Below are 72,089 nucleotides of genomic sequence, written 5' to 3' on the forward strand. Positions count from 1 at the left end.
CTGAAGGATACCCTTCCACAAATCTAGTCGACCCCTATACTGACTAGTACTATCTTTGAATAAGTTTAATTCAGTCATTTAAACCATTGCTCACGTCCAACGAGCAAGGGGTAGGTCTTAAGAGTCAGAGTCTGTTACTTTACAGTTATTGTAACTTCGACAAATCCAAATAAAGTTGATTTTCCTACATCGACTACTTGGCTCTCGCTCACGTGACCCATACCCCATCTCGAAAATCTTGCTCAGCATTAGAGTAGCTATCGAGTAGTTCTAATGGTTCTTACTCGAGTACTTTTTGCGACATTTACGTCTTGGGCAACCCGACGGGGATCGTACCTAACAGTTCTGTCCTAAAAGACACTCTAGTCCTCCGGTAGGACACCCTACTCACTGGCTCGAGTAGGTCTTGCATACTCTTTTGGCACCTTCATCTTGGGCAACCCGATGGGGTTAGTACCTAACAGACTTGCCCAAGAGTTACTCCAGTTCTTGGTCAAAAGGACACCTTACTCGCCTCATTCGAGTAAGTTTTGGATATCTTTCTGACATTTACGTCTTAGGCAACCCGGCGGGGTTCGTACCTAACAGTTCTGTCCTAAAGATTACTCCAGTCCCTGGTTAAAGGGATACCTTACTCGCCTCGCTTGAGTAAGTTTTGGATATCTTTCTGACATTTACGCCTTGGACAACCCGACGGGGTTCATACCTAACAGTTTCATCCTAAAGATTACTCCAGTCCCTGGTTAAAGGGATACCTTACTCGCCTCGCTCGAGTAAGTTTTTGATATCCCTTCGACATTTACGTCTTGGGCAACCCGACGGGGTTCGTACCTAACAGTTGTGTCTTAAGGATTACTCCAGTCCTCAGGAAGGACACCTTATTCGTTCTGCTCGAGTAAGTTTGGGATATTTTTAGAATATTCACGTCTTGGTTAACTCGATGAAGTTCAATCATAACAGTCATATTCTAGAAATCAATCCAGTCCATTAATAGGACATACTACTCGATACGATCGAGTAGTTTGGGCCATTTTCATAAACACCTGCATACTATCTGGGTAACCAAACAAGGTCTATCCTAAATGGTCAACTACGAAAACCCCTCAAGGAGTACAGGTAAGTTCTTGATACTATAAAATAGGTTGACACAAGTTTCCCACTTGCTCAGTCTACTATGGGAGTCTTCGTTACAGAACCTTTTTGTCTCAAGTACTTGACGGGTATTACTCGCTTACTTGAGATACAAAAAGAGCTCCTGTTTTCCCGTAGCATTCTGATTAGTTGTCAAGAGCTGTTTTTCCTCCTATCTATCAGGGAACACCTTAAACTCCTAAATACTCTAAAAGAGTTCTCCCCCCGGTTTGGACAATGAAATCCATACTAGCTCCATGCTAATAGAAAAATTTCCTCCAAAAAAGGAAATCTATACTAAGCTACGACTTTTTTGCTCTTATGGTGCTGTTCTCACTTGGTTAATCCCGAGGGATTCAATCCTAACCAGGTAGCACCACGGTTTCAGTCCAGAACCATACAAACTCGATCCTATTCGAGAATACTATGCCTCCCAAGGCACCTATGGATACAATGAATCGTATCTACTATTATAACTGAGTGGGCGTGATGCTGCCTACACTCATGACCCTCGAGTACAATTACTCGACACATAAAGGGATTTCACAAATCCTAACAAGTACTTGACTTTACACAAATATTCAACATTTGTTCAAGCAGTACTTTTGGCTTATACGCCAACTCAATCACAAGAAAAGTTCAAGGAGACTCAGCCCAGCTCAAGGACACTATAATTTGATCAGCCACCCTGGAAGTTTCCGCCAAATATTGACGGAACTTATCATCAGTGCAGTCAGCCTTGGCTCCTTGTCCAAGAGCGTCCAGACGAGTGGTCGGCCAATAAGATTTCACCAGCCCAAGTACGTGACCTACGTACTGGCGGGTAATGTGGGAGACAAACCTCTCGAAGGCTCCTGGAACTTTGGGAAGCTTCCTGGCCAGTGTGAGTGTCTCATCTCCGTCCCTTTCCGGGATATCCATGGCCTCCGTTACCTCCAGGGCGGCATCTCTGACTTCTTTTAGCTCTATGAGCTCCCGCTGCATCGAGTCTCGAGACTCTGACAAAGTCTTGAGTTGTTGCAGCATCGACGCTGCCTCTCGGTCAGAGTCCTCCTTGATCTTCTTGAGCTTCTCTATTTTATCTGCGTTTTGGTACATAAGAATCTTTAAATCCAGTACCAAGCTTTCCTGAATCTCTAAAGATTTGGCACAAGCTGTGTACTCGATAGAAAAAAAAATCTTATAAACACTAAGCAGATCTACTAGTCGAGTGCATATTAAATGCTAAAGACTAACCTTTCTAAGATTGGGATAGCTTCTTCAGCTTCCCCTCCAGAGCAGTCTTCTTAGATGAGAGCGTCTTAACCCTCTCCTTGAGAGCATTCAGCTCTATCTCATCTGGAGACTGGACACCCTTTCTTCCCAATGCCTCCTGCAAAACAAAAGATCAGTATACTACTCGATCTATTCTAAAAAGTACTCGAAACATTCGACTACTTACCTCCAGCAGCTTGACAACTAGCTCCACCCTCTCTCTTGGCAAATTACTTCTCGATGTGACTTGGGAAGTACTCGCCACCACCTCAGTAATAGCCTTCTTGGGCACTTCCTCAACCCTCCCTATAGTATTCCCCGTGTTTTGGGAATCTAAAGGAAGAACATGCTACATATTCACACCAAGAGAAAATAAAAATATACTTTTTCCTACAAGGTGTTACAAGCTTACCTGCAGGGGTCTTCGCAGGCTGCTTATCATTGCCTCCCTCAGGAAGCTTTTCGCCTTCCCCTCTTTCTGGAAGCTTGCCGCTCCCACCATCCTCCGGGATTTCCTCATTGACCCTCTTAGAATTGGGCAAAGGAGAATCCCGAAGCATGGAGCTGACCATTGCCTCTATATCTTGAGCACTCATATCTAGAGTACTCGGGGGCTTCTCCACGTCTGATTGGGAAGCTGAGTTGCCCTCAGCCCCCACGTCTCCATCAATGACTACATCTCTGCAAAAACAAAGTAGTTAAAAACTACTAGACATAAAAGCAGACCTTATTCATACAAGTTCCAAGGAACTTATGAAGGAGCTCTTATCAGAGTGAGCCCTTTGATACCAAATTTGCGGGCAGGCTTTGTGATCACAGCCAGCTTACCCGCATCGACGATTTTATTTACATTGGAACTACTTGCTCAATGAGTAGCCCCGATCCCACTCGACGGGTCCACTATGGCGGAGGGGACAGTCTGTTCCACCGCATCATCATCCCCAGATACTGAGGTCCATGGCATCTTAGCTGCTGGACTTGGAAAAGCAAAAACACAAATCAAAACTTGCAAATCAATAACTAGAAAGTACTCGATTGCAAAACAACTAGCTACTTACCTGTCGCTAGTAGTGTGGGAGGAGCTGCTATGCTTCCTCGCCACTGACCGAGTACTCCTTAGGTGCTCGGTCTGGGTATCAGCACTCGAAGTGGGGCTGTGCTCCCCATCACTCCTTTCCCCAGATGCTGCTTCATCTGCACAACCAAGTCTAGACATCAGTACCGAAGCCTCATATGAGCATACTAAGATTTGATTAACAGATCGAGGAAATTGGAAGAACAAAAGGACGAATAAATGTCTGGTGGCGAAGGACTACTCTTAAAGTGCTCCACGTCCTCCTACAGAAAGCAAACCCTATCAGGTTCACACTAAGGTAAAGTACTAGATTTCTACGCATCGACTACTCTTATCAAGTACCTGCTTTGGAGGATTCCCAGCAGAAAATGTATCAGGAACAACTGGGATTTTCTTTACATTCTTCAGAAGTCGTTGTACTCGACTAAAAACTACATCATCCGAGATCTCTTCCTGCGAGAATCTTGATGGGTCAGTTGTTCCTTGGTACTGAAACCCAAGCGATTCCCGAGCCTGCAATGGCTGAATTCTTCGCTTCATCCAGTCAAATATGACTGCTTCCCCAGTTAACATATTTTGCCTCAGAACGGTAATTCGCTCAAGGAGTTGGGGGATCTGACTCTCGTCGACTGGTTTTTTATTCCATTCAGGCCACTGAATTGGAGGACCTGGAGTAATTGGTGGAAAGTTTCCTAACCGGTTCTCAACATAGAACCACTTGGATTTCCACTCGATTACTTTATTGCTAAGTTTATAAGAAATGTACTCTCTATCCTTCCATTGCCTAAACTGGAGACCCGCACCTCCTACTACATCTAAGACAAAGGAGTTGGGCTGCGGCTTCAAATGGAAAAGATAGCGGAAAAGCTCAAAATGGGGTTCGATGCCCAGAAAAGATTTGCACAAATGCACGAAGATAGAAATGTGAACAAAGGAATTGGGGGCCAAATGATGAAGCTAGATCCTGTAGTAGCGCAGGAGCTCCGAAAAGAAAGAAGAACAAGGAAACCCCAATCCCCGTTCTAAGTACGAGGTGAAAGCAACGATTCCCCCTGTATTTTCATACGGAAGATCTTTTCCCAAGGCTGGACGCCATTGGATAACAGATCTGGGAACTAAAAGACCCTGCGACACCAGAGAATCTAAGTCAGATTGAGAACACTTACTTGTGTTCCAACCCTCATCACGGGTTGGCTCTGCAGCCACACCCTTCCCCTTGGTCGCTTTCTTGGGGGCCATCCGGAAATCCACGGATCGCTTCACGCGCATACAATGGCGGAAATCCTAGGATGAGGACGGGGAGCGCAAGGGAAGCAAGAACAATAGATCTGGGGGCTCGAGAGCGAAAACAGATCTAAGGCAGTGAAAATAAATGGTGGCCGGAGGGGTAAAACCTAAGTTACCGTTTCATTTTATAATAGCGGTAACAACATGGTTACAACACCCAACAGGCCAACAGTCCGTTGCAAATTACAGAAAAAACGGGATTTTAAAGACACATTCCTTTTTTTGAAGATTACATTCTGGAAAAAGAAAACACTCATATCCCTACTCAACTACTTGACTTTCCTTTCCTTACCTGGGATTACATTCTAGAACAAGGACAAATACTCGACTCAATACAACTACTCGATATTACAACTCGAGTACTTCTTTCTGCTTTTACAAAATGACTTGGGCTCGCATGCATAATGCCTGGATCTCTTGGAGCTTCTAGTCGACATCTGCTGCAGCTAGATCGGCCCGAGGTCGTGACAAATTATAAACTTGTTATTCCCATCAAGGGAATAATGATACTCGTATTTTGGGAAAAAAAGTTTCAAGAGTATGGAGTCAGATTACAGTAATCACCTCGCAAGTCCTCTTGTAGCATCTTCTGGAGAAACTTCTCCTTCTCCCAAAATACGTTGTGGCAAGATTAAGCTTCCCCGTGAGAGATGTCAGTTCTTGGGCACCCAAAAACAGGCAACCCCAAGGATGTGACACAACAAGACTCAACCCAGTGACCCCAAATCTGCCTCATTGGAAGATGCAAGGACATGATGTCCAGCATGGATCCGATGAGAGCATTGGGGATGCAGGAGGAGGCAGCAGAGACTTCTCTTGTCACTCGCAAGTTCTCTTCTAGTATCTTTTTGTTGGAAAGAACTACACAAATCTCAGGAGGGCGAGAGCAAGAACACCAAAGAAAAGCCATGGACGCTACACTTTGGTGCTTCTGGCAAAGGCCTCCCCCCTGCCTTTTATAGCCACAAGGAGGCTTGCTGAAGGAGAACCCGTGACTCAACAGTACATGTTTCACGGACGCATTCATGGCAGCATTCACGGACACAGTCAAAGATGTAATAATGCAGATTCTCTAAACAGTAACGTCCCTTGTGGGCACTGAATAAAGAGCTGTACATCCCGGATTTTATTCCTAAAATTATTTCGGGTGCAATCAGTGTGGTGGACCCAAGATGAAAATGTCGTAAGAACACTCGAAGTAAACAATAAAAACTACTCGATAGCCGCTCCAGTGCAGAGCATGGCTTTCAGAGTGGTGTTTATAATGGGGTATTGGCTAGGTGAGCGAGAGCCAAGTCGTCGATTTATGAAGGAATCAACTTTTATTGGAAATTTGTCGAGATTACAGGAATTGTAAAATGACAGACTCTAACTCTTAAGACCTACCCCTTACTCGTAGGCGCGAGCAATGGTTTACATAACTGAATAAAATTGTTCGGGGGATAAACTTAGTCGATACGACAGTCGACTAGATTATTGGTAAGGTCTCCTTTAGGAGTGGTGCCCCAAGGGCCTTGCGGAGTGAGTTGCACTCGAAGATAATATGAGAGCTCTTAGGGTGCATGAAGCACTTTCGTAGGAGCATCTTGTTGATCCTGTCTCTGCCCTGAGATGTTTCTCCATGATGTGGGGTGCGCGGTTTACCCTGGGGACGGGTACTTGCCGGCTTGTGCTTCTTGAAGGCTGCTGAAGCCTTTGATGGGATGCGGTAGTTGGAAAAAGGGTTGTACGCTTCTATTTCCTCACGCTCCTTCCTCCTTGAGATGATAACATTGCGTGCACCGCGACCAACATTGATCATGTTGCGGAGGTCGCAGTTGGAGTAGTCGTAATTGTCACCTTGTTGTTCCTGCTGGCTGTTGGCGAGGCGCTGACTCCTAAAAGCCCTCTTCTGGTTAAGCAGGCGACGATGCTCGTAAAGATCTTTTGCTGAGTGATGCTCTTCCAATTGCACAGTGACCGTCACTGCTAGAGGAGGTGCAGGAGGATGTTGCTTGGTAGTAGCTTGGGCTTCTGTGATCGTGGGGGGAATAGTTTCCATGTTGTCGGAAAGATATTCGTCGAAATCATTAGAATTGTAGTCGTCGAGATTGAGACGCTCCGTGGAGTTATCCTTAGGTTCCTGGACCTCGGAGATGCGAACCATGAGGATTTCACGACAAAGGTCTTGAATCTCTTGGTTTTGCTTCAGGCGCACTATCCGTCCTTGCGGCGTTGCATATATGACGAAGTTTGGGAGGGAGTCCTGATTGGACTTGGAATTCCTAGTCGAGTTGGACTCGACTTGTTTGCTGTGCTGGATTAGGTCATCCAGCTCATCCTCCGAGTTGGAAGAGTACTCGGAATCGGAATCGGTTAGGCCACCGATTTTTTAATATGTGTGCTTTGGGTGAGCAAGAAGCGGGATGCCCATCTCTACGCAGAGGGCGTTCTCGTTCATCCAATGTAGTCATGATTGTGTGGGAGTCAGTCCTTTAGGCTCTTTAATCCAGGGATTGTCGAAGATCGACTTGCTGAATTGTTCTGGAGCTTTGACTTTTCCCTTTTTGAATTTGGCTAGTTCCCAAAGGGTGTTAGTATGCTGAGGTGGATTGGCCATAGCATCCATGAACAAGTCGACGTTGTCTGACCAGTCTTCAAGATCGTCGAATGGTTCAAAGTTGTCGAGACTGTTCATGAATTGATCAAAGTCTTGATCAAACGGGGACTCGGCTGATTCAGGAGTCCGAATGTGAGCAGATTTCGATGAAGGGTTCTGAGGTATCCTGGAGGAAGACGGTCCCATTCGAACAAGCCGGGGGTTTGTCTTTCCAGATCCCCTACAGATTCCTCCTCCCGGTTTCTGCTTCATATTCTGCAGAGTACCTTCAGGCATCTAAATGCAGTCGGTGGGCTTGGAATCTACTCGATCGATCCCTGAGAGTATGTCACCCGCCCGTTCCTGTGATGGGTTCAATACTTCTGGGTTCTGCTGAGACTTGGATGAGCTGAGAGCTGATTCTACAAGTTTAATGCATCCCTTTATTGATCGTGAGACTCGATCTACCCCATCAAGTATTTCTGAGTTGTTGATCTTGGGGCATTTGATTGACTTAAGATTAGTCACGTATTTTCTAAGGGTTTTGGAAAAGTGACGTTTTTTGGAATCAGAGTTTGTGTTGAACTCGACTGACCCGAGGGTTCGATTTGGAGTTGACACGTTTTCTGTGTTGTCCGGATCGAGCTCGAGTAGAGCTCTTTTCCCATCGAGATCTGTAGTATCCCAAATGTCAGCGGGTTGGAGTGTGATTTTCGGTTTAGGCGAGTTGGGTGTGACAAGGTGGCTGGAGAACCCGCCCGATCCGTCAGCCGTGCATGTCCAATAACCGAAAACAAAGGTTGTGCCCTCGGGCACATTGTTGGCGTCGCTAGATCCGGCCATCGAATTCGCTGATGAACTCGCTGAATACCCTACCTGGCGCGCCATCTGTCGGTGTGTACCAACAAGCCTGCTCAGGGATACCTTTAGCAGTAAGGTTTGTAGGTAGGGATCGACTGCTCTGGAACTCGATGGTGCAAGAAACACAAAGATTTAGACAGGTTCGGGCCGCGAGTTGCATAATACCCTACGTCCTGTGTAGTTGTTTGTATTGCCTTAGGTGTTGATGTGTTTCGAGGGGGTCCCTGCCCGTCCTTATATATCCGGGGAGGACAGGGTTATATGGAAAGTCCTAGCCGAGTATAGTTGGAGTCCTACTACAACACAATCGGGTAGTTTCTTTTGTACTGCAACTACTTCTACGCCTATTCGGATAGTTAAAAAAGAGGTAAGGTACATCCATGAGCTATCCCTTACTCAAGAGCATTCCATGTCTATAAACAGTCCCGCTGCCCCGGGTCTGATATATTCCAGATCATGTAGTTATCTACAAAACCACTAATCAACACATACGATCTAATTATAGTTGTGTTGCTGAATACTCTCAAATTTTTGCAGATTCTGCATGGGCAATGTATCATCTGTGTCTTCTCAATTCTTGCATGGTTTTTCGCAGCTTGAATGAATTTATCTACTTCTCCACGGAAATATGCATCCGTCCTTCGTGCTTTGTACATCCAAATTCTATCCATCTGTAAACACCAACAATAGAAAAACAATACATGATGCAAACGAATTAAAACAAGCTCTTAAATAATTTGCGAAATATATGCCCAGTAAATCTACACATAAGCGTAATGTTATCCGATATAATAATAAATCTATGAACAAGGGTTAATCCTAGGGTTACAGTCTTGCGTTTTCTGAAAGTATTTTGTTATTCTTTCGGATTTCACATAATTTCAAACAAGAGAAATAATAATTCATGTGAAAACATAGGATGGAAAAAATATCTTGCATGTGCATAAATAAATGAGAGAAATCATTTCATTTTCTCTCTCCTATATATTTTTGGAAATATATTCACATCTAAATGAGGCTGAAACTTAAAGATTGGCCCAAATAATTAACTAATCATGTGCTCCAACTAAAATAGCGTAGATTTATCCAAAAAGTTAAAGCAATTCGTCGCTTAAATGTTAAATCCACCTAATTTAGATCTACATCTAGCTAGAGGAATGAGAGCACAATTTGACCATTAAAATTAACCCAAAAGCTTAGAAAAAACATAGAATTACCTCCTAGAGCCTCCAACTTCAAGGAAATCGAGTTCAAAACCTTCCCTCCCCTATTTATGATCCATGAAATTTTTGGACAGCACCTCCCCCGAGAGAGCACTGTTCTGTCGGGAGGAGGAAGATGGTGCGCAGCCAGATATTTATTGCGCTTTTTAGGGGCGGGTGGCATTACCAGCCGCCCCTAGAAATGGTTTTCCAAGGGCGGCTGGTGCCACCAGCCGCTCCTGAAAATAGGGCGCATTTCCAGGGGCGGCTGATGGCACCGGCCGCCCCTGGAAATCAGATCTTTAGGGGCGGGTGACGGCACCACCCGCCCCTGAAAATGAGCCCTGTTTGCAGAGGCGGGTGGTGCCGTCACCCGCCCCTGAAGATGCATTTCCAGGGGCGGGCGAAATGCTACAGTACCCAGCTCTTGTTGTAGGAGCGGGGTATATTTGCACCCGCCCCTAGAAAAAACGAGGCGTCCCTGGAAATCATTTCTGTAGTAGTGACATGCTAGTATATTTATTTATTTATATAAATATGCAGTTATAAAGGAAGGTAAATTATTAATAATGGAAATATGCAGTAGTCTACAAAGTTATCAAGTGTAAAATTAAATCTTCCCATACCTAAGTCTAGCTTTCCCTATCATCTGCATGGTGGCGAATTAACTACGTGAGGCCGTAGCATTTTCTTCTCAACTGGAATGTAGCATAAAAACTGAACCAGAGAGGGTATAATGGCTCCTGCTGTTTTTCATTAAGAGAAAACGACTTCGGCTCCCGATCAAGAAAACCTCCCGAACCCTAGCTTCTCTAGCTACCGAGGCGGATATTTTTTGACCTCAATCTAAAATTTGCTCCCACCAGAAATCAAGCCTAGGACCTGAGGAGTACTGACAGAGCCTTCTAACTAAGTCAACTGGAACGTAGTATGAATTAAATTAGACACCGCAAGAGCTAATATTGGAAGAAGGCACTTGAAAGAAATAGAAATTTTATTCTGCAATGTTATAGATTGTAAAAGGGAAAATAAATAACAGTAACATAACGCTCCAGAACAAAATGACGAAGAGTGGAAGAATGCAGAGCAAAAGGACGAAGAGTGGAAGAATGAAAGGAACATCTAGCAAGATTCAGACAGTGAGGGGACCAAATAAAATCTAGATTCAATGAATTCAGCAACAAGCCTAAGAGGCTAAGACCATAGACTTTATAATATTTAGGACTCCTCAATTCGTAAATCATGGAGCTGCAGTAAGTAAAAGCACAGAATGCACAAGAGACAACGGCGAGCACGACAGCCGGCACGCGCTATGAACCAGAGACGCTGCTCCAGCCCAGCCATCACCCTCTCACGCAGAGGCACGGGAGCAGAGGATGGACATGGCGCGAGCAGAAAGCGGAGACACGCAAACTCAGCTTCATAAATTTTTGTAGAAAATTAGGGAGAGAAATAGCAAACCAGGGGTTCATGGAGAGACAGCAGTCAAAATTGAAATAAATAATTTTATATTACTCAGCTCAACCATAGCCACGGTCTAGATAACTCTCTAAAGTATTGTTTCGTTCATTTTAAACCCCAAACATATCCTTTGGTTCAAATTACCCTAATACAATTTGTCCTTTTTATGTCTCCATATATATATATGGAGTTTTAAGTTAAAATTTTACAAAATGACAGTACACATCAAAACATATGGCCGTGTTTGGTTACTACAGGGTTTTTTCCGCGCACGTTTCCCGAAAAAAGAATCTCGTATGCATGGAGTACTAAATGAAGTCTATTTGCAAAACCTTTTTAGAGATGGGTGTAACTTTTCGAGATGAATCTAATGGCGGTAATTAATTGATGATTTGCTACAGTGATGCTACAATACCATCCTCTAATCACGCGGTCAAAGGCCTCATTAGATTCGTCTCGCGATTTACACGGGGTTGTGAAGGTGGTTTTATAATTAGACTTTATTTAATACTCTAAATTAGTGGTCAAAGATGAAAAAAAATTCCATGAAATCTAACCAAACACGGACTATGTTTGAAAATATACCATAATTTTTTATTATTATTTTGATAGGATAAAATATTTAATAATAAATTAACTATTGGATTGTAAAATTATATAAAATATAATGATTAAAAAAGTATAACAATTTTGTAATATATTATGATGTCCACTACTATCCTGCAAAATGTGAATTTAAAATTCAAATTATGTATGGAAAAAATACAAATAGTATTATTTATCTTTTTTTTTGGATGACGTGTGTGCCCTGCTTTACCATACCCCTTCCGGACATTCATATTTAGGGCGTGTTTAGGAGCAATTCAACTCTAGAAAAATAACTACAGAGTAGCAACTTCACATTTTTGCAGCTCCACTCTACAAACTCCAGAAAAATATAGACTTGATGAACATGTTTAGCTAATAGCATAACTCCAGCTCTAGGAAATAGATGTTTTATTATGAATTGTTTGTTGTACAAGCCGCATGTTAGCCTCTCTTCTCCCCATGTCTTCCTCCGCTCGTGAGTGCAAAAAAAAAAAAAGAAAATTCAGAAAGGCAACAACCACCCTCCCCTCCCCACTCATCTCGTCCATGGTGCGCTTCCTTCACCGCGCCACCCTCGCCTTCACCAAGGAGGTGCTGGGGACCGCCTACGTACCTCTTACAAACCTTCTCCAATCTCTTCCTCGCCTTCGCCCCCCCTCACCTCGGCCACGCCTTGCATGACTCTAGCCCTCCGTGACCTCCTCACCTCGGGGGGCTTTCCTCCTCGACGCCACTCACATGCTCGGCGCCATCGTGCTCCACTGCTGGCCCCAAACCGGCGAGGGGAATCACATATTCCGAAGACGACATCTACACCTCGTCGACACCCACGATAGTCGCCTCCTAGACGTGTCGGAGAGCTGGCGTCAGAGCAAAGAGTCGGGAGAGAGGAGAACATAAGGGAGGGGACGGGATAGAAGACTTGTATGGTGGGCAAATACTCATCAACTTTATAAGAATATTTATACAAGTTATTTTTGGAGCACCAAGAGGAGTTAAAAAAAACATGGAATTGGCTGCCATAAAAAAGCACAAGAAGTTGGTCCCCAACTAAAAATTGGAGTTGGAGTTACAGAAGCTGAATGCGTTTAGTACATGATACGATTGGTGGATTTCTTCCATCCAATACTCCTCCAAAATTGGTTGAAGTCCCCTCCACCCAAAGAGACATAGATTTCGTGTTCGGCCCCACATGTCAGTGTTCTTCCTCCTTCCAAGTCGGCAGTCCGCAGTCGGCGATCTGAATCAGCGGCACTACAACCTCAAAAGCAACGGCGGAACGGGGGATGCCCGACCGGGACTGGTGCCTATTTTATCTTGCCAAATTTTCTCTGTGTCCCCTGCTGATGCCTATAAACGCCCACGCCTCTTCCCTCCCTCCCCGTACATCACACAGCACCACATGTCGACCTCACCTGATCTAGGGTTTAGCGGAGTGACCACGCGGCGGAGCGAGCGCGCGGATCCATTCCAGGTGAGCCCCGCTGACTCCGCTCCTGTTTCCGATCCGTTCAATTCCGCTTGTATCGCGAGCGATCCCACGTGATTGGTGATGCCGGCTGCGTCCCTCGTCGTTGCGGATTTTGTGGTGCCTGTAGTGTTCGGAGCCTGGAACTGGATCCGTAGCTGCATCCTGCATGTTTCCTTGATGCCATCCTGCGGGATGGATTGGGAGGAACGGGACGTGGGTCTCTGGCTCTGGTGCTCGTAGGTGGGGACTGTTTATTTTTTGACCCAAGACCTCGTTGGGGACTGGGTAGATGTGATTAATTGATTATCTCGAGGAATTGCACCATTTGTTGGACCGCGACAACCGGAAGGCGCCACATTTTGCTGTGTTTAGGTTGCAGATTTGGATCCAGGATAGCCGTTGTTTGATTTTACTGGCACACATCACACATGGCGCACCATTTTAGTAATATGTTTCTGTTTGTTAACACATGAAGACCGTAGAATTTGTGTTTGGATAAGAAGATGTGACTATAATGGCAGATTTTATTCGTGCATTCTTTAGATCACAATATCGGCTGAAGGAACTCTTCCAAACCTGATGATATAGTGTACTTTCTTCATTTACAATACTTTGAGTATTGTGCCTTTTGGCATCTTTTCTCTAAGTAGAAGATCGTGGTTCAATTTTCTTAAGTACATGGAATATAAAAGCCAGACCTTAAAGATTGGGATATCTCTGAGGAGCTAGCTTTGGATAGGAGCGCTTGGAGACTAGCTATCAACGTGCCTGAACCATGACCTTTGTGTCTTTTGGGTTTCATCTCTAGCCTACCCCAACTCGCTTGGGACAAAAGGCTTTGTTGTTGTTGTTGTTGTATGGAATATAAAAGCCAACATATTACTCTGGAACTTAAGAATATTGGTAGTATGTACCATGGTGATAAACGATATACATCCCACATTCTTTTGCTACTCCTAACATATTGATTAAAAACAACTGGTTGCTTGTTTTTAAACTATGCATGGCAAGAAGATGCATGCCTTTACACTCAGCAAATTTTACGAAGTTAAATGAGGTGTAGCCTATGATAGTTTGATTAAAAAAGGTTTCGGATATGCATATGAAGGAATAATCTTCTTTGTCACATAATTGTTCAGAACATATTATATTTTTTTGTTGAACACTAATAGCATCAAGAAAACTTAAATGTTTTGTATGACCACACAATTGCTGATGAGAATCAAGCTTCATGGTAGTGAATTAGTCATTAGTGGACATTGATCCACAAGTTCAATCTTTGGTATACTGGGGTACCAGGTGCTATATCAGATGGTTATTTTCATTATGTTAAAAAGAGGTAACTAAGGTTAATTTTTGACGTTTGAAGTAATATCATAGAACTACAGCACATCACTAGATCATAATGTAAATCTTTGATGTTTAAATATAATAAAGTGGATTATATATTTATTACTACAGAGATTGCACATTCATTTCTTAACTAAATACATGATTTCCATGTCACGGAAATATTGGCCGTATATCGGATCACGTGAAACATGAGATGGACTGAAGATCGATATTTGGCCGGTCTGATATAACATAACGGTCACTTGCTTGCTGCCTTTATGACCACGATTTAAAATTTGGGTTGGGTGGGGGTTGGGGAGTCAGGCTTTTATCCTGTATTCATGTATAAGCTGGTTTGATAAGTTAATTACTGGTTCATGCTTTTCTTAGACTCATAACTACTGTGAGTTCATCTGTGCCTCATGTTTGCCCACAAATGGATGCTGCTGCCAATGCTTCCAAATTCACTGCGTGCTCATCCTTGCCATGCTGGATGCACATGCCGCCTGCCTTGTGGGTTTCTTTTTTCCTAGCCTTTGTCTGCCAGTATTCTTCCCAACAGAAAATGCTAAAGAATGAGTTGTGGTAGGTTTTTATGAGCCTGGTTGATTGCAACATGCATTAGCCTACATGAATCTTGATATTGATTAATAGATGTGAATATGGCTCTGTGATCATATATATTCTTATTTTCTCAAATATGGCAATGATCCTCTAATTCAGAATAAAAAGACTTTACAAGTACCTTGATACCTTAAGTTGATTGAACTAACCTTGGATTATTTTGATTAGATATGCATTGGGGGGCAGCAAGCTCGAGGCGGCAACTGCATAACTTGCAAGAATTTGTGAGTGTCCTTGCTGTATTATGAGATAACATTTATCTTTTTGTTATTCCAGCAATGGTCTATACTGATTGGATCCATGGTTTTTGTTGGTCACCATCAGTGGCTACTATATTGTTTGATGTGATAACTGTACAATACTAGGCTTGGTTTTTGGACATGGGTTCTTTGAGCATCTCCAAGAGTGCCCAAAATGTACTTCCAAAAATAAGAACAAAAGATAAAAACACGATTCAAAACCAGTGCCCAGATTTCGCCGCTCGCTAGCGCTCCGAATACCATATGCCTGTTTTATCCTCCTCCCTGCGCTCCATATACAACGTCGCAGCTATCCTCCTCGTGCAAGAGGCCATGGTGCCCCTCATCTTCCCAGCAAGCATCGCTCCCAGGTGGGCCTACTGGAGTTTTGATTCTGGAATTCATCCCTAGCACGGCTGCTCCAATCATGCCATCGTATTTTCCGGCACCATGAGAGGTCACCGGAAGCCGAAGAGGATGGGATCGAAGTTTCGTAGCCAGTCTACGAACTAAGGAGGGGCACGGTTGGAGAACAGGAGCGACATGGCGATGAGGACATCCTCGCATGCACAGAAACCGAGTAGCTCTGAGAAGTCTCTGCCAACGATGGTGGATGTGGCTGGCCAGCTTAGATGCCACTCCTTCATGAGTAGAAATTAGTTGTCTTCAATTTGGCATCAAAATAGAATACTAAATAATGCCAAAATTATTGTAGATCCCGCTGCCTTTGATTTGAGTATGCTGTAGTTGGCATAGCCGAACGATGGTACCTACGAGCAACTTCGATGCAGATGCGATGTGAATCCACCAGTGAGAATGGTTGCTGAACTGAATGAGACAGGAGAGATAAATATGAGCTATACGTAGCCAAGCATCACAGGAGTAGGCAAAGGAATCTTGTTTTTCTCAGATGCATCAGGCTCTCGCGGGCAGCAGCTCGAGGAGTGAGATTGGTTGGGAAGAACACCGAGATGCTTAGAGCTAGTGTGGATGCTGTGGCGGGCCCACCTTGGATGACTTGGCAGTAATTAGATTTTTTGGAATAATTTTTTGGAAACTGTTGGCTTGGGTGTTTTTTTCCCTCCCTCTAATTTTTGGCAAGGTCCCCATACTATTATTTTGGAACTCTATTTTTTAGACACTCTTGGAGATGCTCTTAGTAACTAATATTTGTATAATACTATAATGTAGTGAATGTAAGTAACGGGTGTAGTTACAACAAGTCCTGTTTGTTCTCGGATGAAAACTATTTCGAGAGTTTTTGTTGATCTGTGGCAGACACTGAGCAGTGCTGCCTGCGTACTTGGGTTCCACCCTAATCAAGCCTCGTGTTGAGAGCAAAAGCCATTTTGTTTGCGCAATAGCTCTATAGCAGCACTCAGTTTTGAGACCAATTGCACTTTTGGATGCATCTGTTTTATTGACTGTAATTATATATAGTGCAGTGGATGTTGCTGTGTTCTCGTTTGAAGCTTTAAACAATTGTTTTACTAAAATCCTTTGTACTATTCTCTGGTTTATACTTCTTTGTTTTGGATTTCGTTTATTCTAGTGTTAAATCCTAATTGGTATAAGATCACCCTTTTATATTTAACTTGTGTCTAGTATTGAACCACCTTTGCTGCACTGGGCAGACCTAGTGCCAGGCGGCTCCCACTTGAGTGGGTTCTGGGGAAGGGGTAACAGAAGCCAGCCTTACCCCTGCAAATATGCAGGGAGGCTGCTTCGAACCCAGGACCTGGTGCTCAGTGGGTGAGTTTCTCACCAACTGCACCAAGCCTGCCCTTCAACCACCTTTGCTGCACTATCTTTTAAAATTACAATTAGAAGTATAATCTTGAGAACAATAGTATACATAACAAACTCTATGTGCCTAAATGAGTTCCAAACAACTAATACGAAAAGCTCAAGAACAATCAACATTCCTCTTCGTGCAGAAACTATTGCATCATGTAGCTTAAAGTGTAGCTGTTAGGTCTTGTAATTCAACCAAAGATATCGGTTGCTGATTTCCCAGTTTTTGTCATCCTCACTGCGTCTGAATTCTGATGCACTCGCAGTGATTAAATCAGCAGTTTACAATCCATTGAGTTATCCTGAAAGTTGGACAAAAACTTATCCTGTACTTGGTGTTTCTGACTTGTCCCTTTGCACACTCCGTGGCTGTCTCAGCTCAAGATTAACAAGAACATCTTCATTCTCTGTATTCAAAATACCATGTCTAACTGTACTTCTTGCTGGATGCTCATTTACTCCATGTCCATACACCTGAATATGAAAAAGAAACACTATTTGTGATTCACATACACGGGACACATAGAATAAAAAACAAAGATGAGTTGTACTAGCCATGTGTCTGTTTGGCTAAGTGTTCCCAGATGCATGTATGTACCTTTCTCCGTAATTCAATGTTCTCTTGATGAACAAGGTTGACTTTGTTGTATAGTTCTATGTTTTCCTGGTGCATGAGGCTTCCCTATTCAAACAAGAAGTTTGTGTAGCAATGTGAGACCCTAGAATAGATTAGTAATTTTGAATAAGTTGTGTGAGCAAACCTTCCTGTTTAGTTCTTGAATCCGATCGGTCACAAGTTGGTCCTGTAAAGTGAAAGTTAGGGTATCTATGTTGTGAAAGAACTATATAGTGGAGTCTAAAAAATTTGTAATGTTACCTTCTTCATGCGAATGTTTCTTAGGCTCATCTCCAGCTTATTCTCTAAATTCTGCAAATCTTTTACATCCAGGCCAGAAAGCTGCTGGCCCAACAACTGCCTGCAGTGACACATTTGTATAGAATATCTACTTATGTTTTTCTGAAAAGCACATTGTTTACAACCGTATTTCACGTTTAATGAGAGCATGAAAATAAAGTGCCATTCTCAAATTGTCTTTCTACTTTTTTGTGCTATCAAGTGGCCAGGTGAATTGACCAATATATAAAATAAATTTCTTTGTGGAAGGAGTAAGGACACAAACTTGAAATAAAGTAATGACTATGAAGCAGATTGTTGCTTATATTGATGTATTGGAAAGTTTTGGGGTCATACTCTAATGTCAAACTTTGTTTTAGTGACTTCAACTTCCTGGACATATCATTAATAAATACCTAGAACATTGAACCAGCATCTTGCAATTCTTCATCATGTGCTGAAAATTTGTTCTGATTGATCCTTTTTTGAGAGCTTGCTTCCATTGATTCTATTTCTGAGCATGAAATGAAAATTGATATTCCTCTTTCTGCTGGTGTTTGTTTTTACAGTGCCAAGTACAGTGTCTTTGTAATGATCAGTACTAATAACATACTAGTGACAAAACAAGTTGCAATGGACACGTTCTTTTAATAATAATGATTTGGAATATATATTCATTGCAGGTTTGATGCGGGTCATACCGTTGATGCTCTTGCAAGTTATGCAGTTGCTGCCTCAAGCTTCCTGCCTCCCTTTGCCAGAGCTAGTAAGATAAAAGAGCAAAACAAACAAGAATGACTTTGCAGCCATATATTCTATACTTTAGCATATGGAAATGCAACAAACAAAAAGAGCAAAACTTTTTGCTTCCAAAGAAGTTGGTTTTGTAGAGATGAAACCAAACAAGAGCCACCAACGAGGACATATAAATAAAAAAGAAATAACATGCAATTAGATGCTACAATGACATGTAGACACAATATCATTCCGGTGAGCTATCAGCTCGTATGAGGACATCTTTGATTTTAAAACTATTAATTGTTCAAGAGCAATCCTCTCGTGCGCATTTGAGGGAAAAAAGGTTCAAGAGCAAATAAGTCTTTGGATGTTGTGTAACTGTTTATGCAGTAACACTAACAAATTATTTGAGATTGGTAGCTGTACTGTAATGGTTTTATCATTTAACCAGAATATTTTGCTTGCAACATAACTTGATCATTCATTGAACCTTTAAAAATGTTGCACTTACCATTTCTTTTAACCTTGGTTCACTTTGATATTCTCCTGTCATACATTATCATCAGAAAATGTTACCATTTAACATAGGCTTGAATTGTTTAGTGTATCCTGAAATGTTATCTCTAGCATAAAAATTATGAGAGCTTAACCTGTACGGGTTGAGTAAGTGCTCGCATCATAGTTGAGATAGTAGGTCTAAAATGCATTCTGGCTCAGCGAGCCAAGATGCCACTGCATGATAGATATATTGTGCTAAGTTACAAATATTTTAACACCATCTAGAAATATTTTTCTTGGTTCTTTTGTGAATTTACACCATTTTTGTACTATTTGCAAACAAATGGGAAAGAAGTTATCTAGCTTGGTGCTTGTGGATTAATGCTGTTATCACTTACCTGGGTGGTTTAGAACCACCTTCATCCTCGCTGAGATGACCAGGAACAACCAATACTGGTCTCCAAAACAAGTTCTGGTGAATGAAAGGTGACTGGTACATGAATGGTTTCTCAGTTGTTTAATTTATAATATATTGGTCAACTGTATTCATGGATATAGCAGGTGATGCTTCATAGTGGCCACTTCATTGTATTACGTTCGGTTCATTTACAGTTAGCATGATTTTCATGGTGCCTAGATCAGAGTCAAAATACAGGAAATGTCAAATACTCAAATTTCAAGTGCTTATGGTTTGGTCTATGCTCATGCTAGATGGTGCTGGAATAAGTTGCCTTACAGACCTATAAAGGCACAATTTGCCCAAGATGATCTGCCTTTTAGACCACATATGTAGCTGTTTTTCCTTCTCTGATTCATCAATCCATGCTACAATTGATATCGAACTTGTTAACTTACTAATCACCCAGCTTTTAATTTTAAATGCAGTTTTGTGGCTTGACATGTGAAACATACCCTTGCAGGTTTGGTCTAAGTGGAACTTTACGTAGGAGAGAATAATTGCTTGTATTCCTCCAAACCCTAGAAGGGTGGGATATATAGTTCATATAGTTCATATACAGCTTCGCAGCGTCGAGGGAGGCAGCGGCCCACGCGGGTCCCTGGGTGCGACGGCCCGCGCGGCGGCGAGGGAGGCGGCGGCCTGCGCGGTGGGTGCGACGGCTTGAGCCTGCGCGGCGGCGAGGGAGGCGGCAGCTGCGGCGGTGCGGCCCGCGCCCTGGAGCAGAGGAGGGGTGCCCGCGCCGGAGGCCCACGCGCCCACGGGAAGGGCCCTGGTGCCGACGGCAGTAAGGGCTGCAGCGGCAGCAGCAGGGGCGGCGCGCATGGCCGCGGCACCCGCGGCGTGTGCAGCGGCGCCCGCGGCGGCCACAGTGCGCGTGGCGCGACGTCTTCGGCGCGCGCGGCAATAGCACCCGGAGCGGCGCCGTGGAGGGCCAATCCGGCCGGAAGGGCGGCGGAGGGGGCCTGGGGCGCGAGCGTGGGCAGAGGCGCCGTGGGCGCGCTGCTGGACGCGCTGGACACCCGGTCCGACGGCGGCGTGGCGACAGGAGCTGGCGGTGCCGGCACAGCAGTGGCTCGCGCAGCCATGAAGGTGGCAGGGGAGGCGGGACCTGCGCCGAGAGGAATTACGCCCGCGGCCGGAGCCAGCGCGCGGGGCTCCCAGAGCAGAGGCAGCCGTGCGGCTAAGCAAGGGGGCGACCAGGCCAGCGTCAGGGGCAAGAGGACCAGCAGCGCGCGGAGCAAAGGAGCCCGTGCCAGCCGCGGCCGCGGGGGCTGCAGGGGCAGCGGCCGTGGCCGCACCAGCCGCGCCCGCGGCGTGGGCGGTGGCGGCGACGGCTCTGGGGCCCCACGCGGCGGATCCAGGCGGCCCCGACCCCGAAGTAGAGGAGATCCACGCTGGCGGCCGACCGACCAGGGAGGTGGCGGCGGCAGGGGCGCCATGGTAGCCGCCCGCAGCAGCAGCAAAGGCCGGCGGCGCTGGCTGCGCGGGCTGCCGGCCAGCCAGGGAGTTGGCGGCGGCAGGGGCACCATGGGGGCCGCCCGCAGCAGCAGCAAAGGCGGCTGCAGGGTGGCTCCATGCGCACCGCGCAGGAGCAGAGGAGGGAAGGGGAGGGAAGGGGGCGCCGGTGGCCAGCCAGCCATGGCGGCGGCGGCGGCTAGAGGAAGGAAGAGCTAGCTGATACCATGTAGGAGAGAATAATGGCTTGTATTCCTCGAAACCCTAGAAGGGTGGGATATATAGTTCCTATACATGGGCTCAATATACTCCAACACTTTACGTAAAAAACTGAAAATTGAATGGAAATCGTTATTGATATTATCAGTCAATTGATATGTATTGAATGCTGTCTTCTATTGGGGCCATGTCGCTATGTTTTTTTCTTTGGAGTTTTGTTACTTGGCTTAAGTCAGGAATAAAAGGCCATCTAGAGTTGTTCAAGTAGTAGTCAGCAAGACAGCAGAGGCAAAAGATCTGATTGGCAAGTTATGCTTGAAACCATAGCCTGCACGAAAAAATGTTTTTGGATGCAATTTCAAAAAAAATAATTGGATGCAGTTTTCTTCTTGTGCTCAAATCAGCAAGTTACCTCGGCTGTATTGTTCATTGGAACTGAAGTAATACTCAAGTTAGATTATTTGAGAATTTCATAAAGAGGACCTTAAATTATGTCTTCAACTGGCAGGTTGACAATTACATAAAGTTTTTTGATCAGCTTAAAATGCCATTTGTAGATGTACTGCACTCAGTGTTTGCAGTGATCAGGATCTGCGTGCACGCTGATAATGTTGTTGCGTCATTCTTGCTAATTAATGATATACCATGGTGCTTTATTTCAGAAGCCAAATATTAACTTCAAGCTGTTTATGAACAAGCACCCAGAGATCATTTGTTTCCACCAAATTTTAATCTGTCAAGTTGTTGAACAAGGATTCAGTTACTGCCATCTTTCCATCTTTTCCAAATATAATTAGATGGCACTTGTTGCCTCCTGGTCAATAGTGCAGATAAGTTCTGTAACTGTAAGCCTATATTCGAAGCAGAACATATTCTGGTCAAGGCAATATTCAGTTAATAACTGTCAAGGATGCTGTGGTTCTCTGGTTAGCGCATTAAGAATTGTGTCTACCAGCTCGGAATGAAACCAGAATATATCCTGATTGGAGGGATACTCAGTTAACAATTTGATCATGGTTTGTGTTTCAGATTCAGCTTGGTCCATTTAACATGTTAACAGTCTGTTTGTAGCAGAAAATGCATGTTGATCGATTCTCTAAGGAATTGCGCTCAAAATTCTGGGCCTGGATGTTACTATACGTTTCAGCCTGTTGCAGTGATCGTTAGAAGTTAGAACTGTCTTGAGCTGTACATTTGAAATAAGTGCTTAGGCTTTTGTTTCCTTCCTTTGCTTCCTAGGCATCAGATAGTGGGAGCTGTATAGTACAGCTTGCTTATTCCGCTACAGTAGGGAAACTGCGCAGGTTTGGTTTAACTTATCTCCACAATATCATTGACACAACAAATTTAACAGCGTAGTACCATACCCTTCAAGTTAATCATTGACACCACAAGTGTTGTTTTTAATAATATTCATTTGAATTGAATATAAGTACGCAATGAGAGCATCTAACAGGACCCAGAACCCAGCCCTCAAGCACATATTCAGCCTTTGGGCCTGCAATGAAGTTGTAGTAAGTTCCCCAATGGGACATACATCTTGTGTTCAAGGCAGAAAGATACTATCTCGCTCGATTCAGGTCGATTCAGTGGCTCATGGAAAAGAGCATTGACATCACAATGCTGAATCTGGATATTGTAATGCTCCGTGGGTAACTGAAAAGGTTCATGGACCTTTTTTTGTTGGGAGTTTCAGAATGCAGGTGCAAAATTTTTGGCATTGAAGCGATTACCTTTTGTTCTCATGTACGGATCTCTACATACTACAATATCTGGAGGAAATTAGAATTAAGCGTCGGTATCCCAAAGAAATCAGTAAAGAAAAGGATTGGCCAAGTAGCCCTTGCCCTTCGATGCATACTGCCTGATGGCCATCAGCGATGGGGCATATTGCAAGACCTCTTTGCAAATTGCAACTTTGTATATTCTACGAATTGTATACTTAGCATACCTTGGCCTCAGCACTTGCGCTCATAGTCTCATGGTGGTCCTCTTTTGCCTCGCTGTATCTTTCTTTCGATCACAGATTTCATGCTGGTTCACAAAAACCATTTTTTTCGTTAGAATTGGTCAAAAAAAAAACTTGGCTTACGATGGTACAGGAATAATAACTGTAGTAGCCCCCCCCCCCCCCCCTCCCCAAACAGGTCCAAAGCTTGCAGGGATACTGGGCTAATTGGATTGTAACGTAAGGTTGCCATGTCTACCTTACTCAACGAAGGCAGATTTGGCTGCTGCTAAAACTTTCTACCTAACTTATTGTGGCAAAAGTAGCAGCCAACAAGACATACCCATCTATGAGGCTATGCATGCAGTTTGCTAAAGCTTTCCCTCGTTTGATAGTAAGTCCCTCCTAAGAGCGGGAGTAATTTTCCCACGCTCCACATGACTTAATGTGCATTTCCTCTTATTTTTTTTCGAAAGCATTTCCTCTGATTTTTACTTTGAGTTACTTACGGGACCTCAGAAATTGACTATAGTTTTTTAGATTAAGGAAATATCTGGCCTCAGCAATCATTGGGTGAGACCTCACATCTATATATCTTTGATTACTTACAGGACCACAGAGAGATTATCTAGGCTAAAGTTTAAGGCTCTTTACCACCCCTTTATATTTACAGGTAATAATCTCTTGTGTGTGCATGATCAATTGCTCATACTGTAATCCTTTTTAGTAACTAATTGTGTGCTTTATCTTTGATTCATAACAGGTAAAAAATAAGAAAGAGAACAATCATAAACGTTTCTTGTTAACTTCCAAATGAACAATTATGCAAATTTGCGTTTTGTATATGTTTCTTGTTTTCCAAGCTAAAAACATTGAGCTAATAAACTGCTGACATATCAGGCATACCCTTGTGACAATGACAGTTGATTAGCAAATTAAGTATACTAGATGGTTAGATCGTTAATTAGCTGAATCATCCCCACGTCATCAATGTCTCCTTGACTTGGTAACATCACCCCAAGGCTAATATTAGGGTGCCTATCTTCTCTGCTTTGTGAGATTCAGGGAGAAGGGCATGCTTAGCTTTGTTAGTAGTTCAAGCCACAGTGAACATATATGACAAAATAACTTAGGCGGTTCAGTAAACCTTTTCGTAACTTCCTACCCGCAAAAAACAAACGTAACTTCCACTATATATGATGTTGCCACAAGCCCACAACAAGTGTTCGCTAAGCTTTACTTATCCTTATGCAAAATCAGTCAGTCTTATGACTTATGTGTTCTGTAGAGCGTAATGGAGGGTAGAGTGCAATGATACCCTATAGTTTCAGATAGCTAGTAGTGGCCATCTCCGGCCTTGTATCTACTGGGGGCACACCACCAATATATAATTTTTAGAATGTACTCACTAGCAGGATTTGGTCTCGTCACACGAAAGGTACGGTGCTTCTTCCCTATGTACTAGACACAAAACATTAGCTCACTTCTTTCCAAATGACCAACCTTTCAGCTGATTAATTACTGTTGGCTTCAGATTGGGGAGGTCGAGACTGAAAAATAACCATCAATGAGAGAGGAAATTCTCACTTATTTAATTATACAAATTAAAGGTTAAAAGTGGTGAAACAAAACTTTTGCGTACTTGTAATAATCTATAAAAGCATTTTTTGTACTATAAATAAATAAGATGGTGGGAATATGCTGCATCACGAAATTGTGTATTTGATCTTTTTTGGGCTTAGTTTATCCTATATTCCTATGTAGGATCAGATTTTAACTAATTTAGTTTTGTTTAACTTTTTTTCTGATCCTATGTTAGATCAGATTTTGGTACCTTATGCGATGATGATATATACCTAACTATATGGGTCACAAGTATTATTGTGCACCTAGAAAATATGAGCAATATGTACTACCCCATATATATAATTAGCACATCAACCATTAAAAGTGAAAGTTTGTTTCTAGCTAGAACCTAATAAACATTAAAAGTTCCAACAATATGACCATCATATTTTTCATCAAAATAATATATATGGCCATTATATTTTATCTGAACTACAATGCTAAAAAGGGGGTTATATTATGAAAAAGCCGGTACCTAGTATTAATCAAAATGCCAATTGCTATTACTCAAAGCGATAATAATTTTAACTAAATGCTATATTGGTGTGATAACTTAAGAAACATAATCTCAAGATTAGATCAAACTTCTCTTGATTTTTTCATCAAGTTGATTTGCTAGCTAGCCAATACTTTAAAATCAATTATTTGATTGGACCTTCAAAGTTTCCAAAGTGACTGCACAAGTTATATATATATTGCGTGTGATCATTCAATCACTTTTGCAGTATAGGCACCATACCAACATATATAGCAATTCAAGAAAAGAAAGAAGTACACCTACTTATGTGCAAAACTAGAGTTCAAACTAATCATCTATCATTCTATGTTAAGATTAACAGAAGCTGAAAAAACCTGACAGGTCGTAAAATAAAGGAAAAGGAGAGAAAAGAGACAAATTAGTAGCTGGAACAGCATTATCATAAATTTTCGCCTTCTAATTCATTCATGGTCATTACTTCCAGGAAAAAGGACAACAATTCCTTATAAAAAAGATGAACTGGTGGGACACACGTGATCATAATTGCTTCTGGAGTATGTCATGTTATTTGATACCCAAAAGATAAATTGGTTGCATAATTGCAACTGCTCATTATTCAAGGTGTGACCGAGCCTTATATGGTCAAACATGTATGTGCAACCCCACCTACAATGTTTCTACCATCAGATTGATAAGTTTACATTAGCGTGCAAATGGAAGTATAAGTTACCGAAGCTTGCAAGGTCGAGCAACAAATAGAACAGTGCATAGTACGCAAACTGCTACTATACCATTTTTACTTTCCAAGAGGTATACTATAGTAGTAAATTAACATACCCCCAATCAAATTGGTACTTGGTACGAGGTATCTGAATTCTGTGCTACTTGCACATCTCTCTCTCTCTCTCTCTCTCTCTCTCTCTCTGCCCTAACTGAAATATAGCTAGCAGATCTAACATAAGTCAGCAACAAGCTGGAGAAGCAATCAAACCTGGTGCTGGCGAAGTCATACAGGCGATCGGTGCTGGAGAAGACGATGAGGCCGACCTCGGCATCGCAAAGGATTGCGAGCTCCTTGGCCTTCTTGAACAGCCCGCTCCGGCGCTTCGAGAAGGTCACCTGCCGGCTCGTTGCGTTGTCGATCCTCTTGATTTCTATCTTCCCTCTCCCCATCTCCTCCCCCACAGCACAGATCTAGAGAGAGAAAGAAGTGAGACCTGGCTAGCTATACCCTTTGAAACTTGAAAGCTGGTCTACTAAGTCTCCCTGCCTCTGATCTCTGGCTAATTGGAGAAGCCTGATGAATATCTGATCTCTCTCTCTCTCTCTCTCTCTCTCTCTCTGATCTTCCTGGAGGAAGATGTCCAATCCCCTTTTGAGAATGGTTGCGGAGGCCTTGAGATGCCTGAGGTTCCCCAAGAAAGCTAAGTATTCTAGGACGAGCTGGAAAAACGCATATATAGTACACCAGACGTTTGGAAAGGTCTCTTCCTCGTTTTGCTTTCATCTAGCTACCTCGTCCTAATTGTTGATTAGTACACCTCACTAAAAATAAACAAATAATCATCCGCGCAGGGCTTGCCACTTCTGTCGTATCAGCGCCTGACGCGTGCGCGCGTGAGTAGTGTCGATGCCCATCACGCTGCACATTTCTTAATCCAGCTCTCGCTGTCAGTGCTCCATCAGCTAAATGCATGTGGCTTCTTCTTTTGCTCCATCAGATTGTTCTTTTCTGCGGCAGCATTTTAATTAAAGGTGTATCCGCACTATCTTGATGAGAGGTTTATGATATTGAAAGAATGGTAACTTGATCCATGCTTCAAAAGACTGTACGTACCTGATAGCCAAAAATTGTGGTTTGTAAGTGAGACTGAATCAATGAAATATGTTACCACTGTGAGTAGCTTTGAAATATTATGGATGCAATGTTGAATCCACTGAAACAGAAACAAATAAAATATGAACTCTATCTGTATCCTCTATATTTGTATTCTTGTTTGACTAGCTGTCTAGCTTTGAGTCATTAGGAGGAAAAGGGGAAGCTAGCAGACAAGCATGCATGTGCTGAGACTGGTGGTGATCTCTGGGAGTGTGCACTCAGCGGCCTGTCATGTGAAAAACGGTGAAATCTTGCATAACTATGTTGGAGGACGATGTGGTTTCGCTGCAACCACAGCCAAGCCATCCAGCCGCGTCCGGATCGAAATCCCATGGGCAGTGAGCCAATCAGTATCCAAGGTAGGTAAATATTGCCGCTATTTTATTATTTATATATCGTATTAGGTTTGTTCTAAGTCAAATTTAGTCAATTTTAACCAAATTTATAGAGAAAAATAATAACATTTATAATACTAAATTTATTTAATTGAATCCACTATTACATATATGCTGATAGTGCATATGTTGGATAGTAAAATTATTGTAATATTTTTCTATATAGACTTGATTAAAGTTGGCTAACTTTAACTTAAGATAAACCTAACAGGACATATAAATAAAACGGAGGGAATACTAACCATACGAGTGGGCTACTGTCCTGGTACATGCATGTCTAAATTCATCATCATTCAAAATTTACTGTCGCATTTGTATACTGTAAACATGGAAATTTTGACGAGTTCTCTCAGTGCCACAATTTTTTTCAAATTTCCCTTAGTGCCAAAAAAACTCTGATTCCTTTTGCATGCTATTTCTATCTAACGGCAGTTAAATGGCCGTGGAAAAGATTCATGTGCCTCTTATTAATAGAACGAAGCATATCTAACAAATGTCACGAAGCTGTCGTCGTTTGCAGCATCGTATGGGCGCCCAATCGAGAGCATGGCTAGTAGCAGAATTTTTTTATTTTTAATACAACTTTTAATCAAAATTACCTATAAATATCCAGGATTTCAAAATTTACATAACTAGGGCACAATCGTCTGCTGGGTGGACGAAATATAGATTTCGTCCACCTGTTAGACGAAAAGAGAACAAAATACAGGAATTTCATCTATCTAACAGACAAAAACTAATTTCGTCTGTCCAGCAGACGAAATTAATTTAAAAATACAATTTTCAGCAAATTTTCGTCAACTTTGCATGGATTTGCATGATGTAATCTAGATATTGTCTACCCAGCGGACGAAATCTAGATATTGTCTACCCAATTGACGAAATTTATATATTGTCTACCCAATGGACGAAATTTAGAAAATTAAAACTTTTACCAATCTTTGCAGTGTGCTTCATATTTTGAATGTATTTTACAATATATAATTTAATATAAACTTCATTTCTTTTCTATTTGAAACTATGTAGATGTAATGTATCGTATCGTATATCAATATGCTGAAACTAGTTCGGCAAATTAGACAAGAACCCGGCTTTCATTAAGATAATGATTACAAAGCAACACCCCCATGACGTCTGCACTACTACGGTAAATGACATATGAGACCTTTGCTCTTAACTGGGTACTTAAACAGCATAGTGCAGTGGCACGTGCAACACGATAACCGCGTGTTGTATCTAAACCTAACATACCTTAGGGAATGTAAATTGCCGGGATTACATGGCGGTGCTTTACTGAGTGCACCGGGGATATTTCCCCTTCCTAATAGCTTCGGGCCCTGTTTTCTTAGCACGGCGGGTCCTCTCTCGCTTCCTCTCCCTGTCAGCTTCACGCTCCTCCGCTGGTGACGTTCCACTTCAATTCTCTTCTGGATATCTTCCTGGTCTTTCTTGCGCTTCTCCTCCATCTGTTCCTCACGCAACATTCGTTGCCACCTTTCTGCAGCCCACCTTACTTCATGCTCAACGTTGTCCTTTGCCTGCTGAGATTGCTCGGTGTCTAACCATTGCACGAAATCACATAGAGGCGGTGGAGTCTTTCCCCCAAATTATGTTAGTAATCAGTAAGTGGTCCAGAATTGCGAAGCTTTGGTAGTGTATTGTAGTACCTTAGGTCGGTCCTTACCGTAACACTTGGGTGGGTTATATACTCATAGTTGTCGCAAATGAAGAACCTCATCCCGAAGTCGACCACCAAAACCGAGGACTCCATGAGCTTGCACAAGGAACCGCAAAAGGAAATAGGCACATGGATTCCTTGGTGGACAATTGCTCTCCGCTTACTCCATGGAATATAGGTGGATCCTGGGGACGACATGGTGTTGAGCTGTGTGGTGCTTCTGGTGTGCAGTTCTATGGTTCCATGAGCTGCCTGGTGGCCTTATTTATGGACCCAGTTGGAAGGTCCATGGGCTATGTCCATGCACGTCCAGAAAAGAATACAGTGAGTTATCATATCAATGGCCGGCGTGCGAGCTCCACAGTGCAGTACGGCGAAGGCCTGCAGTGGGCTACTCGTCCTAGTGGCACTGCAATGTGCTATCCCATCTACCGTAGCACCTCACGGGCGAAATAGGTGTGCTGGCACTGCACAGTCCTATACATAGCCTGCACCGGCCTATTTGAGAATGGCATTGCACAGTTGAAAGCTGTGACCTTTGTCCTGGACATGTCCCATCAGTCAGAAATGGTTGGGTTCAAGTATTGAATGAATAACTCGCAGCTTTTAAAGCAACATACACTGAATGATTCCCCGGTATTCAAACAACATTAAACATACTAGAACATCAGGCGCGCGTTGCGCGCCCTACCAATGACCATCATAGTATAGATGAATGTAGATTTCAATAGAGATTAAAATATGCATAATCCTTTATAAGTTCTGTTATACAACAACATAGACCAACTGCAACAGCAACAAGAGAAGCCAATTCCTGGAATCAACGTTACAATTGGACTTCAAACTGAACACGTTAATTTGCTCATAGAACAGAAGAATACATTATTCTAGAATTCCTAATCAGTGACGTCTCAAGAGTAAAATGCTCTGATTTTGATTACACTATGCATGCTAGTCATCAAATATATCACTGTCAGATAAAAACCACTCCCCTAATTCCTGTCTGTGCATGCCAATCTGGAATTTTATACCAGCAAATTGCTTCAGGTTTGTACTGCACTTTAGGGTAGCAGAAATCCATGAGATTGCTGCATAATGAAGATGCCACAGAAAAAGCAAACCATGTAACCCATTGAGAAGTTACAACTGAAACACAATTTCAAATAGTGCTACAGGTCTATACAAATGTATCGTCATCCAAATAAAAAGGTCTTATTCTTACCTTGTCTTGGCAGCCGACATCCCAAATAGTGAAGCTAATGCTCTTGAATTGTTGAGGAAAAGAAGCCCGTGAAGCTTCCAAGTCACTGAGATCAGATTATCTAACAGTCAAACTTGGGATCATTAAATCATCATTATCTGTGACATGTGACAGCATGTGACAATATATTTCCTAGTAAACAATCTAACATTCAGTCTTAAGACGAGAATAAATTGACAAACAAGTTCCTGCTATTGTCTGAAATGTGATCAAATGGGATAACTAAGGTACAGACACACATTACCAAAAAATACTAATATTTGGATGAGGATCTTATGTTGACACCAAAATTATAGTGATCAGAAGCATCCTCTAGGGCCCTTGTGGCTACCTCAGACACATGCACCCATATTTGGATGAGGCATACAGAAAATAGCAAAAAGGATCTCTAAAAAATTATGAGGACAAGCTCATTGAACATAGGTGCCCATTGTAGAGGCGCTTGAAACTTCAAGAAATACTGCAAGTCTTGAAGATCAGGTTTATCTGGGAGAACAAACCGTAGAATAACCTAATCAGCTAAATAGCTTCCAAACCAAGATGTTTCAATTAAAAGACAGTTAACAAAGTAAACAGCATGTAACATAGTTCTATGAAAAAGATTTATTTTCAGACTTACAACGAAGATATAAATTAATGGCATGGCTGAGGTAACCACTACCAGGAATACCAGTAAGAAGAGAAGTGATAGGGGCAAATTTGAACATAATAGCATCAGGTTTCCTTGGCACTTATGTCTCGATCTCGATATCATGAGGCAGCAAATTGACAATAAGTTATAAGAAATACTTACATCCTTGGTTGATGTTTCAGAGTAGGTAGAAAGGTGCAGGTTATTAGGTTGCTGCACTATCCTGACAGAAACATCACGCAACTGTATTGAAATGAATCAGATTAGCTTTTCTTTCTTTTCCAGTACACAAGAACACATCAACATGGACTCGAGGTAGAAGCATTTGTACCTTGCTCTTTGTTTTGTGATATATTGGGAAATGGATCTTCCCATCAGGAAAAAAAATCACTAAGATCCGCCACATGCAGATTTAAATCAGCAGTTGAATAAAGAATGATATCGTTTAACACATATAACATCCTGAGCTCGGATTGCCATTTCAACAATTATATGTGTCCCATAAGTTTTGATAAACCTGATGTTCACTTATAGCAGCTATGATAAAATTGTCGCATTTGAAAATAGTACAATAACCATGAGCTGACCAAGAATATTGCACTGTTTTGAAGCTTTTCTCAAGTCAGGCCTATAATAGTTTCTTCCCACTGTAGGCATATGTAAATGAGCTTCTAAAACAAAATGGGCAGATCATGATCACCTTTATCTGATGCATACAAATGAACAGAATAAAACAAATCCATCATCTATATGTGAGAGGTACAAAGAACTGTCAAATTTTAGACTGCAAAGAAATGGGAGCCCCCTATATATTAACAATGTTCATTCGGTAGTACTTTTTTCTAGTGTACTTTTTATTGACAAATAAACATTAAAATTATCATGTTAGTTAGGCTAGACACTTTCTTGTGTACTTTTTTTTGCATCTTGAGAATTGCAAAAGGTAAATAAATCACCAACTGAACATAAAGAATATACACTATGATTCTTAAAGAACGAACATAAACAATATATGATTCTTAAGAACAGAGAATCCTCATAATATATCCATGTGGCACAAGTGAATATTTTTTTAATTTAAATGTTCCATTAGGATAGCATGAGTGCGGCATTCTGAAATTGGTTTGCAGTTACCTGAAGAAATATCCTCTGCACCTCAATGTTTGAAATAATGCAAGGCAATTAAAACAAGAAGTAAACATAACCAAAATTGTTTGTATTTCTATAATTCTTTCTGTTGCACTAATCTGTCCACATCCCTATAATCTATTACTGACGTACACCACTGGAACAAACAGATTACGAGATAATTGGCGAGGGGGTGTCAACTGCAGCTGCCTATATGGGGACTGCACGATCTCTTGCCCGCCATTGGCCAGCAGCTTCGCTTGGCCGTCAAGAAGCAGCAACTCAAGGCCGCCATGCCAAGTGAAGGCCACTGTAGACCATAGCCATGGAGAGTGTTGTACTCGTCTGTCCTTTGGCACTGGTGCCTACGCGAGGTTGCTTGCGCGTGAGCTTGCGTAGGAGGCGTCGGGGCCGGCGGGGGTAGGATCCAGCCATCCAGGAGCGCCGCTACAGTCGGAACCATGGGGACCGGAGAGGATGTGTTGGGCCCTGGAGCGAGCGAGCACAGGGCCATAGCCCCGGGGACACCACAAAGGAGGACTGGAGGCAGATCCAAGACATGAGCGGCTCCTCGACCTCCTCCACGCAGCTGATGTCGTCTTAGATATGCGGGCGGCGCTTCAGCGCGAGTACCACACGGAGGGACGCACTCTCGTCGGGGTTGTAGAGGTGGACGCGGAGCCCGGCGGTGGCCGCGCGGCTCCCGGGCTACCAGGCCATCGCGGAAGTCGCCAAGATCGCCTCCTCTCCCTCCGAGCTGGAGCGGGCGGCGGCGGCGGAGAGCAGGAGGAGCGCCGGCGAGGAGGGGCGTTGGAGGCAGGGGAGAGGGAGAAGGGTAGGGGAAGGGATGGGAGGAGGAGGAGGCTGGGAAGGAGGGAGAGAGAGGGCGGCGGCGGGGAGCAGGAGCGGGAGGGAGAGGGTGCCTAGGCGGAGGGTTCGGGACTGCATGAGGGGGTAAACAAAAAGGTACCTCGAGGGGATTTTCACAAACACGGCAGTACTATCGTTTATTGCTTCTTTTGGTGAAAATAAATTAGTTTGAGGGCTTTCGTGGAAACTTTACGAACATTGTTACTGTACAGTTCGGGTGGGCTGGGTTTAGCTGTGATTTTTAGTAAATCAAAGGATGTTTTTGCAAAATTACCAAAGCAAGCGCTGAGCGACACGTGTGCCCATTTGCCCATGGGATGCGGAGAGGAGGGCAAACAGGAGCAGGTTTTAATAAACCTGATGAAGACAATACACAAACGTATAGAAACCTACCATGAGCTTTGTGTTGTGCCGCATGTCTACCTCTATGATACTTCAAGCGGCATACAGACACCACGCACCTGAAACTTTAACAAATTTTGCAGTGGCATGTGGGGCACCTTGCTATCATAAACAAGGTCTGTTTCTAAACCTAACATGCCTTAGGGAATTTAGATAGATAGATTTTAAAAAGAATATAATAAAGGTTACACTTAATAGTGTGGCCACCTAGCATATTGTGTGGCACCTTCACCATAGTAACCTCCCATTGTTGGTGGTGGTGGCGGCGGGTCCCCCTCCTTCTTGTGACAAGGACTGTTGCAGTATGGATCACTGCAGATTGTCTCCTGTGAAATGGCAACATTGCTGTTGTCATCATCTTCCGTGCCGTTGTCACCGATATTCATTTCTAGATCGAAGATACGATTCTGCATGTACTTAATGTATTCCTGATGCGGATGAATAGGAGCAGGATCCACCCACCTAACGAACCCGCATTTGTTCGGATCTTCGGAAGATTGAAACATGTATCTGGGGTAAGAAATAGGAATGAAGTGGGACACGTGTAACAAATGAAGATTAGTTAAAGTTACCCATGCTCGCGGGCATTTGAAGAAACGACGGCCTCCATCCTCCCCCGTGGTCATCATCTGCACTAAACAGTCCTCACCATGCAAACATTTTGGCCAATCCTCTTTGCGGTTATCATTTCCTCTCAAAGGTTTTGTGGTAGAGAAGACACTTTTGCTCTCTACTGGAAACTTAAACACTGGTTCTGAATAAATATCAGGACCAAGAGGACCCTCCCACACAATCGTTGGTCCCTTTCATACCCCCTTTCCTCTCCTAGCCTTAAAATCCTTTCCACTGGACGACTCCCCCAGACATTACTACTCAAGCGAGGCGGTGCTACCGAAGTGAGTATCAATGCATCTGCCACTGGGGATATATATAGACGGAGATTGGTTTACTTGGCATGATGCGGAGGTGTAAACTCAGCAGAGGAGGTCATGGCACTGCGACCTCGGCTTAACGAGTACCCGTCATAGTGCTAGAGCACCAGGCATAGTGGTCCTAGTGCCAGTGCACTGTCCTATCCCATTGATCGTAGGCTCGCACAGACCTATTAGTCTGTACTGCCACTGCACCGTCCTACTCTGCACCGACACATCCCATCACCCAAAGCATTGCACTAGCCTACTCGTGATAATGGCACATCACCAACACATCCCATCGCCCAAAGCCCTGCACCGGCCTACTCGTACATAGCCCTGCACCGGCCTACACTTCATAGTATGTACAATAATACAGGTAGTAGTACCGAAGATCATGGCTATGAGTATAGTACAATATGAGTCCTACATTTATGCTTGGCCCCTACCATGGCCCTGACGGTCCACTCGACCCCTCTTCGGCTTTCGTGCCGAAGCGGGTGCCCTAGGCCTGTCGTAGTCTGCTGGCGAGAAGCGGACTGTAGGGCGAACCTCGCATCTATGTGGCACGTCAGCAAGCACTGCATCCTCCTCCACGATCTCTTGTGTGGCTTGTGTCGTCTGTGGGTAAGTAAACAACTGAGACAAGTCCATCTCTTGCTGCGTACCACCGTAAGAAGACCCAGAACCATTGTGCCTTTCATCGTAGTGTACTGGAGCTGCATATATGAAAAGCCATCCAACGTCACAACAAGTTAATTGTCACTAGTTAGAAACATTAGGTATGCACAATAAAGCTGCAAGTACGGACCTGGACCTGGAGCTGGAGCTAGTGCTGTGGTAAACCCAACATAGCCTGTAGACGGGAATGCCGTAGAAGGTCCATGCGGGGTAGACATGCTGGGCTTCTAATATGTAGATGGACCCGCTGTGTCTGCAACTGTTGTACATGGCAACTGGACTGGCGTACCTCTAGCTTCAGTACTCGTAGCTGGCCGTGGAGGCCTGTCCCTCATAACTGCAGTACTCCAACTTGGGCAAGCAATGCTAGCACATGTGAGCTAGGAACATGTAAAAGCTTTGGCTTATTACATGTGCATTCCGCCCATCCATTGAAGTGGCGTCCAAGGTTTACTTCATGAGTCACAAGGGTTGTCTCCATTCCGACTCCTCCTTTTGCTCTCACAGTTATCTGAAAATGGTTCTCATGCGTACCCATTGCAAGTACTGTATGTTGAGATTCCTTTTGCACAACTTTGTCTAACCATGTTTACATTTTGTTGCAATACGGTGTTTGCATTGTTGCGCTATGAAGAACTGCCGCTACTTGACGCTTTTGATAGTACTTTATGATGCCAAACAACATGCCTTCTATGATTCCGATTAGAGGCAGACCACGCAAATTTGTTTTGCAGTCTTCAGATGCTCCAGAAAACTGTGGGTTTACCAGGTGGGTCGATCCTGCACCAATTGATTCAGTTCAGGAGTTCATCGAGTACCTCCAGATAAAGATCTTTGATCTGGAGTGCAAGGCGAACCATTACGAGGAAGTGAGCGAGGGTAACAAAGACGACGAAGATGATGATACCAGCAATGCTGCCGCTTCACAAGATGAACCATGCACTATTCCTTACTACAACTGCCCTTGTCACAAGAAGAAGGGCCCTGCCCCTCCGGCACCACCGCCTGCACCACCTGCAATGGGTGGATACTGCGGAGAAGGCTCAACGCAGTTTGCTATGTGGGGGTATGGCTATTAGGACTACCTAGTGCTAGTGACATGCTGCATCGTTGTATTTGTTGTGTTTTTTTAAATTACCTAAGGCATGTTAGCTTAGATCAGAATCTGTTTACCGTAGTTGCAACGGGTTCTGTCATGCCACTGCATGTCTGCTGTGTGTTTCATTAACATTGTATTATGATGTAATTCCTATGGTTTACATTGTGACGATTCGGCCGGTGCCGTGTAGTGTTCCGGGCGATGGGATGTGTCAGGGCAGTGCAATAATCATGAGTAGGTCGATGCAGTGACAGTACGACGATTAGATTAGTGCGATAGTACGCTCGATGGGACACCAGTGAGCGCTGTGGAGCGTGGAAGTGCTGAGGTCATGAGCAGTGAGGCGTCATGTCGTTGTTTAAAGTGGGATGAGTGAGCGGTGTTGAGCGTGCGAGGGTAGAAGTCAGGAACGAGAGGTCGTGTCTGTGTTTAAAGTGGTAGCAGTGAGCGTTGTGGAGCGTGCGAGTACTGATGGTACGAGCAGTGAGAGATCATGTTGTTGTTTAAAGTGGAATGAGTGCGCGCTGTGGAGCGTGCGAGTGTAGAAACGTGGACGACTGTGGAGATGTGAGAGGTAATATCTATGTTCAAAGTGCTTGGACGATGCAGGCAGCCCTGCGTGTATAAAAGAGCACCTTGTGGTTGCCGAGAGCACAGACTTGCAATTTAGGTTCCACTTTTTTTAATTAGCCCAAACAAACAGCTATGAGCTCCTCATTCTCCCGGGCAGCTTTCCGTCGGGAAATAGAGGCTAATTTAGGACCCTCTCCTAACGATCCCAATAGATGTATTACAGATTGCAAGGTATGGCCAAAAGGTGTAGAGCCACCCGATTGCTATTGCCAAATACGTTGTGTTCCGAACATATCTCGTGATTACGAGACTTTTGGCCAGAGGTATTGGTGTTGCAAGAATATCGAGGAAGTCCAAAAAAGAGGTGCAACATCACAGGTATAGATTAATTTGTAAATATGCTTTTCTTATTTTTATTAATTTTGAATCGTTTCTTGTTTGCAAAAGTATGCTGGTGATGACACGCATACTCATTGGTGTCATTTCCATGAGTGGATTGACACGTGGATCACTCATCGTGATCAGTGTTGACGTTCACTAACGCCCCCGATTTGTATACCGCAAGCGCACGGTTCGTGGTAGCTTTTCCCTTAGAGTATTCCCCCAAGGTTTATCAATCCGTGGATCGACAATGAACTTACTAGGGTTTTCCATCTAATCTAACGGATCTATCCTAACATGAAGCATTAATTGCATATAAAAGGTGAACCTTTGATAGATATGAGTGATGTACGAAGGTTGATCTCATCCATGAATATCGGTAAGGATAAAGCATGACCGAAGGCATGACTAAACCTATCACATGCATTCTAGTTGTAGTTCTAGCTAAACGAGTAAGATCAACATGCATCTCATCCAAAGCCTCTTTAAATCAAAACCTCCAATCTGATCCCTCGATACCCAACCTACTATGTGGAGACGGCCTGTCACGACGCCCCCCTTTTCAACGGGATACCCTGAAGCAAGTCGAACCCCCTTTGGGTAGATCCGGTATGAACTCCTAGCCACCATAGCTACAAGAACACCCCATGCAATCTATCTCGAGAATAGATCTAGGAATAAGCGCACCCAAAGCAAGAACGAAATCGAAAGAGGAGAGACATGATCGCTAAATAGATCGGATGACACGAAGACATTACTCACATAATAGATTCATTTGGATCGCCACCACCGCGTATACACCATTGACGACTCCAACTAGCTCATGAACTCCACCATGACACAACCACGCAGGGAGGCCATGGCGGCTAGGGATGGCCTAAGCCATCTCCTAGACAACTTCGAAGACTTGCGGCGGCCGTCGTCTCCCTCCGGTCTTGGCCCTAGGTTTTCGTCGAGTTCTGGTTGGATGGATGCTTCGAGTTGAATAAGGTGCGAACTATTTATAAGCCGAGGAAGCCACCGGTCGAAGGGGAAGGCAAACCGCCTCAGAAAAGGGCTGGGCCGGCCGGCCCCATGGGCCTAGGCCGGCCGGCCTACCCCTTTTCGGGCTCGCCTTGGTCTCATCTTTGGCGTGTAGACTCCTCGCATCTTCTAGAGTTCCTGTCCTTCACGATTGCACCCCTTTGGACGTTGTTATCTTGGAGATATCTTCGAGGAAAGGATAGGATAGGGAATCCTTCCTTAAATCTTCATTTGCTTTGCTTAATCCCGAAGTATCTTGATCTCATCTTCGTGGGCTCGGTCCTTTGGGCTCTCTTGGAGGATGGATGTGCATGAATGTGCTTCGAATCAACATGGGCTTTGGTCCTTCCTTTGGGATTTGGCCTTCGTCTTTCTCCGTGTTAGCGCTCGATCACGGGCCTCGTCATTTCATGCTCCAAAATAGGCCAAAAACCTGCAAAAACGAAGTTCCTCCAAAATATATGTGCATATGTGAAAATGACCAATAATTAGGCCGGGGTTAGGACGGTTAGTGATTTTGATATTGAATTCATGCCATTATCAAGGATAACAAGGGATAAAATGGGTACTTAAGGAGCGCCAACATTCCCCCCATGCTTAAACCTTGCTCGTCCTCGAGTAAGTCCAGGAGCTTTGCTTATAAAGAAATCAGCGTTGCCCCTCAATGTCCTCTCTGCACTTAGTCATACATAACAAGACATATTGCTCTCTCAAGTATTTAGCATTTAAGTTCATGTTGTGACCGGCTACTTTTTCATTATGGAAGATAGACTAGCAATTAAAGAACAAGCCACAATAATAAATAAATGCAATGCTCTCAAACTTAAGCGAACTTCAAACCTTTACCTTGTTTCATCGTGAAGAGTTTTCAAAAGAATGCATATCAAACATAAGTGAGGTTCTCTTGCAAAAGATCATGGAAATACTCATCTCATCAAGTCGCTCAAGCCTACATTAGATTGTTTTCAACCTATTCTACTCATATATAAAAGTGGAATGCTTATGTGGAGCTTGGTAGGTAAAAACAATCCTAGCAAAACATTATACTTGAAATATTATCAAACTAAGAGAGAGATCTAATGGGATTACCGAGACTAGTCAAAATGGCCATTGGAAAATAATGTTGGAGAGGGAGAAAGATGAAACACACACATTTAGATAGGTGGACATGTGCAAGTGGCAAATGGATGATCCCGAGACACAAATGAAGTTCTCGTTATCGGATTGCACATGGTTGGAAGATTTGAGTATGGAATAATTCTTCAAAGTAACTTGGAAAATTAATGAAACCAAAAAGAACTAAGGAGCATTTTATTCTTCTCTTTTTTTTTCTTTTCTCCCTTTTTTTCATTTTTCATTTTTTTTCTTTCTTTTTGCTCCTTAGAACTTTTGATAACACAGAATACTTACCCAGCCATCCCCCCATGCTTGAACGAATGCTCGTCCTCGAGTATGAATAGTGGGAGAACCAACTAGCTAGGGTAAGTATCTCAAATTCACCTTCTTCGTAAAACCGCTTGAAGGTGTGTTCCAGGATCAAAACCTTTCCCTCCCGCATACTGTCACTACACGAGGATAATCGGTAACGAACAACAAGAACACGATAGTTGATGTACTCTAGGTAAATCATGCAAGAGCAAAGCAAACCCAAAGCCAAGTCGCGATTCTATTAGGCATCAAAGTATCTCCGGGGAGCCTTGTCTCCCAAAACTTTTCTTTATATGGTGCCCTTGATTCTTTTGATTCCGTCGAAATGATAATCCATACTCAAATTGGGTTGTGGTCAAGGAGGTAATCACAAAAAGATATTTTTGGTTTAGGGTGCATATCCAGCGAGGTTTGCAAAATTCCCGAAGTGGAAACTCACAATGCATGGATAGATAGGCTAGCAAAAAGAAGGTTCCGAAAAAAACGGAATGACCAGCTTCTTAGTCTCATACCAAAGAAATCAATCTTAATCCAACTCATCAAAATATAAGTTTGCAATCTAAAGGTTTCATCATGAAAGAATGTGTATGTATAGGCTTTGGTAGGTAGAACTTTGCAAGAGATTCACAAATGTAGATAGCATAGGAATTAAGTTTTCAAATTAAACAACACAAAGTGTAAGGTCATCGGTAGACTTAAATCAAAGAGCAACATAGAATATGTGGGTTTAGAATTTAGTCATTTAACCTCCACAAATAAAAGAGCCGGTATTTAATCATTTTAATTCCATTTAATTGAGAGCAAATGGTCAAGTCATATACAACATAGCGTAGGTAAAACAAAGCAGCAACTTTCATCATTTTTCCATAAGCATAAGGCATTGCCAAAATGTATCATTGTGGTGAGCACAAAGTGATGGTGATCCTACACTTATTGAAAATAAAAACAAAACTAGGTTGTCCTCCTAGAAGCCATGTGATAGGTTGAGAGATATATACAAAGGTTGCATCTATGGTTGAAGGCTTATATGTACAAGCATTTAGAAAAAGAGAGAGTTGAGGAAGAATTACTGTCCTTCTCGATGCTCGTAATGAAGTGTAGCGCGGCCTCCCCCATACTTAAGCATTGTGCTAAGCATGGAAGAAGAATCATAAGCATCTTGTGGCAACCGTGATTATCTTACTCCATGAGATCTTTCTTCCTTGTCCACGAAATCCTCCCCCATGCTTAGCATGATGCTAGGCGTGGAAGGAGAAGATGGACCATCTTGAAATTCTTGAAGTCCTTCCCTCATGTGTATGAATATCATCTTCCATGTGTCTTCACCTTTGTTGCCTCAATTTCCTTCAACTTCTTCTTGTACTAAGTCATGGTCCCAATCATTGTTTCACGTCATCGTCGACACCTTCAATTCCTTGTTGTCTCATTGCTGCCGCATCTTCACGAATTTTTCTTTCAATTTCCAGAACAGAACCTATGCTAAAACATTGCTCCATTACGAAGTGCACGAATTTTTCTTTCCAACGAGTCCTTATTCGCCCAAAATTGATTCCGAACAAGAGAGTTATGTTCATTTTATCCAAGCGCTGCAATCTGTCCCGACGAATTTCAGAACGCGCAACGTCCAATGTTCTTGCCATATCTCCTTGTACGGGTCTTCAAATTCATTGATCTCGAATGCGTTGGAATGGGAATTTGATGGAGCTTCTGAATATCAACTTTTTGCTTCTTGTATAGCTCTGAACATGTTCTCAAATTGATGAAAACAGCTGCGTCCTTCTCGGGTTTCGACGATGTTGATGATCTTGATTGAAATTCTTTTGGTCTTGAACTCATGGGAGCGCTTCTTCATGCCTGCAAAACACTTTAAACACACACTACCCCCGGGGTGACGGTCGGGAGTAGAAACAAATGCCAACAAACCTACCATTCCTAAGATCTCAATTTGTGGCAAAGTTAGCTTAGCGAAACTAGTGAGTGTACGTGTGTGCTAGTGTAAATGCAAATGAGAGGAAGGTATATAAACAAAGACAATATTTACACCTAGTTCTAAACACCATGTCTATCCCAAGATCAATAGGCCTTCATAGCACAAGAAAAAAAAGCGCATTGCAAAGCTTATAAACCAACCAAATGCAACCTCATAGCTTGGTAACTAAATGATGATGGTCTTCAATTATGTCTAAACACCATGTTTACACAAGATTGCAAAAAGGAAAATGCTCACGTGAAGCATTAACATGGATATGAAAGCTTTCATCAATAAAGTTGAGACCAAGCTAGCAAAATGAGTGCATGAACAATGGAATGGACGCAAAGTGCAAATGCAAAGTTAGTAAAAACAAGTGTTAGCAAGGTTAAAAGGACCTTTCGATGTTGTCCGCAACTAGCTTATTCAAAAACAATTGCTAAGAGTGACAGAAAACCTTCGCGGCACTTCATAAGAAGTGAGGCTTTTGTCAATGAAAAAGTTATTTATCGAAAAAGGATCAAGCAACCGAGCTAACAAGGTTTTAGAAGTAGGTTTATGGGTTTCCTATATTTTTGGCTTAAAACTAAAATTTTGAAGAGAGAGAGTTGGGTATAGAAATTCTATCTAAGGTGGTTTCAAAAAAAACTAGAGAGAAACAAGAGTTAGATTTTTTTTTGAATGAAAAACATACCCTATGGTTTTGGGATTGCTCTATGAGTGGTTTTCCTAAGGGTTTTAGGATCTCAAAAACGAGGCTAGTCAATGTTTTTTAGAAAAAGTTTTTTTAAAATGCAACATGCAATGCAATGCAAGGGTGAGACGAACAACATGGTATGCAATGCAACACGGGGTGAGTGAATAAAATGATATGACATGATGAGGTGGTTTAAAACAAAACAAAAAGTTAGCCTAAGTTAACTAGCCACAAGTTTAGAATCAAAGGGTGGTGCAATGCTTCATAAATCTCTCTAAAAAGACACAAATAAAAAGACTCTAAACACTAATAGGCACACAAAAAGGTCTACAAGTTTCCCAAGATCAAATAACAAAGTGCTCCCTCAATAACATTTAGAATGAACAACATGAAGTTGTGGTTTTTGTTAGAGCAATGGTACAATGTTACTTGATATTCCGATTAAAGAGTGCAATGTAGACGGTCATATTAATATATAAAATAAAAGATCGGGTTGCCTCCCGCAAAGCGCTTCATTTAGAGTCATAGAGCTCGACTTTCTTACATACCTTCTCATTGATGCGAAGCCATGGTCCTTCATGCAAGAGGTGAAGGTGTTCCATGCAGCTCTTATTCCACTTCCCATGTTGGACATGATCAATCACGCTTAATGGAAAACTTGCCCAATCGTCTCTCACATCATCGTCACCTCCTTCTTTGTTGTCCTTCGTCGCTACCTTTCTTTTCATGAATTTTCCTCTCTATCCAGATTGGGAGTTGCACCAACCAATTGATCCAATGCAAGGTGCACGAAATCTTCTTTCCAACAAGTCTTCATTTACCCAAAACGCATTCCAATTGAGGGAGTTATGCCCCTTTTTCCCCGTTACTGCAATCTGCCTCGTGCTGATTTCAGCACGTGCATCTCCGATGTTTGAGACATACCTCCTCCCGTGGGTTTTCAATTGTATCGATCATGGATGTGTTGAACCGAGGACTTGATGGAGATCCTGAATATTCAACTTTCTTGCATTGTAAACCTCTTGACTTGTGCACAAAATTGATGAGGCTTAGCGACCTCCGTTCTTGAAACTTGAAGATGTTGATGATGGTGTTCAAAATTTTGGGCACAGTTTCCCTCCTCATCATTTGAGTTTCATGTCCTGCATGGTTAGTGAAATTCGGGGCTTCTCCCGACATGTGCTCTTTTAGGGTCATGAGCTTGACCAAGCGCAAAGCAAGATCGAGATTTGCAATTATTTGTAAACACATGCAACATAATCACATCCTCAATTAAATTTCATCAACAAGACATGGTGTAATTAAATGCAGCATGTGTTTCTTGCATAGCGCGGAGCTCATTATTAGGCAGAGGTTCTTTAAGCATGAAATCAACATTCTCAAGAAACTCTAGCCTATCATCATGAAAAGAACAAGGCATAGAATTTAAACTTTCATTCCGACTATCGGTTCGAGCATGAGATTTTTAAAGATTATCAACAAAACCAATAGAAGCTTGAGAATTCACTGTATACCTTAGCCTCGGAGCTTTTTTATACTCATTGGAGTCATGGTGCTTTGTGCGAGATGTCATCTTGATGCACTCTTCGTGGTCCGTCGTGATTTGCTTCTCACGTCTCCATGTGTTGAATGTTGCGCTCTTGTAATCCGTCGTGGTTTGTTTGCAACATCTTCATTTGTCTAAGGTCGACCGCTTGTGCCTTCATTTGCCAATGTCATTGGGGTTCTTCCTCTGCTCCAAGCCTCTGAATTTTATCATGTACGCTTGATGAAAACATCGCCCAAGCTCCTCTTCATTGTTGTCATCGTCATCTTTTCTATCTTGTTCTCATCGCGTTGCTCCTGCCTCTTCTTTCCAACGAGTGGTCACTCGCTTTAAATGGAGTCCAAACGAGAGAGTTATGACCGTTTTACTTTAGCGTTGCGTGCTGTCCAGAAAATTTCAGAGTGCACGACTTTTGATGTTTTTGCCATAACTTCTTGTGGGAAACTTCGATTGACTTCATTCTTGATTCGTTGGAATCGGAACTTCGTGGAGCTTTTGAATATATAGAAATATACTGCAATTTTCTTCTGAGGTCGAGCAGAATATTGATGAGAATAGCATCTTCTTGTGAATTCATCCGAAGATGTCAATGATCTCAATCATGTGGTCTTTGGAGCGTCTTGTCGTGCGTCCTTGGCTTCAAGGTCATCACCATTGATTTACCAGCACATAGCATGGCTTCAATGATGTGTCTTCTCCATGATTCTTGCTTTACCCAAGGTATCGGGATTAGTGGAGGCTCCCGTGCTTTGTGTTGATGATCTGAGCGGTTTTCTTCCGTGATAGCATCACTCGACTAGAAGTATATCGAGCATCCCACTGGAGAAGATAGGTGGTGTCATGATTCTTCTAATCTTGTTGCCTCCAGCTTTGGTCAACTTCAAATCATCATCTTTTGTGCACTCCGCCTTCCAATCATCCTTTGACATCGTCATCACTTTCTCCGTTGTTTGCTGCTGCACCTTTCTTTGTTGAATTACTCCTTTGTCCAGTGCAGAACATGTACCAAACTCCAAGTTCATTGTGAGGTGTATCAAATCATGTTTCCAACAAGTGGTCATTTACCCAAATTGGATCTCGGATGAAAAAGTTATGCTTGTTTTACTCCGGCGCTATACTTCGTCCCGAGAGATTTCAGAATGCGCAGCGTTGAAAGATCTTTCCATAACTCTTCACACCGATCTCCAAAATTAACGATTTTTGATGCGTTGGAAAGAAGACTTGACGGAACTTCATAATAATCTATTATTTCCTCATGGCACATATCTGATCTTGGACGAAAAACACATCACAACAGCGACACTTCATAGATGATGATGAACCAATCGCACGATTTTCTTTTCGGACATGCTTCATACCTATTGCTTGAGCAAACAAATCTTCCCAAAAACATTAGTCTTTAAAATCAATTGACACGGTGGCATACCTTATTTATCATCTTTTGCTTTAGGGAGTGGGGACTCGATAGCGGATGCTGGGCCACTAACAAAAGTTAGCACCTACCACTAAAGAGCGAAACTTGATGTTATTCACATCTTGTCGAAGTGGATCTAGGGTTTTCGATGTTGATGTTGAGAACTCCTCGATCGTCTTGTCGTCGATTTTCGAAGTTTGTTGGAGCGGGTTGTGGACTTCTCGAAGCCCAAGTTTGGTGTCTAGCTTTTTCCACCTGCTTTCAAGGACACGAACAAGAAAACAAGGGTATATGCAATAATAAAATTTAGGGTTAGCCCAAAAAATTAGATAGATCGCCCTAGGGTTCGAGTTGCCAATCCCCGGCAACGGCGCCAGAAAAGCTTGTTGACGTTCACTAACGCCCCCGATTTGTATACCGCAAGCGCACGGTTCGTGGTAGCTTTTCCCTTAGAGTATTCCCCCAAGGTTTATCAATCTGTGGATCGACAATGAACTTACTAGGGTTTTCCATCTAATCTAACGGATCTATCCTAACATGAAGCATTAATTGCATATAAAAGGTGAACCTTTGATAGATATGAGTGATGTACGAAGGTTGATCTCATCCATGAACATCGGTAAGGATAAAGCATGACCGAAGGCATGACTAAACCTATCACACACATTCTAGTTGTAGTTCTAGCTAAACAAGTAAGATCAACATGCATCTCATCCAAAGCCTCTTTAAATCAAAACCTCCAATCTGATCCCTCGATACCCAACCTACTCTGTGGAGACGGCCTGTCACGACGCCCCCCTTTTCAACGGGATACCCTGAAGCAAGTCGAACCCCCTTTGGGTAGATCCGGTATGAACTCCTAGCCACCATAGCTACAAGAACACCCCATGCAATCTATCTCGAGAATAGATCTAGGAATAAGTGCACCCAAAGCAAGAACGAAATCGAAAGAGGAGAGACATGATCGCTAAATAGATCGGATGACATGAAGAAATTACTCACATAATAGATTCATTTGGATCGCCACCACCGCGTATACACCATTGACGACTCCAACTAGCTCATGAACTCCACCATGACACAACCACGCAGGGAGGCCATGGCGGCTAGGGATGGGCCTAAGCCATCTCCTAGACAACTTCGAAGACTTGCGGCGGCCGTCGTCTCCCTCCGGTCTTGGCCCTAGGTTTTCGTCGAGTTTTGGTTGGATGGATGCTTCGAGTTGAATAAGGTGCGAAGCTATTTATAAGCCGAGGAAGCCACCGGTCGAAGGGGAAGGCAAACCGCCTCAGAAAAGGGCTGGGCCGGCCGGCCCCATGGGCCTAGGCTGGCCGGCCTACCCCTTTTTCGGGCTCGCCTTGGTCTCATCTTTGGCGTGTAGACTCCTCGCATCTTCTAGAGTTCCTGTCCTTCACGATTGCACCCCTTTGGACGTTGTTATCTTGGAGATATCTTCGAGGAAAGGATAGGATAGGGAATCCTTCCTTAAATCTTCATTTGCTTTGCTTAATCCCGAAGTATCTTGATCTCATCTTCGTGGGCTCGGTCCTTTGGGCTCTCTTGGAGGATGGATGTGCATGAATGTGCTTCGAATCAACATGGGCTTTGGTCCTTCCTTTGGGATTTGGCCTACGTCTTTCTCCGTGTTAGCGCTCGATCACGGGCCTCGTCATTTCATGCTCCAAAATAGGCCAAAAACCTGCAAAAACGAAGTTCCTCCAAAATATATGTGCATATGTGAAAATGACCAATAATTAGGCCGGGGTTAGGACGGTTAGTGATTTTGATATTGAATTCATGCCATTATCAAGGATAACAAGGGATAAAATGGGTACTTAAGGAGCGCCAACATTCCCCCCATGCTTAAACCTTGCTCGTCCTCGAGTAAGTCCAGGAGCTTTGCTTATAAAGAAATCAGCGTTGCCCCTCAATGTCCTCTCTGCACTTAGTCATACATAACAAGACATATTGCTCTCTCAAGTATTTAGCATTTAAGTTCATGTTGTGACCGGCTACTTTTTCATTATGGAAGATAGACTAGCAATTAAAGAACAAGCCACAATAATAAATAAATGCAATGCTCTCAAACTTAAGCGAACTTCAAACCTTTACCTTGTTTCATCGTGAAGAGTTTTCAAAAGAATGCATATCAAACATAAGTGAGGTTCTCTTGCAAAAGATCATGGAAATACTCATCTCATCAAGTCGCTCAAGCCTACATTAGATTGTTTTCAACCTATTCTACTCATATATAAAAGTGGAATGCTTATGTGGAGCTTGGTAGGTAAAAACAATCCTAGCAAAACATTATACTTGAAATATTATCAAACTAAGAGAGAGATCTAATGGGATTACCGAGACTAGTCAAAATGGCCATTGGAAAATAATGTTGGAGAGGGAGAAAGATGAAACACACACATTTAGATAGGTGGACATGTGCAAGTGGCAAATGGATGATCCCGAGACACAAATGAAGTTCTCGTTATCGGATTGCATATGGTTGGAAGATTTGAGTATGGAATAATTCTTCAAAGTAACTTGGAAAATTAATGAAACCAAAAAGAACTAAGGAGCATTTTATTCTTCTCTTTTTTTTTTCTTTTCTCCCTTTTTTTCATTTTTCATTTTTTTTCTTTCTTTTTGCTCCTTAGAACTTTTGATAACACAGAATACTTACCCAGCCATCCCCCCATGCTTGAACGAATGCTCGTCCTCGAGTATGAATAGTGGGAGAACCAACTAGCTAGGGTAAGTATCTCAAATTCACCTTCTTCGTAAAACCGCTTGAAGGTGTGTTCCAGGATCAAAACCTTTCCCTCCCGCATACTGTCACTACACGAGGATAATCGGTAACGAACAACAAGAACACGATAGTTGATGTACTCTAGGTAAACCATGCAAGAGCAAAGCAAACCCAAAGCCAAGTCGCGATTCTATTAGGCATCAAAGTATCTCCGGGGAGCCTTGTCTTCCAAAACTTTTCTTTATATGGTGCCCTTGATTCTTTTGATTCCGTCGAAATGATAATCCATACTCAAATTGGGTTGTGGTCAAGGAGGTAATCACAAAAAGATATTTTTGGTTTAGGGTGGATATCCAGCGAGGTTTGCAAAATTCCCGAAGTGGAAACTCACAATGCATGGATAGATAGGCTAGCAAAAAGAAGATTACGAAAAAAACGGAATGACCAGCTTCTTAGTCTCATACCAAAGAAATCAATCTTAATCCAACTCATCAAAATATAAGTTTGCAATCTAAAGGTTTCATCATGAAAGAATGTGTATGTATAGGCTTTGGTAGGTAGAACTTTGCAAGAGATTCACAAATGTAGATAGCATAGGAATTAAGTTTTCAAATTAAACAACACAAAGTATAAGGTCATCGGTAGACTTAAATTAAAGAGCAACATAGAATATGTGGGTTTAGAATTTAGTCATTTAACCTCCACAAATAAAAGAGCCGGTATTTAATCATTTTAATTCCATTTAATTGAGAGCAAATGGTCAAGTCATATACAACATAGCGTAGGTAAAACAAAGCATCAACTTTCATCATTTTTCCATAAGCATAAGGCATTGCCAAAATGTATCATTGTGGTGAGCACAAAGTGATGGTGATCCTACACTTATTGAAAATAAAAACAAAACTAGGTTGTCCTCCTAGAAGCCATGTGATAGGTTGAGAGATATATACAAAGGTTGCATCTATGGTTGAAGGCATATATGTACAACCATTTAGAAAAAGAGAGAGTTGAGGAAGAATTACCGTCCTTCTCGATGCTCGTAATGAAGTGTAGCGCGGCCTCCCCCATACTTAAGCATTGTGCTAAGCATGGAAGAAGAATCATAAGCATCTTGTGGCAACCGTGATTATCTTACTCCATGAGATCTTTCTTCCTTGTCCACGAAATCCTCCCCCATGCTTAGCATGATGCTAGGCGTGGAAGGAGAAGATGGACCATCTTGAAATTCTTGAAGTCCTTCCCTCATGTGTATGAATATCATCTTCCATGTGTCTTCACCTTTGTTGCCTCAATTTCCTTCAACTTCTTCTTGTACTAAGTCATGGTCCCAATCATTGCTTCACGTCATCGTCGACACCTTCAATTCCTTGTTGTCTCATTGCTGCCGCATCTTACGAATTTTTCTTTCAATTTCCAGAACAGAACCTATGCTAAAACATTGCTCCATTACGAAGTGCACGAATTTTTCTTTCCAACGAGTCCTTATTCGCCCAAAATTGATTCCGAACAAGAGAGTTATGTTCATTTTATCCAAGCGCTGCAATCTGTCCCGACGAATTTCAGAACGCGCAACGTCCAATGTTCTTGCCATATCTCCTTGTACGGGTCTTCAAATTCATTGATCTCGAATGCGTTGGAATGGGAATTTGATGGAGCTTCTGAATATCAACTTTTTGCTTCTTGTATAGCTCTGAACATGTTCTCAAATTGATGAAAACAGCTGCGTCCTTCTCGGGTTTCGACGATGTTGATGATCTTGATTGAAATTCTTTTGGTCTTGAACTCATGGGAGCGCTTCTTCATGCCTGCAAAACACTTTAAACACACACTACCCCCGGGGTGACGGTCAGGGAGTAGAAACAAATGCCAACAAACCTACCATTCCTAAGATCTCAATTTGTGGCAAAGTTAGCTTAGCGAAACTAGTGAGTGTACGTGTGTGCTAGTGTAAATGCAAATGAGAGGAAGGTATATAAACAAAGACAATATTTACACCTAGTTCTAAACACCATGTCTATCCCAAGATCAATAGGCCTTCATAGCACAAGAAAAAAAAGCGCATTGCAAAGCTTATAAACCAACCAAATGCAACCTCATAGCTTGGTAACTAAATGATGATGGTCTTCAATTATGTCTAAACACCATGTTTACACAAGATTGCAAAAAGGAAAATGCTCACGTGAAGCATTAACATGGATATGAAAGCTTTCATCAATAAAGTTGAGACCAAGCTAGCAAAATGAGTGCATGAACAATGGAATGGACGCAAAGTGCAAATGCAAAGTTAGTAAAAACAAGTGTTAGCAAGGTTAAAAGGACCTTTCGATGTTGTTCCGCAACTAGCTTATTCAAAAACAATTGCTAAGAGTGACAGAAAACCTTCGCGGCACTTCATAAGAAGTGAGGCTTTTGTCAATGAAAAAGTTATTTATCGAAAAAGGATCAAGCAACCGAGCTAACAAGGTTTTAGAAGTAGGTTTATGGGTTTCCTATATTTTTGGCTTAAAACTAAAATTTTGAAGAGAGAGAGTTGGGTATAGAAATTCTATCTAAGGTGGTTTCAAAAAAAACTAGAGAGAAACAAGAGTTAGATTTTTTTTTGAATGAAAAACATACCCTATGGTTTTGGGATTGCTCTATGAGTGGTTTTCCTAAGGGTTTTAGGATCTCAAAAACGAGGCTAGTCAATGTTTTTTAGAAAAAGTTTTTTTAAATGCAACATGCAATGCAATGCAAGGGTGAGACGAACAACATGGTATGCAATGCAACACGGGGTGAGTGAATAAAATGATATGACATGATGAGGTGGTTTAAAACAAAACAAAAAGTTAGCCTAAGTTAACTAGCCACAAGTTTAGAATCAAAGGGTGGTGCAATGCTTCATAAATCTCTCTAAAAAGACACAAATAAAAAGACTCTAAACACTAATAGGCACACAAAAAGGTCTACAAGTTTCCCAAGATCAAATAACAAAGTGCTCCCTCAATAACATTTAGAATGAACAACATGAAGTTGTGGTTTTTGTTAGAGCAATGGTACAATGTTACTTGATATTCCGATTAAAGAGTGCAATGTAGACGGTCATATTAATATATAAAATAAAAGATCGGGTTGCCTCCCGCAAAGCGCTTCATTTAGAGTCATAGAGCTCGACTTTCTTACATACCTTCTCATTGATGCGAAGCCATGGTCCTTCATGCAAGAGGTGAAGGTGTTCCATGCAGCTCTTATTCCACTTCCCATGTTGGACATGATCAATCACGCTTAATGGAAAACTTGCCCAATCGTCTCTCACATCATCGTCACCTCCTTCTTTGTTGTCCTTCGTCGCTACCTTTCTTTTCATGAATTTTCCTCTCTATCCAGATTGGGAGTTGCACCAACCAATTGATCCAATGCAAGGTGCACGAAATCTTCTTTCCAACAAGTCTTCATTTACCCAAAACGCATTCCAATTGAGGGAGTTATGCCCCTTTTTCCCCGTTACTGCAATCTGCCTCGTGCTGATTTCAGCACGTGCATCTCCGATGTTTGAGACATACCTCCTCCCGTGGGTTTTCAATTGTATCGATCATGGATGTGTTGAACCGAGGACTTGATGGAGATCCTGAATATTCAACTTTCTTGCATTGTAAACCTCTTGACTTGTGCACAAAATTGATGAGGCTTAGCGACCTCCGTTCTTGAAACTTGAAGATGTTGATGATGGTGTTCAAAATTTTGGGCACAGTTTCCCTCCTCATCATTTGAGTTTCATGTCCTGCATGGTTAGTGAAATTCGGGGCTTCTCCCGACATGTGCTCTTTTAGGGTCATGAGCTTGACCAAGCGCAAAGCAAGATCGAGATTTGCAATTATTTGTAAACACATGCAACATAATCACATCCTCAATTAAATTTCATCAACAAGACATGGTGTAATTAAATGCAGCATGTGTTTCTTGCATAGCGCGGAGCTCATTATTAGGCAGAGGTTCTTTAAGCATGAAATCAACATTCTCAAGAAACTCTAGCCTATCATCATGAAAAGAACAAGGCATAGAATTTAAACTTTCATTCCGACTATCGGTTCGAGCATGAGATTTTTAAAGATTATCAACAAAACCAATAGAAGCTTGAGAATTCACTGTATACCTTAGCCTCGGAGCTTTTTTATACTCATTGGAGTCATGGTGCTTTGTGCGAGATGTCATCTTGATGCACTCTTCGTGGTCCATCGTGATTTGCTTCTCACGTCTCCATGTGTTGAATGTTGCGCTCTTGTAATCCGTCGTGGTTTGTTTGCAACATCTTCATTTGTCTAAGGTCGACCGCTTGTGCCTTCATTTGCCAATGTCATTGGGGTTCTTCCTCTGCTCCAAGCCTCTGAATTTTATCATGTACGCTTGATGAAAACATCGCCCAAGCTCCTCTTCATTGTTGTCATCATCATCTTTTCTATCTTGTTCTCATCGCGTTGCTCCTGCCTCTTCTTTCCAACGAATTCCCTAATCTTGTTCCACGGAATGTAGGTAGAACCAGAGAAAGACATGGTGGTAGTGCGGGGATGGCTAGTGACTTCATATGAGATGGGGCGATGTTCTATTTATAGATGGAGCTATTTGGTCTATAGGCATGGTTCACGCATGTCTATCGCCGTTTCAAACGACGGTAGGTCCTCCCACATTTTTAATTATAGTGGGGGTGCAGAAGAATCTGATGCAAGGTGACAGGACATCGAAATCGTAATTGAAACTCATGAATATCTCATAAAAATATATTTTCATTCCATTAGAGTTACATCTAATTTGTATTAATTTTTTAAAAAATATTTCCCTAACCTCTGCTATCTCTATTATTTTCTGAAATATCTCTAAACGTAAAGAAAATAATTACAGTTCAGACATGCTATAAAATAATTAAACAATTAATTACAGCAGTGAGAGCATATAAAATAATAAAAAAATGTTGGAATACCTACCGCCGTTTCAAACGGTGGTAGGACACTGGGCGTCTACAGAACGGCTACAGCCGGCTATAGCCGCACTGTAGCCCGGCGGTAGCACTTACCGCCGGTTCGTTTGGCGGTAAGGAGCTACCGCTGGATGAAACGGCGGTAAGTTTCATGGGCCGTGGGCCAAGGATCTTACCGCCAGTTCATCCGGCGGTAGCTCCTTACCGCCAAACGAACCAGCGGCAGGGTGACATATTTGCAAAAAAAATATAACGACATATATTTTTGATAAATTGAAAAAAAATAATATAAAAATAAAAAATCCTCCAGCACGCACTACAATTATAAATGGCCAAATGGGCCGCCCAGCCCAGCACGGCACGGGCCCGTCTGGGCTCGGCCGATTACGGCACAGCCCAATTCAGCACGACCATATAAACGGGTCGGGCCGGGCTGCCTGACGTGCCGCACCACCAGCCCAGGCACGGCACGATGTCCATCCAATCGTGCCGGGCCGGGCCAACAAGCCCGCCCCTTGATGGCGGCCTTCTAGCCCGCGGGCGGATGGAGCGGGCAGCGGAGCGGCCGACCGGCCGGATCGGCGCAGCTACCGCGGGCTGGAGCGCCATCGACGAGCGACCTCGGCCTCCCCACGCACCTCGTGCTCCACCAGGAGGCATGGAGCTCTGATGCAGTCTCCGCGGCTCCGTCCGGCGACCACAGATCGGACACCCGCCGCCGTCCTTCTCCTGCCCCCCGATGGGGAAGTTCCTGGCGGCGGGGAGGTGGCAACCGGTCAACCGGGGAGGGGCGAGAGGGAGAAGGAGAGGGGAGCCGGCGAACCGGCGAGCCGCTAGGACCGCGAGGTAGGAGACGCGCGAGAGAGGGCTCAGGCAGCCAGGCGGGCGGCGGCGTGAAATCGATGAACGGAGGAAGAGAGGTTGGGGGCGTCCGAGCGTGGCTTCTAGCTTGGATCGATCCATTTCTTTTTAACGGGAGCTGGGGAGATCGGCTAGCAGGGTGAGGCCTACAATAGCTAACAAGCCGGATATTGGGTTGCCATTGGGCCTAGCCGCTAGTCAGGCCGTGCCCGGGCTGGCACTACGGGCCGCGGTGGCAGCCCAAGCAAAGCCCACTTGGTCGGCAGTTTTTTTAATTTTTAATTTTTACAAAAATATATTTTCGTTTTCGAAATTTACAGAAATATACTCCAGCCGCCCCATTGCCGGGCGGCCGAGACCTGGTTGCCCCGCTGCGAGGCGGCAGGGGATTTTCTGCAAAACTTTTCGATGAGAATTTGCGCTAAGGCCCCTGGAGGATCGGGGGGCGGGCGGATCCCAGAGGCCGCCGGCCCTCGTTTGCTTCACCAAAAATTTAGAAAAAAAACTCTCGGTTTGTCGTAATACTATTCATATAATATATAATGGTCTAACAGTTCATTGGTACTGCAAAAGTGTGCTTGCATTGCAAGGTAGCATAAACCAAGTTTGAGTACAAAATATGAAAACCAAGACGACAGGTCCATAATAACAATAGAGAAACAAGTGGCAACAACTAACCACCCCTACCGTGCCGACCTCTCTTACGTTGTGCATGTACGTGATCTGTAGGGTAGCTATGACGGTCCGGTGGCCTCACGTCTCTGGCAGGACGGCGTAATAGAGCCAGAGGTGTATGCAAGCTGGGATCATCGTCCTGGGTAGGTGTAGCAAACAACCGTGTAAAGTCATCGAAGGAGGCCTCGTCGTTGTCTTGAGACCACCCTACGGATCACAAAAAACCTTTTTTTAAACAATGTTAAATAGGTGAATGCAATTCCGTACAAATGATTGTGCGTACCCTGTGTTGGAGGTGGTGGTGGTGGTGGATAGGAATAAACTCCTTGATATCCTCCTGGTGGCGGCATAGGGTGATACGAAGAAGGCCCCGCTCCGGTGAACTGTTGTGATCCTGAGTGTAAATAGTAATGTATGAGCCTTCGACCATAAAACAAAAGCAAATATAATTATGCACCACATATTTACCTAAATTCCCTGCAGCTGGTGTCATAGAGGTAAACTGGGTTCCTTGAAACGGAGCCCCTTGCGAGGCACCTGACCCTCCATAGGGCTGAGAACCGGGGTACCCGTACCCTGTGTGGAGTCGTACTTAAATATTGCCTACAAATATACGGATTGGTAAATATCACACCATATCTTCGTACTGTGGGTGGTATGGGGGAGGCTGCTGCACTGCGGCACCACAAGGAACCGACGTGGACGCTTGCGACGATCTGTAGGAATCCTCATACACCGTCCGCGTACCAAAGGCCTGAAGGATGCCTCGGGCTCTATCACGTTGAGTGGTCCAGGCCTCGAGTTGCACCGGCATGCTCATCGTAAACCCGCCATGAATCCTCATTACATTCAGTGAGCAATCTAATTCAAGCAACCTACACATTTCGAACTGCAACCAAAAAAACTTAGTCCACAAATCTTAAAAGATTGAAAATGCCGTCAATATTTACTCACCGCCCCAGCTAGTACCTCATCCCTGTGTCGTACATAGCCATCCTGCGAAGTCACAACATGCGGCTGTGGATGCATGTCAGCATACGTCAAGCGGCAACGAGTCTTAGGTTCGTACCAAGTCAGGTACGCCCTAAACGAAGCCTCAGTGTGTGGACCGGTGTCCTCAACCAACTGCTCGTTTGCATTATCCCACGTAGCCACCCACGGTTGTAACCTAGTGACCCACATGGTGGAGAAAGGATGTCCAGCCCTTTACAAACTGCACGTTAAATAGAAATTAGTGACACATTATTAGTACATGGGGACTTATATGTTTTTGTTACCTATGATCGTAAGACCAAAGTTGTAGTAGAATTGGGCACCCCGTTAGGAAAGCATTGCGATCATTCTGCCGTGATGTCTTGCAGAGTTCACGATATGTGCATGCAAGAACCGCTGAACCCCAACTATATAAGGGTATGGCATCCTCATCTGCATCGGCGATCTCCTGTGCGTAGGGCACAAGCACCCTATCCACACAGTGGCCGTGTGAGTTGTTGAACATGATGTACCCAAACAACCACAACAGGTATGCCTCGAGTGATCTAATCACGCTGTAGTCATCAGCATCGGCTGCCAACAGGTCCGGCTGCAATGAAGTACAAATATTGAGAATAAAAAACACATGAGGTATTTCAAAGCTATAAAATACATCAACACATCGTTTTGTAGGAAGTTGTACCTAGAACTGTAGGAGCCATGACTTCGAAGGGCCTTTCGACTGTGGGTGCTCATTGAAGTCTTCAGTATCAATCGTGGTGGCAACACCTGCAAAACGTTGCTCAAGGTCCTAAAGTAAGAAGACCTGCCTTGCTCAGCCTGCATCATATAGTGCACAAACGTTAGTACATTATATAACGAAATATATAACGGACGAAAACAGAAAATAGACGACACATCACCAGGGCACCCATCGTGAGTCTACAGGAACCAACTCTGCAAGTGGACGTGGACGCAGCACGTTGAGTTGTTGGTGTTGAACCATAGCAAGAAAGGACCGGTGACCCGAGTCTATTGTTGGGTCCAGCAACGCAGGAGTAACCCCGGCCATACTTACCATGTAAGATCAAAACAATGCAATACAATCACACACATCTAAATTAAATAGTACCATCGTACAACACTATATGTCCATACATAACGAAATTATATTGTTACATGCTACCATCTGGTTCAACTACACATACATACATAATAAAATTATATTGTTACATGCTACCATCTGGTTCAAATACATATCCATACATAACCGAATCTAAATCCTTAATCTAACACTAATCACTACTAACATTAATTAAAATGATTGCTAATCTACTGTGTCAACGCTAATCACTACAAGTAACTACACCTAAACTAGAAATCTGGTTTTGACCTTACTCACTATAGTAACTGATTGCTAATCTACTGTGTCAACAAAAATAATTACAACATAATCTATTTGTAAAGTGTAGAAAATTTTAGTTACCTGCAGTCGCCGGCTTGAAAATCCGACAGTGCTTCGCCGCTTTGCCTCTCCCTCACCCCTCCTCTCCCTCCCTCCCTCTCTTTTCTTTTTTTCTGGATTTTTAGTGAGCCAAATGAGGGGGTGGGGGCAGCCAACCCCTTATATAGGGCCGGGGGAGGCGGTCGCCCCGCTGCCGGGCGGTCGGGGCCTGCTGCCCTGCTGCCGGGCGGCCTGGGGGGCCGGCCGCCCCGCTATCGGGCGACCGGTCCTCCAGGGGCTTCAGCGCAAATTCTCCGCGAAAATTTTTGCAGAAAAGCCCCTGCCGCCCCGCAGCGGGGCGACCAGGTCCCGGCCGCCTGGCAGCGGGGCGGCTGGGGTATATTCCTGTAAATTTTGAAAACAAAAATATATTTTTGTAAAAAATGAAAATAAAAAATAAAAAACCGCCACTTGGTCGTGCCGTGCCAGCCCAGGCACTATGACAATAGTGCCAGGCCGTACCTGGGCCGTGCTTTTCCGGGCCGGACTTCGGGCCGCCCATTTGGCCCAGCCCAGTTGGCCATCTATAACTACAATGAGTGATACTATGTATGATTGCCACTGAAGAGATGTGGTAATAACTAGGTTACCTACATGCCATCTAGCAAACATGTTGGTTGTTAATTTACATTTCAATAGTAATTATGCCATTTAAGGGTCAAGTTTGCCCGATTTTGATAGTTGGATGACTTTCTGTTATCGGGTTTTGTAGTTGAAGATTGAAAATTAGACTTTTACAATAGTTCGATGATGTAAATCGGACTTTTTCCAAGAAAAAATAGGTGTCGCCATTTTACTAAGTCTGTTATAGTTAGTTAGCAATTAATGTTTCATATGGGTAACTAAGCTCCATTTAGAAGCAATAAGTTTTGATTTTAAACAAATTTTTTGTTTTGAATGATCCTTTTTGCTGCTATCACAATCGTCGGTGTTTCATACTGCCAGTTAGTAAATTTAAGATTACACGTCTAGTCTGGATAGTGTGCGAATCTAAGAGGGGGACTTTGATGCTATAGTTCTAAAGGGTACACATCTTAAAGGAAGTATCATGAGATCAAGTTGGTGGTCTAAATGAAGATCACATCATATATATGCTGAGTTGGAGAAGAAAGAAGAGAAGGAGGCCACAAATTTACATCCCACTCTGTTGACGCCTTTTACGGGTCAACACATGAACGCGCTAGGTCGTGTGGCACGAGGAGGGGCTCGGTGCAGCTCCTCCTGCGTAGAGCAGTCAGACCGGTCCCTCGCCGTCTAAGGGACCGGTCAGACCGGTCACCGGGGTGAATCGGCGACGGTCGACGAACGCTCGCCCAGGAGGGACCCCGTCAGGGCACACGCATGTAGGATTGTTCTAGGATCGGCAGGCCACCTAGAACGCCTTCAAATGTCGCGGAGACGAGGGAAGAACAACAGATGAGGGTGGGAAAAGCTAGGGTTTGGAGAAAAGGTTAGACGATAAAAAGTAGTAATTGTATTGTGTTTTGATCGATTGGATATCCTCAATCGGCCGTAACCCTTTATATTTATAGGATGAGATGGACTTATCCCGCAAGGAATCCTTTTACAGATCTAAATCTATTAAAAACTCTAATTACAGTTGGACTCGTCCTAGACCGGTCAGACCCACCAGTCAGACCGGTAGGTCCCTGCCAGACTGGCCACAGTACCTCGATCGGACCGGTCAGACCGGTTGGTGCCAATTTTGGCTGTCAACATATGCCCCCCTGTTTTTTTGGTAAAGCTTGCTTGCCAAAAAAATATTCTTCTGAGCCAAAATTATCTAAGGGCGATGATTATTATTACATCGGCCATTATTTGTGCTAAGGGCGATAAATAATTATCGGCCATAACTTGCTCTAATCAAGTTGATGTTGAAACAACCTGTTTCGGCCGCCACACCTTCTTCGTGATTGCTGACGTCTTTGGCATGGCCTCCACTTGTTGCTCCATTGCCTCCTTCTTGCGCATACATTGCAGCCTTCGCTTCTGAGTAAGAGACAAGCCTGAGGGGCACCACCTCGGTTGTAAATACTTTGAATCTTGCTTTGTACCTTTCGCATATGCTTCATTGCAATCAATATCCTTTTTGACCAGATCGTTGCACAGAGTAATCGGTCCATTGGATGGCGTATAATCAGCTTGTCTTGGATGAGGATCCAATTGCTCCTGATGTTTCGATGAGGGCTTTGTATCCTTGACTTTGCTTGGTCACCCCTTGTGTCTTTGAGCAATCCCCTCCTTTTCATATTTGGCCAAGAGTTTTTTAAAACTCGGCCTTGTCTTGCTTCTGGGGGAATTCCTAGATTTACTGGGCACACCAATCAAATCGGTCCTAGAACCGGTCAGACCGATCGAACCGGTCAGATCGCCGTTGTGGTCGGTCAGACCGGTCGACTTGCTGTTGGCCTTCTTCTTCTTGTCTTGCCCCCCGAGTGTTTTTGTGGCTTGAGGGGTCTTCTGTGTCAGTTTCTTTTCAGATCTTTCATCACCAATGATTACAATCTTCTCCTTCGTTGATTCGTCTTGATTTGATCGAATTAACACTTTAGGATTATTTAACTCTAACATATGCACCGGGAAAGGATTTTGATCAATCGTCCTTCATTAATGACCGATTGAATTTGCCTACATAATATGTTACAATCATTGGTAGCATGTGAGAAGGTATTATGAAATTTGCAATATACTCGCCACTTTAACTCTTCAAGCGGCGGTACAGTATGTGACATCTTGATGTATCCAATCCTATATAACTCATCAAATATCCTTTCGCACTTGGATACATCAAAAGTAAATTATTCGTCTTGCCAATTTTTAAGAATTGGCTTAAGAGCAGAACAAATAAATGGTTTGGTTTGAGATGGCCAAACAAACTCAGCAGCATAAACTTCATTAGACTCATCGTCCGAACAATCTGAATTGCAATCTAAAGCATGCACACTAGAACGATGGTGTCTATGAGACTCCTGAGACTCTTTGCTTTGGCTTTCCATAGCCAAAGCTCATTGATGCACTCGAGTAACAGTAAAGAAATCATAGCTCCCTAATCTTTCTTTAATATGAGAGCGCAAGCCATTAAAAACCAAATTAGCTAAATCTTTTTCTGCAATATTCACACTAAAGCATCGGTTTTTTTATCATAGAATCGTCTTATGTAATCATTGACAGATTCATCACGCGACTGTCTAACCGATGTCAAGTGAGACAATTTAAGCTCATCATGCCCACAGAAAAAGTGCTCATGGAACTTCTGCTCTAATTGTTCCCATGAGCCAATAGAATTAGGTGCCAAAGAAGAAAATTATGAGAAAACGGTTCCAATTAGAGATAAAGAAATAAACGCATTTTCAACTCGTTTATTGAACCAGCTTCTCCTAATTGGGCAAGATACTGACTAATATGCTCAAAAGTACTTCTAGTATCTTCTCCACTGAACTTAACAAATTCAGGCAACCTAAAACCAATAGGGTATGCAACCGAATCAAACAAAGTAGGATACAGTTTTTGGTATGTGCGAGTTTTGATTCTAACATCCACCCCAAAACTTTCTCTAAGCAAATTAGCCAAATCATTCTTATAATCAGTAAGCACTTTATCAAAATGACTTGAAGAATTTGGCTGTGGACGTAGATACTTCACGCTGGTTTAAAATAGGATGACCTGATGGATCGGTCGGACCGGTCGGTACGACCAGTCGGACCGGTTGGGGGGAACCGGTCTGACCAGTCTCTGCCGGTTTTGCCAACGCTGCACCTATCAGTCAGACATCTCGTCGGAGATAGGACCGATAAGTGGTACTGAGTTCCTAGGAGGTTCCGGTGGTATGTATGAAACAAGCTCGTTTGTTCGGTTAATGTTGGCCGAACCAGGGATACTCATAATGGGATCGGTGTATGTGGGTGTCACAGTTTGACCACTGAAATAATTCATCGGCATCCCATATTGAGGTTGACTCATAGGAGAAGCTGCCGATGGTTGAGGAACATAAAATTCAAAAGTAGAAACAGATGGAGGTTCATCGGCTATCTCTGGTTTCTTACCAGCCGATTCTCTTTCCTTAGAGCTAAGCCAATTAACCCAATAAACATCACGCTCAGCTAGAAATTTCTGAATTTGTTCCATAGTAACACCAGAATATGGAGCACTTGCAGCAGGTGTTACCTCAGTAGATGCATCCGTGGAGGTAGAAATGAAGTCGATCTCCTTGATCTTGGTGATCTTGCCGCGTCGATCGACCTTGATGCTTGCAAGCGCCGCTAGTAGATTCTTCATCATGCTTCTTCTTGCGCTCCTCCAACACCAGATGGACGTCCTCAGGAAGATGCTCGTACGTCGCAGGGATGATGTTGTCTTTGTCAATCTCGGTATTAGAGCCCATCTTCTTCAGGGTAGATTAGATCGGTTTTGCTAACTAAGATCTTTCTTCCCCAGCGTTGTCGCCAAAAATATGTGTTGAGGCCTTTTACGGGTCCACACACGAACGCGCTAGGTCGCACAGCGCGAGGAGGGGCTTGGTGCAGGTCCTCCTGCGTGGAGCGGTCAGACCGGTTGGTCAGACCGGTCGGTCAGACCGGTCTCCGGGGTGAATCGGCGATGACCTACGAACGCTTGCCCGGGAGGGACCCCGTCAGGGCAGGCGCACATAGGGTTGTTCTAGGATCGGCAGGCCACCTAGAATGCCTTTAAACATCGTGGAGATGAGGGAAGAACAACAGATGAGGGTTGGAAAAGCTAGGGTTTGGAGAAAAGGTAAAGACGATAAAAAATAGTAATTGTATTGTGTTTTGATCGATTGGATATCCTCAATCGGCCGTGACCCTTTATATTTATAGGGTGAGGTGGTCTTATCTCGCAAGAAATCCTTTTACAGATCTAAATATATTAAAAACTCTAATTATAGTCGGACTCCTCCTAGACCGGTCAGATCGGTCAGACCCACCGGTCAGACCGGTCGGTCCCTGCCGGACTGGCCACAGTACCTCGACCGGTCAGACCGCTCGGTCGGCCCGGTCAGACCGGTTGGTGCCAATTTTGGCTGTTAGCACACTCTCAGCTGGCCCCAATTCGAAAAAACACAGGAAAATTCATGTTAACCTAGCACACGGACCGGTTAGCGAAATTATGTCAGTGATGCATGTCATGAAGTACAATTTTCATGACAAAAACTCGGACATTTAAATGCATAGATTACCAATGAAAAGTTTATACTTCGCTGTAATGGTGGCTACTACATTATATTTTCTCTCTTTTATTCAAGCGTGTGGTACTCGAGGGCTTTGGATAGAGCGGACATACGCCATATTATGTTAGCGATGAATAAAGATATTGCGCGGTCCCGCCTGTTGGCGCAAATTCTGGGCCAACACACGAGAGCACTAGCACGTGCAGCGAGCAGAGGCACACGTTGCAGCGCCGCCATTTAGGTCCGGTCAGATCGGTCAGGGAGTTCGGTCAAATCGGTCTTCGTTGAAGGCCGGCGAAGATCCGACGAACGCTCGCCCGGGAGGGACCCGTCAGGGCAAGCGCACGCAGGATTGTACTAGGGTCGGCAGGCAACCTAGAATGCCTTCAAACATCATGGAGACGAGAGAAGAACAGAAAATATTGAGGTTGGAAGAGCTAGAGTTTGGAGAAGACAAAGAGTAATGCAAAGTAATGAAAAGTAATAGATTAGTATATTTTTGATCGATTGGATACCTCAATCGGCCGTGGCTCTTTATATTTATAGGGTGGGAAGGTCTTGCCCCGCAAAAAATTCTTTTTACAGATCTAAATCTAAGAAAAACTCTAATTTCCTTCGGACTTCGAATGGACCGGTCAGACTACTAAAACGGACCAATCAGACCGGTAGGACCGGAGTATCCAAGCTTAAACCTGGAGTATCTGGGCTAATGTTCGGATGTCCAAACTTTAGCCCAGGGTATCCGGGTTTTCTAATCTGGCTACCAATTTTGGTCGTCAACATATGCCCCCTTGTTTTTTGGCAATGCTTGCAAATCAAAAATAATCTTTTGGACAAAAATTGTCTAAGGGCGATGATGAATAGTACATCGGCCATATATTTATTCTAAGGATGATGGAACTATGCATCGGCCATATATCTTGACTTTGCTCAAGTTGATGTTGAAGTTGTCTTCTTTGGCCTCCACTTGTTCTTGGTTGGTGCAGACGGTGCTGGCTTTGGATCAGATTGATGCTCCAATGATTATCGTCTGTGTAATCGTTGCAACTTCCTCTTTTGAGTGTGAGTTAAGCAAGAGGGACACCACATCGGCTGCAAATATTTTGAATCTTGCTTCACACTCTTCTCACTCTTCAAACTTGCTTTTGACTAGATTATTATTAGTAACAACTGATCTTTGTAATGAATCACAATTCGGAAATGTAGAAGGATATTGTATGATATATGGTTGCATATACAAGCTACTATAATCCGAAGGTGAATAGTAATAAGGATATGACAAAAACCAGGGAGTAACTGATCCAAAGAATGAATATGGTGCAGCACTTGTACCTTGACATGAACGAGGATCCAGTTGCTCACAATGTCTTGATGATGATTGTGTATCTTCGGCTTTATTTGGTCGTTCGTTCTATTTCTGGGTGGCTCCTTTCTGCTCATATTTGGCCAAGAGCTCTTTGAAGCTCGGCCTTGTTTCGTTCTTGATCTTGAAGGAACTTGCAAGCCCACTCAACACGCTGGACAGACCGGTCTCTGTACCGGTTATATTGGTTAGTACACCGGTCAGACCACCCTGTGAAACGGTTAGACCGGTTGACTTGTCACCAGTCCTCGTCTTCTTGTCTTGCCCCTCGGGCATTGAAGCCTTTTTTTTGCAACTCGAGGGGTCTTTTCTGCATCACTTTTTCTTCGGTCCTCTCTTCACAAATGATCACATTTTTCTCTTTGGCAGATTCAACTTGGTTTTGCCAAATCAACACTTGTGGATTTGTCAACTCAAGTGTATGAACGGGAAAAGGATTCTGATCGATTTGCATTGCAGGAATAACCAATCGTCTTTTCATTTGTGGTCGATTGTATTTGTCTATGAAAAACATTGCAATAATTGGTAAGATGAGAAAAAATATTGTGTAACTTACAATAAGCGTGCCTCTTCAATTCATTCATTGATGGAATAGTGTGAAAAAAATTAATTTTCCCAAGCTTTGCCAACTCATCAAAAATCCTATCACACTTAGACACATCAAAAGTAAATTTAACTTCATCATGCCGATTTTTTGGAATCGGCTTTAAAGAATCACAAGTGCTTGGCTTATCAATGGCTAACCATACAAATTCAGCAGCATAAACCTCATTATTCTCATCGTCTGAAGAATCACCATGTAACACATGCATACCAAGACGATCAGATTTGAATTTAGAATCTTTATTTTGGCTTTCTTGTGCCAAACCCCTTTGCAGCACTTGATTAATGGTTAAGAACTCATAACCTTCCAATTTTTCTTTAATATGATATCTCAAACCATTAAGAGCTAATTTAGCAAGATCCTTTTTAAAAATAATCAGACTATAATATCAGTTTTTGTATCTCTAAATCTTCTAATGTATTCAGCAATAGGCTCATCAAGCTTTTGCCTAACCGATGTTAAATAACATAGCCTCAATTCATTACCACCATTGTAAAAATGCTCATGAATTTTGCGCTCTAATTGAGACCATGTCTGTATAGAATTATGAGATAATGCCGAAAATCATGAAAAAGCAATACCAAATAATGACAAAGGAATATTCTGATTTTTAAATGATCAAGATTACCATAAATTCCTATTTGTGCTTTAAACTGACTAACATGCTCTCATGTAGTTCTACTATCCTCCCAGTGAATTTAATAAAGGGAAAATTCGATTCATGCCACCACAACTCCGTAACACCATAAAATTGTTAGGATATGGTATATAATCAAAACTCTATGGATAAGACTTCTAATAAACAAGAGTTTTATCCTTAAGTTCTACGCCGAAAGTTTCTTTAAACATAATTGCCAAATCTCTCTTATATTTTTCAAGTATTTGATTAAAATAAGAATCATTTGGCCTTTGCACATTTGCACTAGAATTATTCAGCGTATGCGGTGCATGGTTCGGTTGTGTATATAGTGTTTGCTGCAAATAACCATTATTTGGTATTGCACCGTATGAAAAACCTGAACTCTAGGGAGGCATAGTATAGGAATTATATGTTGCAGCGTATGGAGGAACAAAATAATCAGTAAATCTATTTGTTTGGCTAAGATCAGCCTGAACAGGAGGTATACTAGCAATTGGTTCAGGAGATGACTGATACGCCACTAGAGCACCAAAACCGGTCCTTCATAACCGGTTTGACCAAGCTGTGAAGCCGGTCTGAACGCTCTGTTTGCGCTCTGTTTGCGCTGTATTGTTCTGGAGCTTTCTGACCATCATAATAATTCAACGGCATGCCATATTGAGGCACATGTGCTGCTGATGACTCAGGAGGTGTGGCATTATGTTGAAAAGTACCAACAACATTAGATTTTGGAGAACTACTATTATCGGCCAAGGATTGCTTTCCTAATGATTTATCAATCATGTTTTGAACAGTAGCCATCATTTTTTTCTTGACCACTAACCAATATCTGACTAACTTGCTCCAAAGTAACAAATGATGTTGCAGCACTTACATTGGTGTTTGCCTTGGTACGCTCTTTCTCCTCTGAAAGAACGACCACCTCCTTGTTCTTGGAGACGCCACCCTTCCGATTCTTGGAGAAGTGAGACAACCACCATTGACGCTTTTCTTCAATCTCTTTGGCTTTGCGTTGTATGCTCTCTTCTTCACATTACTTGATGAAGGTTTCATAAGCTTGACGATCTTCCTCTGACAATTCGTCAATAATCGTCTTAACGATATTGTTGGCATCAACCTCACTAGGATTTGTTAGCTTCACTATGGTAGAAGATCCTTTAATTTTTTCCCGTCAGGGCAAGCGCACACAGGGTTGTTTTAGGGTCAGCATGCCACCTAGAACGCCTTCAAATATCGTGAAGACGAGAGAAGAACAATAAATATGGGGGTTGAAAGAGCTACGGTTTGGAGTAGACAAAAAGTAATGCAAAGTGATGAAAAGTAATAGAATGATATGTTTTTGATCAATTGGATACCTCAATCGGTCGTGGCCCTTTATATTTATAGGGTGGGGAGGGTGGGGAGGTCTTGCCCCACAAGAAATCATTTTTACATTTCTAAATCTAAAAAAACTCTAGTTTTCTGCGGACTTCAAATGGACCAGTCAGACCGCTAAACTCGACTGATCAAACCTGTAGGCTCGGAGTATCCGGGCTAATGTTCGGGCATTCGAACTTTAGTCCGGAGTAACCGGCCTTTTATCCGGAGTATCCAGGTTTCCTGATGGGCTGCTAATTTTGATCGTCAACACCTCCATTCTTAAATATATGGCACAATTGATTTTTTTTTTACTCAAAGTTTGACTAACGAGTTCAGTAAAGTAAAATAAGTACCACTAGATTAATCATCAAATGTACTTTATATTTAACTTCTAAAATTATATTTTTGTATAAAAATTTATAGAAAGGATGAAAGGTCAAACAATGAAAAAAGTTAATAGGGTCATATATTTAAAAATGGAGGGGTAGTTCGTAGAACTTTAATGCATGCAGTAGGTAGATGATATGGTTGAGGCGCAACGACGACATGGACGTGTGCACTGATGGTTCCGTACACATTACTTAGCCAAACCAGATCAGAGAGACCAGGCGTCCCCCCCCCCAACCCACACGTCCTTTAATTTAACTAGGTGAATGCCCGTGCGTGCGTTGTCATGGGTAATAAAAAAATCATAAAAAATACGTGAATATCCAAGGTAAATAGAAGTCATCAAACATAATTTTCACACAATAAACAGATCATTGACCAAAGATAAATAGTAGTGCACGAACATATTACCAGGACTATCATCAAAATACATGTCACGAATGTTGGTCAAATTTGGACTCATAAAAGGAAAATAATAACATATTAATGTTCAAGGGCAACTAAATATGCAAATAAATGTACAACAGAATATGAAAACATTGTGGACCTTTTTTGAAAAGAACTGTGTGGACCTTATCATCCTATTGTTCACATTAAGATCCATCAACAAACAATCAGAGGATCATGTAAGTGGAAAAGATGCTGGACTTGCCATTGTAGTATTGCAACTTGCAATGGAGCACATATTTTCCTGCAAGTGCATGGCCCCATGTTCAGTGATACCTGCGACTGGTTGATTGAGATATATGTATTTTTTTTTGCATTGGCTGATTGAATATATGCTTCAGGAATGACAGGATCTATAGTAACAAAGTAATGACATCTATCAGTTCACTGAAATGATGCATCGTAAATTAGGAACGATCATGCCCGTGCGTTGCTACAAGCATCGTAAGTAAGGTTATCATAATACATGGATTTAATAGATGCATCGTAACAGGGAACAGTAGGATCCATAGATACGGTAAAAATAGAATGTTGGCCTTAACTATGTCACACAATTGTCCAGCAAAGTTAGGCATATAAAGTAGAAATGATATATTTTCATGCAGTGCATAATCACATCAAATATACCCTTTTATTTCATATACCCGATGAAATTCATGCAAAATGAGCAGAGCAGCATCCCTTTGTTTCACTCTATGTTTAGTCTCAGAATAAGGCTGAAATCTCATATTAGAAACCCCCGACGTGCATGCTACTGAAATGGCACATTCCACATTAGAGAAAATCAGAGAACACACAACATTAGTACAGATACCTGGAACCACTTTGGATTATCTGGACTCTGCTGCGCGGCTAACACTTCAACAAATCCACATTGGGACGTGCCCTGAGCCTTCATTCTTGTAACCTCCAATGTTGCTTCCCTAGGCTCTTGACTGTGTCAGCACATAGATCTTTGAGATGTTGCTGTTGAGACAATTGCTGACAGGGATATCAATGAGCCTGTAGTTGGCACCCAATGGAACTGCAGGCTTGGCACGCTTGTTTGTCAGGGGGGACAATCTAGTCCCCGCACCACCTCCAAGAATGATTCCAAGAACACTCTGAGGCAGCAATTATGTGGTAATTGCATCAAGACAAATCGATTGAACAAAAAGTGCATTAAATTTATGAGTAATAATAACAGAAGGGCCATGTAGATCATTTTCTGTTAAATGATAAATTACTCATTTGTAGATCATGTTGGATTATATGGAACCACTTCATATTTTCCTACTTTTAACTTTTAGGTAATGAATGAAGGCTCAGGGCACGTCCCAATGCATAAAATTCCTGAAAACATGGAGAAATAGCTATAGTAAAATCATTAGGTTGTCTTTTGGCGCTCCACCGCACCAGTTTTGAGAGAACGTTGTTATAAATTACTAATGCTGGCATCAAAGGTAAACTTTTCCTGAAACTGATGCAAGGGAGGTTTTCTATGCTCCATGGGACCAGTTTGACAAACCCAACAAACCCAAAGAAACTGAGCTATTTTTGATTGTTCATGCAGGCAATGGAGAAAGACTCATTTGATGCCACCTTGCTAGCGAATAGGAGCTTATGCTGGCTGCTAGATGCTCAAAAGTCCTCGTGTTGCAGATTTTCTATGTGAAACTGAAAAGCTCCACCAATAAAATTTTTTTACTATACTTATTTGATAAGGGGTGGATAACTTCTACCATCCTGATACAGGAAGGAGAATAGAATTGGTCACATGACATTCTCTTGGTGTTTCGATATTTCAATAGACCAATCAATTATTTTGCTAATTGATGAGTTCAATCAATAGCCGAACTAATTTGATTATCCACGGGGCACAAAACATCTAAATCTCACTTTTCCCATACCTCTGCTCATCGTCACAGTTTGTACTCAAGGAGCAAATTCATCACCATAGAAATTCCTTGAACTGCTCTGCGTCCAAGTTGTGGAGGCACACTGAACCTGCAGAAACTGAAAACGAGAGGATTACAAGTAGCAGTGTCAGATCCATGAGAAAAGCCAGAGCAGGTACTCACACTTGACATCGAACGGGAGGGAGCTTGGGGCCGGAGATGATCTGGGAGATGAGAGAGGAAGGGAGGGAGCTTGGTGACGGACGGAGCCACGGAGGTGAGATGGGATCCAAGGGAGGGGTCGGGGGGAGAGCTGAGGCGCGGGTCACCGGTGGAGCGGGCGCCGAATGCGAGCTCGTCACCGAGGCCCGTCGCCGTGCGCGCGACCTCCCTCCGCCCTGCCCCGGTCAGCCGAGCAGAGGCGGCGGCGGCGGCCACACGCCATCGAGCACGCGATCCGGTGAGGGCGCGGACGGCACGGCGGGCGGGGCCGCGCGGCGACGCGGACGTCGCGTCCGGCGCGAGTGCCAGGGGCGGGTCGGCGGCGGATCTGACGACGGCGCGGCGGTCGGGTCAGGGCGGGCGGGACCGAGCGGCGGCGCGGACCTCTCGACGGAGCGGCAGCCGGGACGGCGCAGCGCGAACGACAAGGCGGCCGGGACGGAGCGGGCTGGGTCGGGGCGGGCGGGGCCGAGCGGCGACGCGGCGCCGGCGTCGCGCGAACCGGTGAGGGCGCTGGGCGAAGGGGAGTGAGGCGCCGCCCCAGCCGACCGAGCGTGCGGAGGTACCGGCGGGGGGTTGGATCTGCGCGGTGGAGGGGCCTTCGTCGGCCGGTGGAGTTGAGCGCGGGCAGAGCGCAAGGGCGGCAGCAAGGTGGGGGAGACGGCGACGGCGGCGAGGGCGGGGTTGGGGGCGACGGCAGCACGCGGGGGTGGGGGGGAGGTCGGGCCGAGTGCGAGGGTGAGGGAGACGGGAAGAGATGGAACCGTCGGGCGAGCGGGGGAGACCGAGAGGCGGAACCGCGCGCGGAGCAGCGGACGGACGGACGGACGAATCTCGAACGAATATTCGGATGACGAACCAAAAAAGTCACCCTTAACCTTTTTTAATAGTAGAGATTTAATTGGCCTGGTGTGTTCGTTTCCAGCGCAAATGTTAAAAACACTGCACTCGGCAGGCTGGAGCTGGAGTGGTGTGAGAGAAAAATACTGTTACCTGGCTGGTGGCTGGTGGCTGGAGCTGGAGCGATATGAGAGGGAAATACTGTAGCGCTGGAGGACTGGAGACCAGCCGAACGCAGTGAAAGCTGGCGTCGTTTGCAACATCGGATGGTCGCCCAATCGACTGCGCAGTAGCATGGCATAATAAATTTATTATCGAAATTTCGACATTGTTTATGGGTCCGGATTCAACGGTTAAAATTACATAACTATTGCTGGTTGTTGATCGTTTCGGGCGGATGCTTTACCCTCTTGGTTTGTCGGTCGAGTGGATGCATTGGCATCTTCGAGTTTGGAGACCCTTTGCTTCCTTGGCGATGGTGTTTATTTGAGCTGGTTCGGTTGCTAGATTGTGTCTTGCTTCGTGGGTTCATGTGTTCACTCCATGTTGCCCTTGCTGTTTTTGTTAGAGTCGCCTACCATTTGTTTGGTGGTGCTTTGTAATCGTCTTAATAATTTCTGCCTATTAAAGTTTGTATCAATCATATTATTTCCTTTTTAATGAATGCTCAGGCACGTTCGGAAAAAAATGCATAAACAGTGACGTGATTTTGGTCCCATATTTTGTTTTGAATGAAAAAAAAATGGCAGATCGATGTGTGATAACCTAATAAGTAGCACTTTCAACTCAAAAGAGTAGTCACGCTGAAAATGTCAAACTAGATAGTACTACATCTTATCGCAAAAAAAAAGATAGTATTACATCGTTGATTTGACACAGAGATTCAGGGTAGACACAGAGCGTACAAGTACATAGTCTGGATGGATTATTAAACTCTTAATAATAAGGTTCATTTTTCTTTTTTTTTTAAGAAAAGAATAAATAAAACCATCTGCAAACCCAGCTGCTGGACCTGGACACAACATAGAGAAAGAGGCCGTACAGCGTCTTCTTCCTTGGGTCCAGCCACAAAGCAAGCCCGTGTCCTGCCTGCGCATCCGGGCCGGGCTGCAAGAGAGGCCGGCCCGCGTGCTACTATAGACGCGCCCACCAAACAAGGCCCGTTTGGGCTGGTAGCAGGCCGCGCGCGCGCACGACGGGTCGCCGGCCCCTTGCGATCTGCCGAGGCCCGAGGGGGCTGTTGTCGAGGAGGCCTGCAGCATGCTCGCTTGCGAGTGAGCTTCGTTTTTGTCTCGTGAGGGGCGCCAGCATGTGCTGCTCTATTCACGGCAGGGCTTGGTCATGATTATAAAACAAGATTTTACCCATCTTTTATGGATCTTCATCAACTTCACCTTGATTGTATAAAAGAATCTTACCTATCTTCTTTTTTTTTGAAGAAAACGGCAGGAGGGGTACCAAATCATATAAGAAGGAGAAACAAAGTTTTACAGTTCACTAAGGAGAAATCACACAAAAGAAAAAACATTCAAACTAGCAAGAAACATGACATGAGACTAACATAAGAACTACGTGGCGCACACTCACGGCCGCATGTCGCAGGCCTACCTCCTCCAAAATGTAGTTGAAAACCACAGAGATGCTAGCATAGATTTGCCTTCGAAAATTCTACTATTCCTCTCCTTCCAAATATCCCACGCTGTGTACATTAGTAAAGCTGCAACATGCCACCGTTGATCTTTAGGAAGTGGCCGCAAAGCAGACGTCCACCAAACCTCAATCCCCCCCTCTTCGGTCTCTTCAATAAATCATTGGACCATACCTGCATCAGAAACCAGACTTCCTGAGCAAAAACACAATGAAGACAGAGGTGAGCTGCTGTTTCTGGCTCTTGATCACACAAAGGACAATTCAGATCACACAAGGGACAATTCGGATCACGCGGCCACGCCATCTTGATCAGCTTGCTTGCAATGAGAATTTTGGACTGGACCAAAAGCCAAGCAAAGAACTTGTGTTTCCCATCGGCATGTGCTTTCCAGATGTAGCTTCCTTGGAAGCTGCAAAATGATCCATTAAATTGAACCAAGTAAGCTGACTTGGAAGAGTAAGAGCTATTAGCAGTTCAGCGCCAAAGGAGTTGATCTTCCTATTCACTCAAAGAAACTTGCTGCAACAAGTCCCAAAGCAACACAAATTATGCCATTTCCTCTACCATGCTCATGCGCCACAGCCCCCGAGTCCAGCATTGATCATGCAATTCTTCTCTTACTTTCCTG

General features: G+C 43.4%; 1 protein-coding gene, 3 long non-coding RNA genes and 1 pseudogene across 7 annotated transcripts; 1 reads left to right on the forward strand and 4 right to left on the reverse strand.

The window, feature by feature from the left end:
- Window positions 1–16,752: 16,752 nt before the first annotated feature.
- On the reverse strand, window positions 16,753–26,720 carry LOC120679165 (annotated as a pseudogene).
- Window positions 26,721–29,875: 3,155 nt separating this feature from the next.
- Window positions 29,876–32,360, reverse strand: LOC120677302. 2 transcript variants are annotated; one of them, XR_005676255.1, is made up of 3 exons: window positions 31,390–32,360; window positions 30,389–31,301; window positions 29,876–30,254 (listed from the first exon to the last, which is right to left on the reverse strand). It is a non-coding gene; the product is annotated as an uncharacterized LOC120677302 (long non-coding RNA). The 2 variants fall into 2 exon arrangements; XR_005676254.1 differs by having other exon boundaries at window positions 30,389–32,360.
- A 21,937-nt stretch (window positions 32,361–54,297) lies between these two features.
- LOC120678588 lies at window positions 54,298–57,090 on the reverse strand. 3 transcript variants are annotated; one of them, XR_005676643.1, is made up of 8 exons: window positions 56,306–57,087; window positions 56,086–56,222; window positions 55,688–55,992; window positions 55,380–55,623; window positions 55,058–55,299; window positions 54,879–54,986; window positions 54,694–54,804; window positions 54,298–54,617 (listed from the first exon to the last, which is right to left on the reverse strand). It is a non-coding gene; the product is annotated as an uncharacterized LOC120678588 (long non-coding RNA). The 3 variants fall into 3 exon arrangements; XR_005676642.1 differs by having other exon boundaries at window positions 54,879–55,299; window positions 55,365–55,623; window positions 56,306–57,090; XR_005676641.1 differs by having other exon boundaries at window positions 54,879–55,299; window positions 56,306–57,088.
- A 4,796-nt stretch (window positions 57,091–61,886) lies between these two features.
- LOC120678587 lies at window positions 61,887–67,997 on the reverse strand. Its single transcript, XR_005676640.1, has 3 exons — window positions 67,516–67,997; window positions 65,553–67,115; window positions 61,887–63,935 (listed from the first exon to the last, which is right to left on the reverse strand). It is a non-coding gene; the product is annotated as an uncharacterized LOC120678587 (long non-coding RNA).
- Window positions 67,998–68,967: 970 nt separating this feature from the next.
- LOC120678144 (WAG22 antigen-like) lies at window positions 68,968–69,501 on the forward strand. Its single transcript, XM_039959298.1, has one exon. The coding sequence runs from the start codon at window positions 68,968–68,970 to the stop codon at window positions 69,499–69,501; it is 534 nt and encodes a 177-aa protein (XP_039815232.1).
- The last annotated feature ends 2,588 nt before the right edge of the window (window positions 69,502–72,089 follow it).

Source organism: Panicum virgatum, chromosome 6N (genome assembly GCF_016808335.1).
Source record: "Panicum virgatum strain AP13 chromosome 6N, P.virgatum_v5, whole genome shotgun sequence".
In the NCBI taxonomy this organism is placed as follows: Eukaryota; Viridiplantae; Streptophyta; class Magnoliopsida; order Poales; family Poaceae; genus Panicum; species Panicum virgatum.

Excerpts from the sequence above, each read along its gene's own strand:
- LOC120678144 (XM_039959298.1), top strand. The coding sequence starts at position 68,968 with ATGATCTGGGAGATGAGAGAGGAAGGGAGGGAGCTTGGTGACGGACGG.